This window comes from Poecilia mexicana, unplaced genomic scaffold (assembly GCF_051168715.1).
Source record: "Poecilia mexicana isolate PSO_F unplaced genomic scaffold, ASM5116871v1 scaffold_17, whole genome shotgun sequence".
NCBI lineage: Eukaryota > Metazoa > Chordata > Actinopteri > Cyprinodontiformes > Poeciliidae > Poecilia > Poecilia mexicana.
In genome coordinates this window covers 3,844,760-3,905,707 of record NW_028263386.1, presented here as the reverse complement: position 1 = coordinate 3,905,707, position 60,948 = coordinate 3,844,760, and the positions used below count along the sequence as shown (strand labels likewise).

Genomic DNA, 60,948 nt, shown 5'->3' with positions numbered 1-60,948 from the left:
AAAATGGCCTAACAGGGAAGAGTATCGCAGCTAGAAAGATTGCACCTCAGTCAACCATCTATTGCATCATCAAGAACTTCAAGGAGAGAGGTTCCATTGTTGCCAAAAAGGCTCCAGGGCACCCAAGAAAGACCAGCAAGCACCAGGACGATCTCTTAAAAGTGTTCCAGCTGCAGGATCGGGCTACCAGCAGTGCAGAGCTTGCTCAGTAATGGCAGCAGGCAGGTGTGAGTGCATCTGCACGCACTGTGAGGCGGAGACTCTTGGAGCAAGGCCTGGTCTCAAGGAGGGGAGCAAAGAAGCCACTTCTCTCCAGGAAAAACATCAGGGACAGACTGATATTCTGCAAAAGGTGCACGGAGTGGACTGCTGAGGACTGGGGTAAAGTCATTTTCTCTGATGAATCCCCTTTCCGATTGTTTGGGACATCTGGAAAACAGCTTGTTCGGAGAAGACGAGGTGAGCGCTACCATCAGTCTTGTCTCATGCCAACTGTAAAGCATCCTGAAACCATTCATGTGTGGGGTTGCTTCTCAGCCAAGGGAGTCGGCTCTCTCACAGTCTTGCCTAAAAACACAGCCATGAATAAAGAATGGTACCAGAATGTCCTCCGAGAGCAACTTCTCCCAACCGTCCAAGAGCAGTTTGGTGATGAACAATGCCTTTTCCAGCATGATGGAGCACCTTGCCATAAAGCAAAGGTGATAACTAACTGGCTCAGGGAACAAAACATAGAGATTTTGGGTCCATGGCCTGGAAACTCCCCAGATCTTAATCCCACTGAAAACTTGTGATCAATCATCAACAGACGGGTGGGCAAACAAAAACGTAGGAATTCTGACAAAATGCAAGCATTGATTGTGTAAGAATGGACTGCTATCAGTCAGGATTTGGTCCAGAAGTTGATTGAGAGCATGCCAGGGAGAATTGCAGAGGTCCTGAAGAAGAGGGGTCAACACTGCAAATATTGACTTGCTGCATTGACTAATTCTGTCAATAAAAGCTTTTGTTACTCATAATATGATTGCAAATGTATTTCTGTATGTGATGAAAACATCTGACATACACACATGAAAACCAGAGGGCAGCAGATCATGTGAAAATATAATATTTGTGTGATTCTCAAAATCTTTGGCCATGACTGTAGGTATCTTTGAAATCGAAGTTACTTTACTTCAAACACCACTTAGTGGTTCTATGGTGTAATGGTTATCACTCTGGACTTTGAATCCTGTGATCTGAGTTTAAGTCTCTATAGAACCATTTGTCTCTGCTCCTGACACCTTCAATATATTTTTTGATCCCAGGCTTAGTAGAAAATAGCTCTCAGTAGAAATATTGATGATGATTGAACCCATGACTTTTGCGTTATTGGCACCACACGCTGACCAGCTGAGAAAACCTGCCATTCAGATTGATGAGTTTTCAGCAGTTTGCTAAAAACTTAGATGACCTTAACAAAAGTGCTCATATCCTCATGTTTTTCAAAAACAACTTGTTTAAATGTATACTTTCCAACAATGTTTTATTTGAAAATGTTGATTTTATTTTTGAAACATTTTTAATTTTGAAGTGTTGATTTTATTTTTGAACCCTTGTTTATTTTGAAGTGTTGATTTCATTTTTGAACCATTATATATCTTGAAGTGTTAAACCATTATATATATTTAAGTATTGATTTTATTTTTGAACCCTTATTTATTTAGAAGTGTTGATTGAATGACTTTACATATGAATTGACCAGTGGAGGTATTGAATCAATGACCTCAGCATTACCAGCACTGTGCTCTAACCTGCTGAACTAACCTACCTTACAAAATGTTGAGTTTCCGTGGATTTAAGAACTTACATGATTTTACCACAGTGAAGATTTGATAAAAGTGCTTATATTCTAATGTTTTTCAAAACAACATACATAATATTTTATTTTCCAGAGATTTTGTATTTTGAAGTGTTGATTGTATTTTTGAACCATTTTTAATTTTCAAGTGTTGATTGTATTTCAGAGATATTTTTTAATTTAATGTGTTAATTTTGATTTTGAACCATTTTGTATTTGTAAGTTTTGATTTTATTTGTTAGCCATTTAGCCAAGTCTTTGTAGAACCTTTGGTCTCTGCTAATGACATCTTCAATACAAGTTTTTGATCCCAGGCTTAGTTTATGGACTGTAATGTGAAATTAGGCACAAGTATAAGTTTGACAGTTTGTTCACAAAGTTACTGTGCTCTCTGAGAGGATCTATGGAAAAAGTATTTGACATTGTTCCATGACCGTTGACATTAGTCTATGACAAATTTTGGATCAACTACCAGGAACAGTGGAAAGACCATGAGTTTCTGTAGTGTAGTGGTTATCATGTTTGCTTCACACGCAAAAGGTCTCTGGTTCAAAACCAGACAGAAAAAGATTTTGCATGTTCTATTCATCACAGGTGTTTACTAAAGGTCAACCACCTTCTTTGGTGTCATGGTCTGAACTCTAAATCCAGGTATCTGAGTGCAAGTCTCAGTAGAAACTTTAATGCGTTGCATCTCACATCATCAACTTTGGAACATCAAACTGAAACAAAGCAGAGAAATTCACTTTCTGTAGTGTAGTGGTTACCATGTTTGGTTTACATGCAATAGTTCACGGCTTCAACACCAGACAGAGACAGATTTTTTATGTTATTCTAAATGTGTCTAGTGAGACAACAAGAGCCTTCCTCTTTCATGATTCTTCATTTGCCAATCGACTTCAATGTAGGCATTTTTGAAATCGAAGCTACTTTACTTCAAATGCCACTTGGTGGTTCTATGGTGTAATGGTTATCACTCTGGACTTTGAATCCTGTGATCTGAGTTCAAGTCTCAGTAGAACCTTTGGTCTCTGCTCCTGACATCTTCAATACATTTTTTGATCCCTGGCTTAGTTTATAGACTTAATGTGATATTAGGCAATAGTTTAGTTTTGACAGTTTGTTCACAAAGTTACTGTGCTCTCTGAGAGGATCTGTGGTATACGTATTTGACATTGTTCCATGTCAATCATTGACATTAGTCTATGACAAATTTTGGATCATCTACCAGGAACAGTAGAAAGAGCATGAGTTTCTGTAGTGTCGTGGTTATCACATTTGCTTCACATGCAAAATGTTTCTGGTTTGAAACCAGACAAAAACAGATTTTGTATGTTATTCTTCTAAATGTGTGTAGTGAGGCACACATTGTGTGTCTCACTACACACATTTCTTTTGTGATGCTTCATATGCCATTGTAGGCATCTTTGAAATAGAGGCTAGTTTACTTAAACTGCAACCACTGTTGGGTGGTTCTATGGTGTAATGGTTATCACTCTGGACTTTGAATCCAGCAATCTGAGTTCAAGTCTCAGTAGAACCTTTGGTCTCTGCTCCTGACATCTTCAATACATTTTTTGATCCCAGGCTTAGTTTATAGACTTAATGTGATATTAGGCAATAGTTTAGTTTTGACAGTTTGTTCACCAAGTTACTGTGCTCTCTGAGAGGATCTGTGGTATAAGTATTTGACATTGTTCCATGACCATCGTTGACATTAGTCTATGACAAATTTTGGATCATCTACCAGGAACAGTGGAAAGAGCATGAGTTTCTGTAGTGTAGTGATTGTCATGGTTGCTTCACACGCAAAAGGTCTCTGGTTTGAAACCAGACAGAAACAGATATTGCATGTTCTATTCATCACAGGTGTTTACTAAAGGTCAACCACCTTTTTTGGTGTCATGGTCTGTACTCTGAATCCAGGTATCTGAGTGCAAGTCTCAGTGGAAATATTGATGGGGATTGAACCCATGACTTTTGCGTTATTGGCACCACATGCTGACCAGCTGAGAAAACCTGCCATTGAGATTGATGTGTTTTCAGCAGTTTGCTAAAAACTTAGATGACCTTAACAAAAGTGCTCAAGTTGATTTTTCAAAATCAACTTGTTTAAATGTATACTTTCCAGCAATGTTTTATTTGGAAATGTTGATTTTTTTAACCATTTTAAATTGTTCATTTTATTTTTGAACCCTTGTTTATTCTGAAGTGTTGATTTTATATTTGAACCATTTATTTCATTTTTGAACCCTTATTTATTTTTAAGTATTGATTTTATTTTTGAACCCTTATTTATTTTTAAGTATTGATTTTATATTTAAACCATTTTTATTTAACTGTTGATTTCATTTGTAAGTATTGCTTTTATTTTTGAACCCTTATTTATTTTTAAGTATTGATTTTATTTTTGAACCCTTATTTATTTAGAAGTGTTGATTGTCTGAAAGACTTTACATATGAATTGACCAGTATGGGTATTGAACTGATGACCTCAGCATTACCAGCACCATGCTCTAACCCACTGAGCTAACCCACCTTACAAACTGTTGAGTTTCCATGGATTTAAGAAGAACTTACATGATTTTACCACAATGAAGATTTGATAAAAGTGCTTATATTCTAATGTTTTTCAAAACAATATACATAATATTTTATTTTCCAGAGATTTTGTATTTTGAAGTGTTGATTGTATTTTTGAACCATACCACGGGCCGTAGTTTGGGGACCCCTGATCTATGGTATAAGTATTTGACATTGTTCCATGCCATGATTTAATTTTAAAACTATTTTTATAGTTTGAAGTGTTAATTTTATTTTCCAACCTTTTTTAGTTTGAAGTGTTGATTGTACTTCAGATACATTTTTTATTTTGTAGAGTTGATTTCATTTTCCAGACATTTTTTATTTTGAAGTATTGATTTTATTTTTCAACTTTTTTTTTTTTCATTTTTAAAGTGTCCCCCCCCATTTTCCAGCCTTTTTCATTTTTGATGTGTAGATTGTCTCATTGGGCAGTATAGGGATTGAACCTACAATCTTGGCATTATTAGCATTACGCTCTGACCAGCTAAGCTATCCAGCGATAAGCAATAAATAAATATAATCCAATTATTCCAGTGTGCACACAAATTCAATAAATGGCACTCTTTGCACTATAGACAATTCAAAACAATCATTTTCAGTTAATATGCATATTCAATAAATATAAAGTTCAATATATAATGCATCCATGAAAAATCCAATAAATATGCATCATATAAATCAGTTGACATGAAATGTAAAAATAACCATCATACTTTTCATATACAGCTTTGGGGGTAACCGCTCTATCCTGTGGCAGAATTGTGAATTACAATATAAAATGTCCGTTATGTTTCACAGTGGCTGTTTCAGGTCCTGCTTATTAATTGGAATCAACCATCCAGTTTCAGGGCTGTCCTGGAGGAAACAAGGCAGTTACCATTTTGAAGTTGGGCAGTTTAGCAGCTTTTATGCTGTTTAACACCTGGGAATAATTTGAGTTTTTGACATTGCTTTTTTCGTACTCTGGCATGTTTTTTGTAGTCACCATGCTAAATGATGCCTCCCAACACATGTCAATATCTCAGGAACCATGGATTTCATTCATAAGGATTAGGGTAATGTTTCTGTGCTTTTCAAATTTTAGGTTTTACATGAATTTTTTTTATTTTTTTACATTGCATAGAATATATTACTGTATCTCGACATGCTACTGGTAGCCTAGATGCAGCCATTATTTATTTAACCATACTTTAGTCTTTTATATAATTTTGCCTTATAAACTGCAGTGAACCTATGGTTTAGGTTTGTAAACTCTGTTCTCCACCAATTTTTAATACTGTTTAGGTATAATTTCTGCACTGTTCAAAAGCGTTTACTCCTCTTCAACAGTTTTCCAGTTATAACAATCCTATTTAGGCACTTTGCAGGATCATAATTTGTTCTGGTGCTTCTGCCTATTTCTTACATTTCTGCAAGTCTTCAGCAGTTGACTTCAAACGTTTTGGCATTTCAACAAAAGCATTCAGCATTCACACATGGATTTTCACAGGAAATATACTTTTTCTAGTTCTCTAAATGTCTTCCTTTAATAGTCATGAAGTGAGACCTATAGAGGGCAGCATCACGTCAACTCTCCCACTTAATCATACATGAGTATTAAAACAATTTTTTTTCAACAGGATGAGTGAAAATATAAAAAAAAGTATAATATAGTTGCTTCCATAATCACACTTACTCTGCTAACAGTTTGAGGCAAAAGCTGCTCCAAAAGCAGACCACCAGTGGCCCACTGAATGAAAAATCTGACTAGAAAAGTGACATTTTCAAAAGTTAAACACCTTTCTTTTTTTTTTTTTTTTACAATTCATTTAAGTCCTAATCGGGCATTATTTTAAAACGAGCCTTGTAACGCAGGTCACATTTGAAAGCAAATCACCAATCGTTTTAGTATTTTTTTGCTGCTTGGGTGCAGGAAAGCTTTGTCAATCAGGAACGCCGCATTTTATGTATACCGGAAACATGCTTTTATTTTTGAAAGCAGTTCATAACTGTGCTTACCGTAAACCATGTGAATGAGCGCAGTAACAACCATCAGCCTTTCCTGACTGCGCAGCGCAGACTGGATTGTGTCGCACGATTCCAGGATTCACGCATCACTGTGCGCCTGCAGCGTCACAAGATGAGTCCTTCCTCACGATGCGTGTGACTGTGGATTTGTTATTTGGCCTCCATCACTGTAAGGGTGGAAGTGACACATCCGCACCGTGTGACAGCTTCTCCGTGGACGCTGAAGGTTGACAGGATCTGCTGAGGATGCGCCCCGAGCGCACAGTTGATCTGTGTTGATGACGGGCTCCTCGGGGCCGCTTCAGCTCCTGTTTCAGTGCGGAAAGGATTATTTGTTTTTATACACCTGGAGGAGAAATGGGGAGCACGACCTCCTGCTGCGTGTCTGGCAGCCCCAAGCTGCGGAGAAATGCCCACTCCAGGCTGGAGCCATACCACCAGGAGTCGGATCTGAGCAGGGAGGAGACGGCGTGCAACCTACAGCACATCAGCGACAGGGAAAACATTGACGGTAAATTTATAGCCATACATTTAGATTGCATGATATATGCAGAATAATAATAATCTCTGAATCTTTCCATTTACTATTTATTGTGTTTCTAATTGCTTATTGTGGAATAATTATTATAGGATACAGAAAATAAAATGAAAACAGTTCCCAAATAATTTCAACATTAGACACTAAAGTAACACATTCATTATTTTTCTATCCGTATAAGTTGTTTTAAAGGCAAAACACACACTATTGTCTTCAAAATAATATGAAATAATACATTAATCTTATTGGTTTAATAACCCCAGAGGGAGAAAAATATAATCTCACTCCTCACCCTATAGTAAAGACGGACTTGGCCGCCATGAGTGCAGGTTTGTCACATGGAATATAGAGATGTTGCAGAAACATACGGATCAGATCAGGGCATTCTTTGTGTTGGCCTTTGTTTTCAGTTTGTGCATGAAAGAAGCAGCAACTGTGCAACCCCCTCACCTCCAACTCCAAGCCTCCACTGATACATGCTAATATGCGTTACAATTGAGCCATTCAGGATTGGAAACGCTCTGCTGAATGGATTGCCTTATTTGCAGTCAGTGATTTCATATACATGGCAACTGTATGAGGCCTCCTGCTTCTAACAGAAATCTACTCGTTATTTTCACGACCCAAAAGAAAATAAATGTCTTGGTTCTTGCAATCGATGCTTGGTCAGCTATTCTATTCTTATTCATATTACCCAAACAGTATTTTTCTTTATTTTCAGCTTTAAATGCTTCTGATGAGGGCTGCAGGACGTTTGGAAAATGTCTCCATTATTCTCACTGAACTTTTGCATCCTGGTCACTGGAACTGAAATCTGGTGGAAATGTCAGATAGTGAAAGTTAATCCAGCTCGACAAATATATCTTTGGTAAGCAGTTTGATATTAAATGCTGTCATATGTTGACACAAAATAGGATGCAATCTGTACAAGTTTTCATTCATTTTTTAAATTGCCAGTATTTTGATACACCTCTTTAGGTTTTGTTATCCTTAAAAATGAGTGTTTGGTCAGTTGAATACTTTAAATTGTGCTATGAGTGCATGAACACTGTCCAGGGTGTGACCTGAGCTGATTCCCATCCGAGAAGATGTGGTTGGTCAGGAAGATCAGAATAAATATGCCAGAGAAACATGAAATATCTGGAGCATTTATTGAACAATGGCCTCCATTTAGGTCTTCTTATCCCTTAAAGGATTGACTGAATGACCCACGTCTTCTGCTTTACATTAAGCACCCGTTTCTTTCTCCGGTGGCAGTCGTTGTTCTCTATGTTGTTTACTTGAGTGGAGAAGCTACAGATCACATTACAGCCATTCTGATCAGCAGACGACCAGTGTCTGTACACCCAGAGAATATTGCAGAATATAATGGATCATTTATTTTAAATAGAAAATTTGATCAAATTAATAAAGATAGGCGTGAAAAATACACTACAATATATTTGATTTATTTATTTTCCCATATGCATTTACAGTTTTGTCAGTCATATTTATTTTTGTGTGTTTTTAGAGCTAATTTTACCTGAAAGAAAAGCTGTTAGTGATGAAATAGTTGAAGCTCTCAGCAAGAAACTGACTCCAGTCATACAGATGGAGCTTCAGTGGTTGAAATGAATGCACATGTATGTGGTAGAATGGCCTAGTTAAAGTCTAGACCTAAATACAATTGCCAGTGTGTGGCAAGACTGATTACTCTCCATCCAACCTGTTTGAGGGATTTCAGGTAGAAAAGTGGGAAAAATCTCAGTTTTTAGATGTTCAAAACTTGCATCTAAATGTCCCTAATAGATTGAATTGCAGCAACAGATGATTGCACAAAATATTAACTCAAAGTCCTTAAATCATTAAAATATTTCAAAGTACCATTTTACCTCCACTTCACAATTATGTGCTGCTTTGAATTAGTTTTTTTTTATGTAAAATCAAATAAAATACATTGATTTTTGTAGGTATTACGTCAAAAATGTTGAAACGTTTAAGGTTTGAACTTTTCCAAGGTGTTTTTATCACTAAAACAGAGACAGAACTGCTAACTTCAAAGAAAACAATCAGTCCCTATGTAATGTAGTTCATAAACATCTGTCTATTCAGTAATATCAGCCTGTATTGATCCGTCCTGTATGCTTGCATAGAGCATACATACCTCATACATTCTGCATGCTGTTTGTAGCAGCTGTTAACCTGAGTGCTTTGTCTGTATCAGGTTAAGATTTCCTTTTTGCTTGGAAATCTTCCACCATTGCATTGTAGGATAGAAATCCTACAATGCATGTTTTGGGGTATTAAACATGTATTTGATAAATATTTGCATAAACTGAAGGGGTCAGCCGACTCCTCCGGGAGGGATAAAGATGAGCCGTGCTGAGACGCAGTCTGTCTCAGTGAAGCGGTGACTGAAACCGGAGCGTATCTAATGTGCTCGCTCTGTTATGAATTCACTGGCAGTATGCGACAGAGATTACAGCGCTTCATTAGAATGTGCAGCTCCACATGAAGAGCGGAGTCCCTGGGAGGCAGCTGGGATCCAGTTGGAGCAGATAGACGAGGCCTCCGGGGAGAAACCAGCGCCAAGAATTCACGCCTCAATTTAAAAGTCTTACAAGTCGGCTTTCAAGGCGTCACATGTTCCCTTTTCAGCATTAATAAGAAGTTGGTAGCATTTTAGTGTCACTGCTTTATAATACCCCACAATTAGCTCTGGTGTCATATGAATAATATTCAAGGTTGTTTTGCAACCATTTAAAACATTTTGACAAACTATAAGCTGTTATCCAGTAGAATTAGAAGAATTAAGTACGCCTGATAATTTTATTAGCATGTAAAACCATCTTTAGCAGAAATAAATCTCAGTATTTGCTTTCTGTCTAACTTTATTATTTTTTTCTGCATTGTAGAATAATCTAGGGCTGCACAGATCTCTTACAATCACATTTTAATCATTTTGAGTGAAGGACTGATTCTATGGTGTGGCAATATGGCCTAAAATCAACATTATGATACAGAGAGCAGTTCACCTTGATAACAATAAACGGAGGACGACACTGACCCCAATTAAAAGAGGATATGACAGGACAGCATAATTACTTCACAGCATTGGACTGGCTTTTCACAATTATTTTTATTGCCACTTAAATGGACTTTAAAACTACAGCATCTGCAAATCAATGAAGAAAATGTGTGCTTTTAGTTGGTAAGAGTTATAGAACAAATCAGTACTACTTAACAAGTTTAGAAGTATAAAACAACTTATTTGTATTTTTCTCAGTCCCAGCAACTCAGTGCTGATTTTCCAAAGCATAACGCTTCCTCTACCGTGCTGAATGGTTAGTAGGAAGAGTTTCTCATTTATCAAACATTGTTCTAGAAGTTTTGTGCTTCATTTGGATTCATCTTTCAAACCCAAGTTGTGCAACCACATTTTTTGAGAGAAAATAAGTGTTTTCTTTTAATTTTTCCAAACAAACCTGTCATGTTCAGATTCCTTTCTATTCATAAACTTTTACATTTTGCTCATAAAAATCCTCTAAAAGCAGCTAAAGTATACTTAGACTTTACTTTTACTTTACAGAGCAGAAATGTTCTATCAAAAAAGCAAAGCTCAATCTTGTAACATATTTCTGAATCATAACTGGAAAATATATAAAACTGTGTAGATGAAACAAAAACAAGACAAAGATGTCCTGTGGATGCATGTAGCCCTTTAGAATTAAAGATCAGTTAAAATAAACTTTTTTAAATTTATTTCTAAACATTTAATTCATAACTTGAAGGAAAACTGGGTCTAGTTTGGAAAATAAATAAACTTTTGTTTATCCTACATGATTTTTTTTAGTATAACTAAACCCTGATTGAGGGTAATAGATAATGTTTGCAGTTTCATCCCACATTGTCCCATCCATCACTGCCACTAAAAACCATGTTAATTTTTCTGCTTCATATAGTTTTTCTAAAACTGTAAGAGTTGGAAATTTGGCTGCGTTTTTTGTTTTCAGAAGCCGTTGAGTTCGGCGCGATCCTGCCCTGTTTGGACAAGCTGCCATTCGTAAGGCGGATAATCATCCACATGAGGATTATGGAGTTCAGGGAGTCATGGGAATCCTTCTGGGATACATTTGCAGAATATTTATTCATTTGCTTTCCCTGAAAAACCCAGAGATTTCAACTTTTAGTGACTGAAAACAACAAAACACATTATCTGAGGGAACGTTGATCAAGCCAAACGCAGCATCATGATTTTTTGATTTTTGTGGGCATTTTTTCGTTTAGTGTTGGTCTTTACCTTTAAAATAATGTTTCAGTGAAAAACACCCATGTTAACTGAACAACACAGTTCTTATTGTTGTGTGCGTAGCTGACCCTGTAGCATGCTGTGAATCTTAAGGACATGTGATTGCTGCAGCAGTGTGTCACTGACCGACATTTTAAAGCTCCTCTAAGGCTGAACTGCTGTCAGCTGCTTTGGACAAACATCGAGAACGATGGTATTCACTTTACCACCTTTTACAATACAGGTTTATTACTGACATTACTCTTTTGAAGCACAGTTTATGGGTTTGTATTTGTGAAAGAAACAAGGATACATACACTACTTGGACACAATTATTGGGACACCCTTTTAAATGACTGAATTCAGGTCTTCTAGTTACTCCCACGCTGTGCAACTTTCTCCTGCTACTCTCCTGTTAAGCATTTGCTCCAGTTCCTACTGCAGTTTATGTTCTCTATTTTTTATTCTACTCACCTAACTCTTATACTTCTGGAGTAAAATATTATCTGTTTTTGCCATTCTGGTCGTTTTGAACAACACCAGCTTAATATGAGCTGATTAATTAATCAGGATTGTTGCTCAGGCAGCATGTCCCTAGTATACTGTGTATCAGGCATGCTGGTCACAGTTTGCCAAGACTAGCTTTTAAACCTTTACCTTTATTAGAGTAATGTGTGTCTTTCCTGTAGTGTGTTTTCAGCAGTGTGCAGCAACTTATTACTCTTGATATCTGTAACTATGCTGTAGCTTCTTTATGGCAGATTTAAGTGATCATTTGTCCTCATGTGACTGTGCATCTGAAAGCTTTTCCTTCTTGATTCCAGAAGAAAACAAAATTAATTGCAACTTTAATTGAATAAACCAAGGGTGAAAACAATGCTGTGAAGTTTACAACAATAAAAACCAACATGAATATTTCCCAAACTGCCATGTTTTGTTGCTTATCATCTCTGACAGTAACAGACTTTTGCTGAAACATTGAAGTCTCAGCCTCACTGAACCCGACGGAGCCGAACAGGCTGGAAGATTTAAAGTAAAATCTGATAAACTAACATTACAAACAGACGCCAACTCTGGAGGAGGAAGATGGATGGGGACAGCGAGAACAAGAGACAAAGTGGTCATATGAGCTGCCTTATTTTCCACAAAGCTGACTGTGTTTTTCTGAGGCATCAGCTGATGCCGTCTTATTTAGGTACAGTATGAAGGCAGGAAGCGCTTTGCTCTGCACAGCTCCTCCAGTCAGCCTCTGTGTCGGGAATGCTGCTCAGTTATTAGCTGGAGGTTTTTGATGTGCCAGATATTGGACTAGGTCAGCAACCTTTACAATCCACAGACATTTTTCCCCTCACTTCTGAGTGAAATGTGTGCAAGGCTGCAAAACCTACGTGACAAAAACTCAGAAAACGTCTCAAGTTTTATGCCTGTAATGTGAAATGTATTCCTTTGTCAGAAAACCTCTGTTTTTAAATATATTTTTATATATTAGCATTCTTCTTTGACTTAAAGAGCAATGTTAATTTGATATCAAGAGAATTAATATTTTTTCTTTTTACACTGTCATGATATTATGTCAGTGCAGAACTCAGTATGGCATAAAGCATCAGATCTTATTTTTATGTTTATATGATAGATAGAAAATTCTAGGAAATTAATAGAGAATATGAAATAATTTTTTTAAACTGAGATTTATTTAATATTTTATCAGGACTAATCTAAGAGCTGAGATATAAACTTTATCAGTTGACATGCATTCTTATAATTTTCTTAATTTCTTTTTGCTAAATATTTGAGTCAGAGGCATTAAACACTTTATTTATTAGGATTTTGTTTTTAAATCTTGAACACTTTTTCCCTTCTAAATGGGGAAACATAAAACAGAATGTGATACTGATGCATGTTGTTAAAATAAAGAGGACTTTAATCCTGAAGCATCTGATCTGACGGCTTCTAACAAGCATTAAACAAAATCTTCTTTCAGATCAATATTCATTTTAATTTAAAGTAAATGAGTTTATTCATCATCGCAGACTGAGATTGAACCTTAACATTTAATTTGGTTTTAATATACATATATATATATATATATATATATATATATATATATATATATATATATATATATATATATATATATATATATATATATATATATATATATATATATATATATATATATATATATATATATATATATATATATATATATGATGAGGGAACATAATTTTAAAACTATTAATTCTGCCTGAAAGTATAAGATACAGTGAATGTTTGTATCAGTTCTTGTAGAAACAATTCGCCCATATGTATCTTTTTAAAAAGGTCTATAATGTTTGCTTGGTGTTATATTAGATTACATTAATGGAAGCATTTTCGTGTGCAGGTTGCATGTTATCAGTGCCTTCACAGGCAGCTCTCCTCTCCCCTCCAGGCGTTTGGGGTCATGTGGAGGTCATGTGTATTTAACATTGTCTGATTGAACCATAAGCCAGTCATTGGTGATTATTTTGTCATAAAAACATTTCTAACAGTTAAGCTAATAGTTCAAGCTCTGTTTTTTTTATTTTTTTTTGTTTTCTTCTAAATTTATTTCAAGAAAAAGGAACAAGTTGTGTCATTATGAGAGGATTCTGGTACCGAAGGTCCAAATATGAAACTGTTTTTTTTTACATGTAAAGATCCAACTGTAGTCCATCCTTTGAATTTCTGAGACTTTTTTATGCCTGAATGGTTGCTACTGAATAAATGACCCCAGCTGTATTAGTTACTGTACATTTAGCATTAGTACCATTCAAATTGGTCCAGTTTCTCCTGCGAAATGAAACCTTTAAAGATCAGCATGCATGACTGAGCAGGAAGCACGTTCCCTGACTGCATGGGAGCGAAACATTGTTCACGCTGCCGCGGATTCCAACAATAACGCAGAGATCACATTCACAGCAACGGACTGCAGATCTCACAGACATTCTGTAAATAACTTCATAAAATAATTTAAAAAATCACTATTCAAACTGTAATAAACACGTATCTTTATTTATCATCTGTAAGCTTATCTAAAGATTTCAGAAAAATTTTGATATTTTCAAAGAATAGAACAACAAAAAAGTGTATTTGAATTGTTTCTTATAATGGTCATTATAGACAAAAAAAATAGGTTTGCCTTGCTTTTTTTTTAAATATATAATTTATGAAAAAATGCAGTAATACTGCCATGAATGAAGTAATATTAATGCAGTGCATTGAGGTTGTATTACGGTGAATATAGTCACCGTAAATTAAAATACAGTCATAAAAACGTTACTGAAGTTGCTTTGTGATTCATAAAAACATATTAATAGTTTAGAAACATATTAACTGCATGAAGCACATTTCACTAGAAAGCACAAATTCTGTGAAAAGGTTGAAGGAAGAAGCAAGAACAAAATATTCAACTAATAATCATATTTTTAATAGATGGAGAAAACTGGAAACGTGGAGCTGAAGAGTGAAGGCTACACCTTTAATCTCGTTTTGGTAAATGAGATTTTTTTTCTCTGGGCTCTCAGGTCTTTGTTCTCTCAAGCACCTTGAAGAAAACAAAGGATTTTCCTCCTTTGTTCCTTGACTTAGATAAGAAAATCTTTTAAACCCTGAAGGCTATTTGTCTTTTTCAGGACCAAAGAAAGAAAAAAACCTGAGAAATAAATGGGATTAATCTGTTTTTGTAGAAGCTTATGGTAACTGATAGCAGCATTTGAGAATGTGCTGCAGATTACTCCAGCAGATTACAATGCTCATCAAGAACATTATAATTTCACAGCTTAGAAACATTTTGATTTTATAAGACGGTTTTTGGTGCTGCAGTGTTTCCACTGCAGCACCATGGAACTGGAGCTGATCTCTGTAGAGCAGGGAGGACTTGTTGTTTGTTCATTATTCAGGAGCAGGAAGGCAGAGAGGCAGGCTCTCCTGGTGACGGGTTTCAGTTCGCCACAGTGAAGCGCTGTTCTTCGTCAGAGTTTACTTCAGGTGATGAGTATCGTGTATCAGCAGTGACATGAGATGCTGTAAACTCTGGGAGCTCCCTGATGGATCCTGAAATGTTTTCTGGACTGTCAGGCTGAAGCTGCTACAGAGCCACAAAATAACCTGAGGAAACAAAAATAGCAGTTTGAAAATGATGTTGATTTCATTTATCAAGAGAAACAAGCGATTCAGACCAACCTTGACTAATACAAAACAACCACAAAACCTTTTTCAAATAAGAAATTAACTATGATTAGCAACCTTTTGTTTTGGAAAGTTGAGTTTAATTTCATAATTCATTACTTAAACAGAACCGATATGAAAACTCAAAAAGGAAAATCAATTATATTTATTAACATAGAAAGGATGAAAGAGGTAAACATATCTTAATGTTTGGGATTCCTGCAAACCTCAGATCCATTATCCACAAATAGAGAAAACATAAAACTGATGAATTTTTACAGCAGATACCAGAATTACAACAAAGTGAGCACAACTCCAAAAAGTGTTTGCATGATTGTTCTGCATGGCTTTGTCCCTTAATAAATTTAATCTGTATTTACCCTGATCATCTTTGTCTTATATAATATTTTATCTTTTCACTGTAGTTTGAGCGTCCAGTTACAGAGTGTTTTTGTTGCAGCGCTTGGCTGAGTGGAACAGGCAGCATCACATTTTTGACACATTCATGGGACTGTCAGAAATGTTTCCACAGAGATAGAAAACAGCGTGTGTGTATGAGTGTGTGTGTGGGAGAGTTTTTCACCAGCTCAGCTGGAAAAGGTCAAACTACAGCTCTTTTCCATCATAACGTAACAAACATGATCCCTGTAAATAACAGAAACAGTTAAAGAAGAACAGCAATTAAACCTCCACTTAAACCAAAGCTTCTCAAACTTTAAACATAAGAAATGGTTCAAAAGATGGTGGCAGTGTCACCAAAAGTGGGATAAATGTGCTACTCCACAATGGAGACGCAAATACATTTTAAGTTTTATGATATGCCATATCTGATTTTGAAGAGCTTTAGATATTTATGCATGTTTATGATTCTCCTTAACTTATCTCAGATTGATTATTTCTCTGTGTTTATTTTATTTGATTGCAGAGTTGAACATGGAGTACAACCCATCAGACCATCCTCGGGCCAGCACTATTTTCTTGAGCAAATCTCATAATGACGGTGAGCAGCCTGTTTTCCTTAATGGTATTTTTCTCAGGCTGTGTGAAGATTCAGGAAAATCAATGTGGAAATTGTCTGGTAGGATCTACGACATTCATCAACATCTTCATCTTAATCTTCAAGGGTTGTAAAGAACTGGTTCTGATCATTTAATGGTTATTTGAAAGTTGACTTTCAGTAAATTATTCAGCTCATGTAGTTTTCCAAGCTGTTTTCAGTGTTTTTTTTCCAAAACATGTCTAGAAATAAGTAACAGACTTTCTTCCACTAGAGGGCACTTTTAAACAAAAACATGCTATGAAAACTTTTCTCTTAATTAAATATCTGAATGTACAAAACGTATGCAACCATTATACACAATAAAAAATGTTTGCATGTATGTTTAATTATGACATTTTTAAATTTTTTCTGAAGATATTAATTTATTTATTACAAATTTAAACAATCACATGATTTTTCTCTGATTGTGGAAGTTAATGAACAGTAAAAAAAAGAGAAAATAACCGTTTATTTCTGACAACCTCAATGTGTAAAAATGTTTTTTGTGGACATTCAACAGATGTCTACTTACAGAGAAATTCAAGATATTTTTGAAACAGACATTTTTTAATATTGCAGACATATCATTGTACCAGTGTAAGCTTTTCACAGGGAGATGATCTTGAGTAAAAATATGATTTCAGTGGTATTGTGTTTACACAAAAATTGTTAACATGATGCGGTTGCTTTTATTTAAAACAGAAAGCAGTTGTTATTTCTACTGCTGCTTTAATAAAATAACATATTGATTATAAATCTGTTTGTAACATCATCTCAAGAGTTGTTGTCTGAGGTGCAGAAAGTTTAAGTTTGCTGGTTTTTCTGTTTTTCAGATGTGATTTACAGGAATGGTGAGTGCTGTGGTTTCATCTCCCTCTGGTGGCCAGACCCTCTCGGTGCGCCGCTGGTGTTCATTTGCAGCTTCTAACACTTTGAGCAACATGTTTGTGATTTGCAGTTAACAGAGTTGATTCCTTTTTTGGTTTGGCTTCCTGTTCTAACAGCATGTTGTGCAGGTTGATAGCTTTCAGCTTTTGCATGTCGCTTACTGCAACTTACAGTTACAATCATAAATCATTTTCTGTTTTTCATTTTTGTCCATTTTTCATTTTTACAGTGCGAGAAAAACGAAAGAGCCTCTTCATCAATAATGTGAGTGCAGAGTAAAAACTAAATTAAGTTGTTGATCATCAGTTTTTAATGCAATTCTTCTTGTTAAATATGATGTTGCACATCACTGGATTCCCAGAATCATGTGGGTCAGACAAAACAACGCTCGCTGTAATCCAGTCTCTGTGTATGTGTGTGTGTGTGTGTGTGTGTGGGGGGGTGTGTGTGTGTGTGTGTGTGTGGGTGTGCGCGTGTGTGTGTGCGTGCGTGTGTGTGCGTGTGTGTGTGTGTATGTGTGTGTGTTTTTGTAGCACGGCAGTCTGAGGAGAAAATACAGCTCCTGCTCAACCATCTTCCTGGACGACAACACAGTCAGCCAGCCCAACCTCAAATACACCATCAAATGGTTGGAACATGAAAACTGTGCATTCATAGCAAAAATATTTCTGTTTTCTGACTTTTTTCTTTTCTTTTGCTTTCTTAGCGTCACTTTAGCCATTTACTACCATATAAAAAACAGGTGAGGAGCCCTGACAGGCATCATCTGTCCACTTGATGTAAAATTTTAGATTAAGGATTTTTTTTCTTTTTGTCACTTGAAATTTCTGAATCTGAACTGAATCTGTAGCGTTTTATTTTTTTGGACGTTCTGTTGTTGCTTGACATATCTTAAGTTGAATCTTTAAATTTATGTCCAAAACTTCAAAATAAATATTTGTTTCCAATTGCAGAGACACAAATGGAGGCATGCTGTTGGATATCTTTGATGAAAAGCTTCATCCTCTCTCAGTGAGTTGTCTGATTTTATTCTTTTGCATGTTTTGCATGCTATGTTAGATTGTGATCTTGTTTCCGTAATACTGCACAACGTTGTGATAGAAAAAAGTTCATATCACTTCAACCTTTTCATGTTTTCTAACATTGTAGCCATAAACTAGAGAATTAAGTTGAGATTTTATGTGATAAAAGTGAAAGAAACACAGTCCAAATATATAATTGTTACAAATAATGATTGAAAAAGTGTGACATGTATTTGCATTCACTGTCCTTTACTCCTAAGTAAAATTCAGCGCAAGCAGGTAATCTTATATTGCAAAACAAAATGGGAAAGTCTTCTATATGTAGATATGAAAAGTTAGTAAGACATCCCAAAGATTTGCAAGTATAATTGCAACAAAAGGGGATTTCACAGAATTTTGTTTTAGTTTTACAACAGGAAAAATGTAGTTCTTTAATATTCATGCATGTTTTTGTCAGAAGGTGAGAAATGTGAAAAAGAGTTAGTGATATAAATTATTTTTTAAGGTAAAATGTGAGGAATGTTTTGTTAGTAAGTTTTTATTTATAGGATTATTAAAGAGTTTATTCAATCTGGGGGTAAACTCTTCAATAATTATTTAAGTCCTTATGGATTTTGGTGCCAGCTCTCATATTTTATTAAACTATATCCTGATGTGTAAGAGCTTTAGAGTCACTAATAACTTCCTTTTTTCATTTCTGTCCGTGTTTTGCTCCCGGTCTTCCAGAAATCAGAGGTTCCCCTGGACTACAACCAGCATGACCCGGAGCAGAAGCAGATCTACCGCTTCGTCAGAACCCTGTTCAGCGCTGCTCAGCTCACGGCTGAATGTGCCATCGTCACACTGGTGAGATTTCTGATCATACTGCAAACATACGCAACTCGTTCCTTAATGTGAAACAAAATGTGGAAAATTACTTCCACCGGTCTTTGCATTAAACGTGCATTAACTTTTTTTGCAAAGGTTCTCAGAAGTAGAAGGAGGAATTCAGCACAGAGTGAATGAGTACTTGCAAAGTTATTCAGGCATAAAATTGCATGAGTAAAATCATTTTCTTGTTTGCACTGATTTGGCTCTGTAGGTGTACCTGGAGCGACTGCTGACTTACGCAGAGATTGACATCTGTCCTGGAAACTGGAAGAGGATTGTTCTGGGCGCCATTCTGCTGGCCTCAAAGGTCTGGGATGACCAGGCTGTCTGGAACGTCGACTACTGTCAGATCCTCAAGGACATAACCGTGGAAGACATGTGAGTCAGCTCTGTCTGCGTGCTTTGGTTCGATTTAAAAGGACCAGATTCGAGTGCAAGTTGCACAGAAGATTGTGAGGCTTTAATAGCGAAGAAAGCAGAACTTAGGAACAGTTTAGCATAATCAGAAAATAGTGACGGGTTCAAGCTTTCAGTTTTTGGAAGATGTTGCCGACGCAGACTGGATAAGTTGGATGGATGGATGTAAATAAAATAAAGCTAAGCAAAAAAAAAACAAAAACAAACATATATTGGATTTATTTGGATGCAAGCGCAAGCAGTGCAGTATTTTATGTTACCTTTAAGAATCTCAGTTTTTTCTGTAAACGTGCAAAACTCACCACAGTTCAAAATCACACCATGTAAAATTAAACAATTATTTATTGGAACTTTAAATGTGACAATTTATGTAATAAAGAGACAAACTAAAGCGTGGCCGGAGAACTGTTCAGATCTGTTTTCCTTACCCCATAAATATTCTACATTTAGTAATTCAGGAATAAGATCAAATGTTTTATGTTTCTTATTTTTAACCAGGAATGAACTGGAGCGCCAGTTCCTGGAGCTGCTGCAGTTCAACATCAACGTTCCGTCCAGCGTCTACGCCAAGTACTACTTCGACCTGCGATCGCTGTCAGAGTCCAACAACCTGAGCTTCCCGCTGGAGCCGCTCAGCAGGGAAAAGGCCCAGAAGTTAGAGGTGGGAACGTTTTCATCCAGAAGGAAACAATGTGTTTTCATCAGACTGTTTCCTTTACAGTAGTTTTGTCATGTAGTTGTTTTAAGGCGGCTTTTGGGGAAGTTCTTAAATCTGGTGGGATCAAAGAATAAAAATGTATATTTCTTTAAACAGACATTGTTACAGTATTTAACCTAAATGTGGTATGTGATGATTATAAGGTAGAGATCATTTTACTTGTCACCAAGTAAAATATATTGTTTCCATTGAAGTCTGTTGTAGAAAGAAGAAGCTTTTTTTCTTATTCTGATGTTTATCAGGAAACAGGAAGAGAACAATTAAATTAAACAAAGAAAAGAGGGAGCATTCAGTCCTCTCTGCAATGTGGTAATACATTCCAGCAGCAGCTAATTTTTCCTTAAACCATCCCCATTATTTAATCAATAATTATCCAAGTTACACTTGGTTGCACACACTGATGTGCAAAAATCCTTAAAATCAACCAATATTTTAGGTTTTTTTTGTAGAAGCTGCTCTGACAATGTTTTATTTTAAAAAAATTATTCAGTGTAACTTGTTATTTTTATAATATCAGAAACATTTTGAGTTGTTGATTCTTGGGGTATGGATGACATGGCGTCTTACACAATAAGATTAGGACTCTCCATGTGAATCTGGTGGGACACAAAGGAGAAAATGTGCAAATAAATCTCTTGGCTACTGTTAACTGGTTACATGTTTGCATTTACTGCATATCTTTATCAGTGGTTTCCAAAAGCTTTGAAGTTTCAAAATGGGACAACATTTCATGAAATATCAATGACAACATTTTTTTGGGAAATTTTAGGTATCTTATTAGTTGCAGCAAATTGGACAAAAAAAATTATTTCAGAATTCTGACTTTTTAAAAAAATTTTCACTGGCCTTAATCTTCACTGTAGCAAATCATTAAGACAATAAAAAACAGATTCTTAGTTACATTTCTACAAAATAACCTCAGTGGCTTAATTATGACAAAATGTGTGTCCTGCTGTGCCAAAAACAAAACTCTCTCATCATTACTGGATTTTTTTCCCCTCTTTCCAAAGGCCATTTCCAGACTTTGTGATGACAAATACAAAGACATCCGGCGAGCAGCCAGGAAACGCTCGGCCAGCATGGACAACCTGTGTGGGAGACGATGGGTTCCTGCAATCCTCTCCTAACCACTGATCACCGTCCAGGAGCCTCACGGCACTGACTGGATCCTCAGTGCAGAACTTGATGGATCTATGTGCAACACTGGATTTGGAAGATAAGACACCAGAGAAGTTGGTACCTTAACACGATGCCTTCGCAGTGCCTCGACTTGTCTACTGACTGGGAAGATGCAGGAATTTTTGAGTTTTCCTTCACTTGTGAAAAGACAAACGGCTTTGGACCGAGTCCTGGGTGAGGAGAAGCCTTTCAGGACATGACTCTGTGAAACACCTGCTCATTTTTCCAGGCTTCTCCTGAATATGTCTGAAGATATACGTCTAATATAATCTTTTGTTCAGACAACCGTACAAAGAATATCATTTATTTTGCTCTACAATTCAAACATTAGCCTAGTATAGAGCTTTTTACTTGTTATTTTTTCCTTTTGATAGTCTTCTAAATAATGAAAGTGTTCTTGAAGGTTTACAGTATTTCTGGTACATTTAATACTCAGGTAGAACATTAAATATGTCAATTCCCTGTGATGCTCCATATTTTATATATAAAGTCGGGAACATTTGGAAGTAGCTCAGACTGTACATAGAAGGTGCCAGGAATTATAAAATTAGTAATAATGTTCATTCAGACAAGAGTGACAGTTTCTTCTTTTGGGGTCAATTTCAGTTAAGCAATAGGAGAAAAGTTTTTTTTTTTTTCTAAATAGTGTTTATAACATAAAATCCATATTTTTCCCCCAATTATCAGTATTATTATGATCTGGCTGTCAGTTTTAACATGTTTTTCACAGTGGACTACAGGACACCTCACTCTTATTTGAGAAGATAGAGCAGCTGACAAGTAAAACCATCTTGTTGGGACTCTGTGTCCATAAAGATCTTTCTGTTAAATCTTTTTCAGATAAAAAAAAATCTAATTTGAGTTATTTTGTGAAATTTTCTCAAAGGATCGATTCTGTGCCGACAGGTCAGTTGATACTTTAAATGTTGAAAAGTTTCTTTAAAGACACAATGCAGATTTTTTTTGAAGTGTTAACATGGAGAATCATAGAGACGCCTAATTTTATCATGGTTCCTCTAAGAGAAAATGTCTCCCAGTGAAATAACCCAAATGTTTAGTTGATAATGCAGAAGCATTGTTGTGAATTTTTCAAGCTGTAATATTTCTACATTTTACAAAAATGAAATATGCTGACTGCCTATGCAGAGCAGAACTTACTGTTGCCACAGACAGCAGAGCAACTTAGCTGCATTTTATCCATGCAAGAATTTATGACAATTGAATTCCTGTTGCAGAATTTCTGTTAAAAATATTCATAAAGCTCCACATAACCTGACATAAAAAAAGCAAAACTGAACTTTTTATGTAATAGAAAGTTTCATGTAAGAAATGATCAAATTTGTCATTTGGTGATGTCATAAAGTTGTGGAAGATAAACCTGAACAGCAAACTGCATAGTAGACGGATCAGCAGCATTTTTTCCTAGATTTCTCAAGTTTTTTTTTTTGTTTGTGTTGCTGCAGGCCTCAAATAACCCGTGAAGCATAAAAAACATCTCTATAAATCAACTCTAAAGTCCAGATTAAAGGCAGGAGAATGATCAGAAAATATTAGAAGAGGAACAAGAGTTATTTAGTCAGTATTACATGATATACCTCGTTTCCAGTCTTACATGCGTCTTTGTTCAGTGTCTCTTATTATCTGCTACATTAAAAATAAGTTTTACTGACAGTTAATGGATCCCTGTTTTTACTGCCGGGTGAAAAAGACAAATATGTTTTTGTTTAAAACCTCAACAAATGGTGCAAACAAAGCTGTTTCCTGTTTTACGTGATTAAACAAAACTAATGATTTTTACAAAAATGAAATAAAACTGTAGCAACCAAAGACTTTTCTTTATCAGACATAATTTAGACCCTTTTGAAACATAAATGTATTTTTCCCCAGCATGTTTTCTAAAAACAAACATCTTCATTCTGTTAAATGATCCATACTGTCAGCATCAAGCAACATTTTTGTGTTCAATTAGCACAAATATATTGTCTCTCTGGAATTAGTCTGATTACTAAGCTAGTAATGCATTTATTTATTTTATGAATTATCTTTGTACAGTTTATAAAGAGTGCAGATTCTCAGAAAAGGTTGTTATAAATTATTTATGGTTTTGTTGATTTGTGTTTTGTAATAAAAGAAGATACTCTTGTTTAGTAACTGTGAGTCCATCCATCCATTTTCTATACACCCTTGTCCCTTTGTGGGGTTGGGAGGGTTGCTGGTGCCTCTCCAGCTAACGTTCCAGGTGGGGTCACCCTGGACAGGTCACCAGTCTGTCGCAGGGCAACACAGAGACAGACAGGAGACACACTCAGGGAGAATTTGGAGAGACCAATTAACCTGATAGTCATGTTTTTGGATGGTGGGAGGAAGCCAGAGTACCCAGAGAGAACCCACCATGCACAGGGAGAACATGCAAAAAGACCCCGGGCCGAGAATCGAACCCAGAACCTTGACTGTGAGTTAACAGCCCTAACTGTGAGTCACTGATGCTAATTTCTTAAGAGTTGCAAGAAAAACACCATCTTTACTAAAGCCAAGCAAATTCAAGTTGCAATTCAAATTCTTAGTTATCTGAATGTGTGAAATCACTTCACCAGTAAAGTAATGATTTCCAGAACAAACTGTTAACTTTCAACATTTTGTTGTACTGGTTTCTTTACCTGTAAAATATCTGACAGTTGTAGCTCATCCAAAATTCTGTTTTCTTTATTTTGTAAATTCTGCAATAAAAAAAAAACAGTGAAAGAGTCAAATCAGCTAAAGTTAGCTGGCTGAAAATAATAATAAAAAAGATTTAAAGGCGTTCAAAAATGAAATGTTTGGTTTGTAGTTTGGAGAGCGGTCTGACAGTACAGCAGCCTCTCTGCTCAGCTGTTGTCTGGATAACCGAATGTCTGCTGCAACAGACACCCTGACCTGACCTTTGACCTTTCACATGACCACCTGAAGACCCCGAGACGGACAGATTCAGGTCAGAAAGGCTCAAATTACACGAAGACTTCTTCCCTCTAGGATTTATCCTCAGCTTAGCATGAAAGCAGACCTTTGCCTTTTGACTTATGAATGTCAGAAAGTAATCGACAGAGGATTATTAAAAGATCACATTACCACAAGTTTATTTATGATGAAGGGTTTTCTTAATTTAGGCATTATTCTGACAAAAACAAAGTCTGTGTTATATTTCATTTTGTAAGACACCAGAATTTGCACATAATTTTGTTTCTGTGTGTTTTAATACAAATTTAAGCAGATATTATGATCAGATTCTGACTCAGCCTTCGTACCAAGTACATTTTACTTTCACTTGTTATGTTTTTGGATAATTTCTTGTTAATTGTACTTGATTAACAACATATTGAAGTAATGATACACTTGAATTCAAATTTAGGCTCATCTACCCACTTCAGTTTTTTTTTACTGTTAGTTCAACTTCACTTCTTATCACTTTATTTGCAGGAAAATTGTGGCTTATACTGCCACCTAGTGGCCGGTTAGCCAATAGAGGCTATTAAACTTAGAATTACTATTATTTTGAGGCGATTTAAAACAAAAACACATGTATCAGATAAATAAACAAATTATACATATAGAAATTTTACCTAAAATAAAATTAATAAGAATGATTACATTTAAAATCAAAGTAATAAAACTGCCTATACAAAGGGGTAAAATAAGGTTGTTGAACTCAAATTTAAACAGTTTTATGCTCTTAGCCATCCTACCATGGACTGGTGAATGATGACAAAAATAAGTTATATATTTTTAAAAAATCCTGGTGTGTCAGATATAAAACTCTGAAGCCAAGAGCTCGATTTGTGAGTTATGTTCTGGACGTCGATACATCAATCTTCCTCCCAGCTGGAGGTAATCCAACCTGCATCATCCTGAGGTGCAGCAGCGCTCTCTGATGTCATGAGTCAGGGAAGAAGGAGATTGGAAAAATGGAAAGGAAAAAGAACATCAGCAACCATCAGCACATCAGAGAGGATGTCAAAGGCATCCAGAGTATCGATCCCACAGCATGCTCCTCACCTCCGAGGCTGAGAGGTGGGTTAATCGGCCGGATGGAAGCCTGGGTGGTCCCTGGTGCCTCCAGCTCGCAGGATAAAATCCATTTTGTCTTCCCTTGATGTTCATGATGGAGGAGTAGCAGTGGGACCAGCAGAGTAATTGAGGAGCGTTGTGTTGATGAATACTGAATAGTTTTCAGTTATTGTGTTAACTGAAGCTGAAGAGTTTCCCTTTTGGGACCGTTTGGCTGCATTTGATTATATTTAAACAGATAAAAAGAGAGTATTTAAGTAGGACCTGTGGGGTTTTTTCTCTGCAAATGTTCCTTTCCTGCACCTGAGGGAAAACTAAACTCCAGAATGAACTACTTTTGAAACCGTTATGACAAATATAAGCTGTTGCACACGTCTAATCAGGACATTTGGCACAGCTTGTATATCTGTGAAGCCTTAGGGACAAATAAGGTCTTAACTTTTTATTTGTAGGTACAAGGAGAACTGCATAAAATCTGGATTCTCCTCAGTGAATCATATTCATATTTTCCACCAGGAAAGCATCAGTCAGGTGGTTTTTAGTGCAGGACTCAACCAGCTACATTATAACATCAAACAGCTCCTTTTCATTTGCGATCTACCAAACACTTAAAGATAAGTCTAAAATAAAAAAAAGAAATAAACAGGTTTCTTTTACAATGAAAATCAAAACGTCAGCATTCCTCCCCTGACATATAAAGGTGACTTGTCCACCTCTAGGTGGCGCTAGCTGCTAAACAAAGATGGTCACTTTATCAAACTGGGTTAAATAATTTGGTGCCACATGCAAGATTTTAATCACTGTCATCTTCTGCTGAGATAAAGTGATTAGTGAGTTATATTTACTCTATTGTGTTTACTTTAGTACTTTTTTTTCTTACTTTGCATCAAAGAATCGGAGGGCAAGTAAATAAAAACTGTTTTAACTTTCACACATTACCTACTCTCTCTAGTGACACTTTATTTTAATGCTTTTATTTGTGAAAAAGTGAGATTTGCAAATCAGTGTTTGTTATTCCCTAATATGCTTTTTACTTGTTTTCCATTTTCATAATCATTTTTATCAGGATGTACTCAGATTCTTTGTTTTTATCAGTCTGCATCATTTCTAAATTTTAAGGAATTTTTTGTAAGACTGCTTTTTACCTCTACTTTAGTATTTTATTAAAGTAACACTCGGTTATGATTATGATAAATTTGGCTAGCCAAATTGTTTAAGCTTTATAATGCAAATTAAGCTCACAAGGTTCCTACAATTTATCCAGTACCAATAAAAATCTGGTTGAGTTTACAGCTTGCAGCACTGTTATTGTATAGGATTTATTTTATAATACAAATATACTTATTATTATTATTTTGTTATTGCTCCACTTGTTTTATCAGAACAGGTCTATCTTGGATCTCAATGAGACATAAAGGTAAAATATAATTAAAAAATTAAATATGTAATTGTATGGTCTTGGTTACTGAGGTATGTTTATCTAAATTCATAAAGTATTACTTTATTGGAAAAGATTACATTTCTTTTATTTAAAAAAAAAGCTCGACAACTTGAGATTTTAATAAAATGAAACATTTTTAATGAGCTTGAATTAAACAAATACATTCTATATTAGTACATTTTGCACACGTAACATTAATTTAATAATTCCTAGCAATGCATTTTCCCTTCCCGGGTCTTCTGGTTCATCCCTTCATGCCTTCAGGCACCAACAAGCGAAGATCTTCTATCATGGCAGGACCTGTCACTTAGGTCTGTTTAAGTTAAACTGCGTTGTAAATCAGCCGTGACGTGACAATAGCAGTCTGTGAAAGCTGAAGACTTCCCACCCAGCTTTGTATACTCTGTGGAATGGTAACGTTCCAGTAGCTATGCGACCTTTAATGGCCCACATAAGCCATTCAGACATGTTAACATGATTTATTGTGAACTAATCGCTGTAGGACATCTAATTAGATCATTACACAGAGACTTCATTCATAAACAGCCTAATTGGAGCTAATGAAGAAGGAGCTGGATTCTCTGGGTTGCACCAACAGGAGCTGTCCAGGACGAGCGCCTCCTGAGCTGACAAGTCAGCGCTTTGTTTATGTTGGGAGGAGATGGATCAGGCATGACCTCTCAACCTGTTTCCTCTGTGGATTTCTTTTAGATGGGTGGGGGGCTTGAAGAAACATGCTCACGTCGCTGCCACTGGAGAATGGCACACACATGTGCAACGCTGGAAAAGAAAGCAGCATGCCTCGAGTTTAACAAGCGCAGACAGAGCAATTTGTTCTCATTGGAAGGTCCGACCCGCTGCAGTTAATGATAAATTCAGGAAGATAAACAGAATCACTAAAACAGACTTTTTAGACGATTTTATATACCTGCAGGTGACTTCACGGTCTCCTCTACTGTGTCTTACAAAATATTTTTCTTTATTCCTAAAATATGTAACAGCTTTTTAAAAATTGCAATCACAGGTTTTAATGTATTTTGTTGGGATTAAGTGGAATTGCAGTGGACAAATGTAAGTTTATTTAATAAACAAAAGCTCTGAAAAGTGTGGAATGCATCTGCATTCAGGCTGCCTGAGTTCATTCTTCTTTTTTAGGAAAACATTTTGCTGTAATTAGAGCTGCATTAAAATAGGAGCACATGTGAACATATTTTGCAAGTTTGAACTCAGGCATGATCTGAATTTTGAATAATTCTTACACATATATATGGTTTGATCTAATGCAATGACATCTTTGTTGTGGAAGGTGAACTTTTACCCCAGCCTCAAGTCTTTTTCAACATCTAACAGGTTGTGTATTTAGATCCATCCATCTTCCACCTTTCCTGTCTCTGCCAAAGTAAAACATTCCCACAGCATAATGCTGCCAAGACCATATTTTACAGAGGAGGAGGTGATGAGCAGTTTTAGAGTTTATGATTTATGAAGAGCATAACTACTCGTGTTCTGTGACAAATCTCTGAAGTCTTCACCAAAAAGTTAGTCTTTATATAGAGACAGGGATTGATGGCACTTCAGGTTCTTAGTTTAAAAAAGGAGAAAATCATTGATCATTTTCTTTCAACATTAAATCTGTAGATACCCAATAAAACCAGTTGAAGCCTTTAGCAAGGCACTGCAGACGCTTCATTGGTTTTAATGGGAACACTTGATTTGACTAAAATTAAAGACTTGGATTGAATGTAATCTAATAAAAATAAATGTTTGTTTTCAACATCTTAACATCTGTTTTAAACTGAAATTATAGGAACAGAACCAAATTAAACGTTAGAGCATGCAATTTTTTTCCACCTTCAGTTTAACAAACAAACGAAAATACATTTCAGTTTCTTACAATTGCACCACAAGGTGGCAGCATAAGTTGATGAAAAGTTTCAACCTCATTAGGTTTATTTATGTTGCTCCATTAAGGCTTCCCACTGTCTTTTCTTTTGAGTTAATCTGAAAACTTTATTTTCTTCACTGTGAGACGATAAAAACCCCAATCTGATGCACACTTGTAACCGCTGGACACAAAACATCTCCAGACCTCAAAGCACCACTGACTGACCGTGTTTTCCTGCAGAAGACTAACGGACCACACACTGATCGGGCCGTAATTACCTTTCCATACAGCACAGAGGGAGTCAGCCGGCCGGTTACAAGCCTGTCCCTCCAGTCTGACATCTTAATTAGAAGCCTGAGGCTCAAAGGGCTACAATGTAAATAATATATCCTATTTGGAGTCATTTAATCGTCTACCTAATGCATCCTTAAATAAGCAAAGTATATAAGTTTCTTTATTTTTGGAAGCTTTCATTTCACCAAAAGCAATTAAATCTGGACAGCAAGAAATATGTTCCACTAGTATTTGTACACCTGTGTGAAACATGGAAAAAAAGCAGGAGATCATTTTACTTCAAAATGTACTTTTTGAATGGAAACAGATGAGGAATTAATAGTAAATATGTATTTAAAAAGAAAACCATCTGCAGTTATTTTAATCAAATATTTACACCATTTCAACAAATGGTGTTTTGCAATAAAGCACAAGTAAAAAAGATCCATTAAAATCCTTTTTATTTTCAAAATAAAGTTTTCTATCAAAGTGGGAATTATACATATTTACAGTCTTGTGAAATTACATATACAAATATACAGAGTATGTACAACAATAATTATATAAATACACTCTATACAAGCTGATGCAACCCGTATGAGGCAGTTTTAAGGCATTGAATGGATGGAGAGCGACAGCTCGGCTTTGGGCTGCTTCAAGCAGAGCGCTCTCATTCTGGATGTTTAAGACACAGCGGTTCTTCACAGTAGGAAGAAGAAGAGCCCCAGGTATAGCACACAGCCAGGGCCGGCCTGAGGAATAACCAATAGTGGACATGTCGACAAATGTGGCAGCTTAAAGAAAACCTTTACAGCTAGAAAGTTTTGGTAGCTGTCATAGTTTCAAGTTAAGTTAAAGATTTCTGCTGACTGTCAGAGAGAAAGTGAGTTAGTGAGAGAAATAATGTCTCGTTTTGTCATTGTGGCCACTGATTAAATCAGAAAGAGCAGCTAGCGTTTTCATCTACATGTTTTACTGAGCAGCTTGGTAAATGCACATTTAACCTTTTCACTGGCACAATGGAGAATTAATACAGAACTGGTAGAACATTATTAAAGTCTGTTGTTTCCAAGACTGCTGATGAACTAGTCTGACTGACTCTGACAAAAAGAAAACCTAAAAACACTCAAGCTGATCGATGAGTTTTAGCAATCAAGTGTCTGTATAGATTCTTATTTTACTTTATCCAAATCTGATGCTGCAACATAAGTTAGGTTTTTATCTGATAAGATTTTGATTCAGTCTTTGCAGCCTGGTACAATATATAATAAATAAGATGAATTTAATTAACTGCTGGCTCATTAGTTAACTGTAAAACGGCTGTATTTGATGCAGGATGCAAAGAAAAATGAATAAAGAAAAGTTATTCAGCAGAGCTGAAGGATGTCATGCAAACATGGATGAATCCTGCATATTAATGTCATCAGTTGCATTCAGTGGTAGAGTGACTGTGTGAGTCTAAGCAGACTTTTTAATTATGACTATTAACATACAATCAGCCAACTGAAGACGTGACAACTTACCCAACCCAAATTGAAATGTTAAATTTCAGAAACATTTAAAGGTCACAATTTACAAACAGTGGGAGCATTTTAAAAAAATGAAGTTTATACTTTACCCCCCTGCTTAGTCTGCTTATGCCTCTGGCCGGCTCTGGATGTATGCATTCATTTAATCCCAGATAAGACTCTGCATTCTTCAGGGCAGGTACATTGTTCTGCTGCTGCTGACAGGCTCATTATTTAAAGAGAAGCCATTAGGCGCTCATTAATGTGCTAATTACAACACGCTGATGGACAATCCCAACACAATTAGTCAGACCCCCCGCCCCCAAAGTTAAACCCGTACGTCATTTGGATAAGGCAAAGGAGCACGTGTTCAAACTCATCTCAGAACTTTTTTAATAACACAAGGGCCAATCCGTCATCTTGGAGTCTCAGTTTTTAATAATTTATCTAATAAAAATATTCCAAAGAGCGGGTTTTTACAGTTTTAGGCGTCCGTGCACCCTCAGCATCCGCGCTCAGACCCGGGACAGAGGCATTTGTTTGGGGCAGGACACTGAGCTGGCCGTCCCGGATCTCCAGGTCAGTCCGGTACTCACGTCGCTGTACATGGATCCCGCTGACGCTTTGCTCCCCCAGCAGCAGCGCGTGCAAAAAGTCCGCCAGGACTCCAGGGTTTTCCCTGACCAGATCCAGGCCCCCGAGGTGATCCCCACCAGGAGACACATGAAGTACTTCAGCATGAACACGGCATAGTCCGGCCTCTGCCTGCTGCGGTCCGTTACGCACGTACAGTTATGCGTAATCTCCCACGTCTGCCTGTTGTGCTGCTCGTAAAAGTAGCATGCCACTATGACGGTGGCCGGGACGGTGTAAAGAACCGTGAAAACGCCAATCCGGATCATAAGGCGCTCCAGTTTGTCAGTCTTGGTGCCGCCTTGCTTTATAACGCTCCGGATGCGGAAAAGGGAGACGAACCCGGCCAGAAGGAACATGGTGCCGATGAAGAGGTAGATGACCAGCGGGGCAAGCACAAACCCCCGCAGGTTATCCAGGTTCTGGTTCCCCACGTAGCAGATCCCAGCCACGGAGTCCCCGTCCACCGAGCTGAGCGCCAGAACCGTTATGGACTTCAGGCTGGGGATGAGCCAGGCGGCCAAGTGGAAGTACTGAGAATAGCTGGCGATCGCCTCGTTCCCCCACTTCATACCTGCCGCCAGGAACCAGGTGAGGGACAGAATCACCCACCAGATGGAGCTGGCCATGCCGAAGAAGTAGATGAGCAGGAAGACGATGGTGCAGAGCGCAGGACCCGTGGTCTCATAGTGGATGTGCTCTGCGCCGCTCTCCCTGCTGCAAGCCACTTCCTCATGTCCGGCGATCAGCCTGACGATATATCCCACCGACACGAACATGTAGCAGGCAGAGAGGAAGATGATGGGCCGCTCCGGGTACTTGAACCTCTCCATGTCTATGAGGAAAGTTGCCACTGTTGCAAAAGTTGAGATGAAGCAGAGGACGGACCACAATCCGATCCAGAACGCCGTGAAAGTCCGCTCCTCCTGGGTGAAGTAGGGGTTGTGGCACGGCATGGCGCAGTTGGTGATCTGTCCGGTCTTGACGCGGTTGTGCAGCGGGTGGCCCTCCGCGGTCACGGGCACCATGGGCGCGCGGCAGAAGCAGCCCGTCTCGCAGGGAGACGCGGCAGGTTTGTGTTTTCCGGGGAAGCCTCGGCCGTAGCCGCTCTTCTTCTTGTTGTACGGCTTCAGCGGCCGGTTGGTCGGCTTGGCCAGCACGGGAGATGCGGTGGTGGTCTGGCTCCGGTTGTAGTCCATGCACAGGGTGTCCTGGTTGCCCTGTTCGGGCAGCAGGTCGCACCTCATCCGGTCCGGCCACGGGAAGCCGTACTGGCTCATGAGCGGCGCGCAACCAGCCTTGGCCCGCTCACACACGCTCCTGCACGGCGGCAGCGGCTTCTTATAGTCCTCCAGACAGATCGGCGTGTACATGCTGCAGAGGAAGAAGCGCAGGTCCGGGGAGCACTTTATCTCCACCAGCGGCCAGAACTGGTGCACCTCCAGCCCGGCTTCGTCCTGGGTGTCGTGGTTGAACTGGTTGGGCATGTAGGTGTAGTTGTACCCGATTCCTTTGCACAGAGGGACGGATATCTCCTGGCACTGGAGCTCCTTGGCCGCCTTGCAGCGCGTTGAGTGCAGGATGAGGACAAACAGGACGCACCAACACGGGACGCGCACCTCCATCGTTGCCTTTTGTGCGCAATCAGTCCAGGACAAAACTGACAGAAAACTTGCGCTCTGCAAGGGAGTCCGGTTAATCCAGAAAGTCTGTCAAACTCATACTAAATCTCAGGAAGTCAGCGTGACTTTTCAGTTCACATAAACCCAAAAGGAAAACGTTACTGTCGCGTAATCCGGAGCTCCTGCCTGCCTCCTCGCTCTCCTTTGTGTCAGTGCTCGCCGTGTCTGTGCATGCATGCTCTGTGGCTGACAGGCGGGCTGCATTTTATATGAGGAGAAAGAGGACACTCCCCCCGTAGGGACAGGAAGGGAGTTCAAGTCAATCAGGAGTTCCTTCTGTAGGTGTTTGCTCAAAATGTTCACCCTGGAGGAAAGGGTTACGATCACTTTGTCCTTGTTTATGTTACGCAAAACGCTTTACAAGAAGTCTGTCTCTCTCTCTCTCTCTCTCTCTCTCTCTCTCTCTCTCTCTCTCTCTCTCTCTCTCTGTGTGTGTGTGTGTGTGGTGATTGTTTGGGAAGAGCGTCGTGGGTTACAATAGATACATTATGAAGGAATGCAGTTAGGCATCCTAATTGTTCGTGGTGAACTTACAGGTCAACTGATGGAGCTTTTTAGGTCAACAGATCGCAGCAATGAGGACATGAGAGCAGCACTCATTAAACAAAACGAGGCAAGCGCTGCTGACATGTGAAGGCGGTTCACATCTTTTTTATAAATTATAAACAAAATGTGTGTATTTATTGTCCAAGGTGTTCAGACTCTTGCAGAATAAAAGAAAAAAAAAATCTGTATAGATATTTACAAGAAAAAAATAACTTGTACTTTTTTATTTAATCTGTTGTATATAATTAGATTTAAAATTTCCTTACTGAGAGCAAAGCAGAATCTAAAGCCAAATTCCTTGTTTGTGTTTGTGCAAATTTAGAAACAAACTTGATTCTGATCATTTACTTATTTAGTTGTCCTTAATATATTCTAGCTACTGAAGTTGGGACCAAAACATAACATGACTGTTTATTAACAAATATTAATGGAAAATCTTCAATAGTTGAAAATAACTGTCACTATTCCTGAAAAAATCTTTTCTAAAATGTACAAAGCCAATCAGTGAACTCCCCATCGAAAGAATATAACAATATAACAATATATACGTTTTAGGAGATTCCTGTAATCAAAGTACAATAATTTAATCATTGAGTTTATTCACATTCCAACCACAAACTTCAATAGATTTGAATACATTTAATGTGAATCAGTTGTGAAGTGGAGGGAAAAGGATACATGTTCTTTAGATTTTCTGTTTAAATTTGACAAAATTCGCCCTCTCTGCTGTGACACTGCTAAATAAAATCCAGTGCAGCCAACTGCTTTCAATAGAGTTTACATGTGTCTAATTTAATCCCAGTATGAATCCAGCTGTTCTGTGAAACCTTCTGAGATTTGTTAGAGAACATTAGTGAACAAACAGCATCATGAAACCCAAGGAGCACAGCAGACAGGGTGGTTTAAAGCAGGGTTATAAAACAATATCCTAAGGTCTAAACATCTCACGAAACCGCAAAACTAAAACCATGAACACCAATAAACCTGACAGATCAGGCAGTAAAAGCCTTCATCAGAGAAGCAGCCTAGAGGAGAAGTGGTGAGTCTAAACCTGCTGGTGTAAAATACGAAGACGTTGTGGGAACATGCAGATATTCACTGAGTCTCCCAGAGGAGGGTGTGACTTTGTTCACTGTGTAAAAGCAGGTGGACTAACCGACCGCTTTGCCTTTCGCCAACCAGCAAACATTTGCAAGCTAATTTTTTATGCAGCCACCAACCCCCCCTAAGTTTTAATTTGCCAATAAGTTTGACAGAAGCCAATTTATTCATCGTCTGTCAGTAAGTGGTTTTGAAAACCGCAAGGGAACAATGATGCTGTCCATCACTCGCCCTCCAGGGGAGGCAGAGACTTCCTGCCTCCTTTGGATGCCTGACAATGTGAAAATGTACATGTAGCCTTGGAGTTGGATGTATGTGTGAAAGAATGAAACAATGTGTCTACATGCTCATGTGTATGGCTGCTTGTCAGAAGCTGGAATAAACAGAGAATGTGTGTGTGTGAGGATGTGTGTGTGTGTGTGTGTGAAGCGAGGTTACTACGGGCTTGTTAGCCCACAGCAGGGGGTCGACTTGCTCTAAAGAGAGGGGGGCTGTTTGTCTTAACGCTGCTGCCAACGTTTTACTCAGTGCATGCTGTGTCGGCGATTACCACGTCACACCAGCAGCCTAACAAACAGGGCTCTGTGTGTGTGTGTGTGTGTGTGTGTAAACAGTTTCAGAGCTCAGCCCAAAGGAAATAAGCTAACATAGGCAGATACAGCATTGTGATTGCACTAATTAAAGTCATTCACACTTATTATTGGATTTAGCAGCTTCAAATGGAGCTGAGACAGTTTGGTAGACAGACACAATGTTTCCAATCCACAGGTTTTATCAGAACTAATTAGCCCCCAAACTCCAGCGTTTGTAGAAGGGTGCGTGTTTTAGCTCGGTTTGACGTCTCATGCGAGTGACGTTGGAGATGAAAAAAGACTAATTCAAGATTCAAGATAACCTCTTGACACTCTTCCTATGATGGATATTTGTGAAAAAGTTTTGGTCAGAAATGAAAAACCTTCAATCTTTATGAAAGACGGATGGGAAAATATCTTGTGAATTTGTGCAGATTTTTGGAGTTTACCGACCAATGCCAAGATGTGGATGTACCGTGATAGACTGTTAATTTTTCCAGACCACCCACTATAGAAATATCAACTAAAAACAACAGGAAATTATGCAGTTTATACCAAAAAAGCAGCTTAAATCGGACAGAGGACTCCAGTAAATTGAATCTGGAAAAGTATTAAAATTTGATTCAAAAATTTGGAAGTACTCTGCAAGACGGCAAAACGGATCTTTGGCTTCCTCAAGCCTGGCCTTAGACATGTGACGATTAAATCTGTCAGTCGAAGACAGACATTCTACATGGTTTCATTCATGTCTGATGACAGTGGGGATTCAGGCCATGCTGGTTCACAGTCAGCACAGAAGTGTCTCATCCTGTTGCCTCTTTAGCTGCAAAAATGTTCTTCTGTTGGTGTCCGAGGGACAGGAATGTCTCAAACCTTGAAGATTTTTGTTGTAAAAAGAAATACATTAAACAACCTTTTTCCTGTCCCATTAGTTGTTTAGTCAGATTACTTCTAAATAATCATCACAAATCTACAGTAAAGTCTTAGAACTGCATCCAAATTCTACTGTAGCTACACTTGTGTAAACAAATGGGGTTTAATATGCTTTCATTTTATAGAAAAAGTGGCAGTTTAGTATCTCAGACAGTTTTTACAACAAAAAAACTGAAAAACTAAAAGAATAGTGCAATTTCATTGCTTCCGACTGGTAATGAAACTATAAATTCAAGCAGAGCTCTCCAGTCTTTTAGTTTGCAGCTGTTGTGTAAGAAGCTGAGCCAACTCTCTTCCAGATCCTGATCAGCATTCCTCATCACCCTCTCAAGCTTTCATTAAGCTGGGTCTGCAGAAGCTAAGCTCATGTAAACATTACAATCTGGATCCATGTGGATTCTCTTCTTGCATGATGAGAGGATCATGAGAAAAAAAGTTCTGCCAGTGGGATGGTAAGATGTTGCTGTTGAACCAACCTTCCAGACCTCTCAGGTTCTGGTTCCGCTCTGCATCCAGAACCAGAACCACACATGGAGAAGCTAATGGCAATCAGCTTTTATGCACCACAAATCTGGAAGAAACTTCCAGGAAAATGCAGCTGAAACTCTGAGCTCCTTTAAATCAAGGCTGAAAACCAGTTTAGAGTTTCTATTGATTGATAAAATATCTGCAACATTAATCAACATTTTGATTTTGGCATTTGACAAAAGTAATATTTATTGCTTGTTTCATCGTTGATGACTGCATGATGATTTTTTTGCAAATTGAACTGCCTGTTGCTGAAATGTGCTTTACAAATAAACTTGACTTAAACAAAACAAACAAAAAAAAACAAAACATAGATTTTTAAGGGCATAAAGCGAACTAAAAGGCTGACATGGATGCCTTTGCTTGATGAAGGAGGGCAGTTTAAGAAAAACCAGCAATGACAATGTCTGGTTTGAGTTTTTGGAATGGCAACTCAGTGCTTCAGAACATAAACGGTTTTCAAACCAGTTCATCTGGAGATGTTTAACCATGAAGAACATCAGTACATGCAGAAATGTTTTGTGTCTGATGTGTCTTTAACTCCAGCTGAGCGGTAGGATTCAGGTGAAAGTCATAAGAACCACCTCCCATCAGGGCCGGCTCAGAATGAGCATCAGTTACACCAATCGCTGTCTGTCGGACTGGAACCCGTATTGATTAACAAGCCTGATAGACTCGGTGGCCCCAGCCACCAACTGTCGACTACGCCTCCTGCCTTCTGTGTGCAGTGGAGACGGTGAGTTTAGGGTTACGCGCTGGCCCCCTGCATACCAAATTTAAAAGGGTGGAAATGGAATTACTGCATCTGCTTAGAAGTCGATTTCTGCATTCTGCAGGCTGGCCGACCCGCTCTGCCACACAGGCTCTGCTCTCGCGCTTTCCCACCCGATCTTTCTCCAGATTCTCCCAGGGCTCTCAGTGTTCCTGATGCCAAAGGGGGAAAAGTGGGTGTGTGGGGGTGTTTCTTACAGAGTCACTGAGGCATGCTGTGAAACTCTGAAATGTTTTTCTTTGTATCCTTCTCATGGAAAGTTTGGCCGTTTCACAAACTCACAGCCATTGTTTCTCTGCTAATATTTCTAATGATTAATATTCATTAATGCTGACTCTTGCTACTATTGTGGGTCAAGGCTTTGTGAGTCCCAAGGCAGACTAAAGTAGTCTGTGGAGAAAGCAGTGATAGTTGTAGAAGAACAGGTCTGTAGAAAGTCTTTGATGAGATTTTAGGTTAAAAACTACCTGAAAAGCTGAAAATCAGCCGGAATCAACTAAAAGATTCTGATGCATTTACAGGACACAAATACATTTTGTCACCTTTGCAAAATATTGGCCAAAGTCGTTTCTTGGCAAAAGTTTTTTTTGCGTGTTTTTGGCAAGCGATGACTTAGACCATTATTTTAGCCAAGTGACGATGTTATACTTTGAAAAACGTTTCAAAGTGGAGGCATATGTTTTTACTGTAGGGTGAGAAACCTCATCTGGTAACTTTAATGACCTCCCCAAACCTCTTCTGAAGACTTTGAGGCCTAAATAAGTTTAACACTCCAACGCCTGAATAAGACGCTGAACAGACGGCACCTTGACTGAATTATATATTTAATGTAACTGTTCACATCCCTTGCTGCCATGATTTTCCAGCTTATCACTTGAACAGGCTTATTTATACATGATTTAATTTCATTTCCTATTTAAGGGAAACATTACTATTGGGAAATTGTGTTTTTTTTTGACATTATCAGAATTTAGACAAAGGTTGTGGAAGCACAAACACTGTTTTATGTTCTTTCATTTGTGAAAATGTTTAAAAACATGTAGCCTACCTTTTTCCTTTTTCTTAGGAATAATGCTTAGAAGTAATGTGTTCATCCATCACACAGTTTGTTGGTGCAAAGCGACGGATTGTGGAACAGTTTGTGTTCAAACTTTTCAAGGTTCTTTACATGAGTCAGTTGTTATGGATTTCTTTGACCTTTCTGAACCAGCCAATGAAAGAGAATTTGTTGATGACACTCCTGTCTTGTACAGTTTGTTGTCTTTTTAACTTCTTAGTAAATCACAGAGGAGTGGAAGTCTCTAATTATCCAGCCATGACCGGCGGAAATTTGAGTTCCTGCTCCCTTCTGCTGCTCCTGGCCAGTGATGGATGGAGGATTTCTTCCTTCCTACCACAGGTTGGATTCCTCGGCATGCCTCTCTCCGGCATGTTTACTTAAAAGGCAGGCTACAAATCAGCCTGAGGTGGGTTGTTAGGCTTTAAGCAGTCACCCTTAACACACACACGCACACACGCACACGCACACACACACACACACGCTCTGATCGTGTGCGTGCACTGACAGTGTGTGTATTGTGTCGGCTCACCTTCCCTCCGTTCATTAACCAGAGCAAACACTGACACAAATCCCTCCCATCCAATCAGTCTACCGCCGGGCTGGGCCGTGACAGCTCGGTCTGTGTTAACCAACCCCTCAAACCAAACACACACGCTGATAGGAAGTTAATAGATAAATACCAGGAGGTGTAAAACTAAAAATTGGCTTAAAAACACAGAGGATCCCAAACACAAACAGTAAGCTTAGCAAGGTTTTGCTTTGTCCTCTTGCTTAATTTTAATGTGTGACTGTTTGAAATCCAGTAAAAATGCTGAGAAACATTCAGTTCATATCTGACACTTTGTATTTTAACATGAAAAATTATAAAGTCATGACTTATTAATCAAAACTTCCCAGTAAGTCTGATTGGCCTTAAACAGTAAAACAGACAATGAAAAATCTTTAGTTGCAGTCATATAAAAAAAAAAATCTGGACACAAAAAGATTCAGGTTTTTATTAAGAAAGTTTTTACAAATAATGTCTAGTCTAATATTTTATCCACAGAAAATGTCATTGAATCAAATTGCCTTGTTTTATTTATTAATTAAAAGTTATTTAGAGCTAACCTGCTGCTGTTGTTGGTTTAAGTTTCATGATCTGGTTTCATGATAACGACAAAAGTCAAATTAAAATCAATTGGTTTTTGATAGATGGAGATGGGTCATGATAAAAATATAAAGCTCTAACTCAAATTAAATTAATATTTTTTATCTGAAAATGTGATTTTACATCCTACTTCCATTAACTGTGGTTGTAAACTCCATTTGACTTGTTGACTTTGAAGAGTTAAGACAAATGTTGACCAAAATGTCTGAGTGGCTTCCTGCTGGTAGATCTCACCAACTGGCTTCACTTATTCTCAGTGCATCATAGTGAACAATGATTAGATTATATGAAATGCTTAAAAACAAAGTGTTGCAAATTGGGAACAAAACATTCTTAAGGTAGGCATGAGTTGACGCATAATCAAACCGAAATGCACACGGCTTCTTTTCACACCTGAAAGTCCAGGTTTGAAAACACAAACTGTAAAATAATTTAATCTGTTACAAGAAGAAAGCAGACAAAACAGAGACGTTTTGTGAGTTTTACTCAATGTGACCCAAGATTAGGCATAAATGTAACAAATTTGTTCTCATGCAAAAATTTGTGTCTACTTTGCCAGTTTTATATTTACTCCTGTTAGCAGTCATCTAAGCAAAATAGCAACAATCAGCATTCTTTTCCCACTTTAATTTTGTTGCATGTAATAAAACCTGCATGAGGTCATTTTTGCAAATCTTAGTTATTTGTGTGAAACCACAACCTTCGTCCCCTTCTTGCTATGTTGCAATTAAAGGTAATGAAGCAATAAACTCTGAGTCAGATGTGGAGGTTACATTGTAACGTTTACTCCCTGGGATGTTTTTCACATGTTTCACTCTATCTCTTGCACTTCTGACTCACAGTTTCAGGAGGTTTGGTTTCATTTTATGACCTTGGACTGCAATAAGCAGCTTTCATGATGGAGATGTCATTGATGTAAACTCAGGAATCGACAGTGATTATCTGTGAATTTCACTATGTTTTAATGCAAAGCTATTGAACTTATGGCTGCTTTGATGAAATAACCAAAATGACTCCAGAAACAATTCCTGTTCTATTCCTGACTGTAAAAAACTGACAGAATGAACTATTGACAGCGTCCTGCAGGAACACCCAGTAAAAGTTTGAGACAACCCTCCTACATCATTTTCCTGCCCAGAGCAGTTAGGGGAAGCAGGTGAGGTCATCATGACAAGTAAAATACTAAAACTGATAAGAGAAAATCAGTTTGTCCACTTGACTGTTTTATAAATCTGTCTTTTATATGATTTCAACATTTTTATGCTGGATTTGTGCTATAAAACTCATTTAAAGATTTTAAAAACTATATTTTTAGATTATGATCAACATTAAAATATAAGTTTCTCTTTCGGGGTCCCAGATTTATACGTTTGACTCCAGATGAGTCATGAACTGTATTGCACATTTAAGTGGCATCAAGGAAATTTCACCTTGACTCCTCCAAACATTCATCTTCGCATTGCGGCCAAACAGTTAAATCTTCCTCTCATCTACCTGGAAACATTTCTCCCAGAGGTGTTTGGTCCAATCATGAAAATGAAAATTGAACACTTGCACGCATGTCACGGCCTTTTAAACTCAAAAACCAAAATTATGTGGGAAAAGGCAGTGAGTGGCAACAGGTGACTTCTGAATGCAATTCTGACCTAATTTTTTGAAAAACATGTTATTTTTAGCAACAATCTGGACAAAATAATAACTGATCATTTCTACAGTTTAGAAGTAAACGAAAGCTACGTCCCATTGTCACAAATAATTGGCAAATAAAAATGACCAAAGTAATCACATTTACAAATTATTTACAGATTTAGCTTCCAAAGTAGCTTAGAGTAAAAACTGAATTGACAGAACTTATGATTTACAAGAATCCAACATAAATAGCTATAAAAACACATATACTCGAGTCTGTTAGCTAACATAAAAGTTCACACATTTAAATAAGATGGAGTGTATCTTTTTTCATTTTAAATAACTGGCTTGTTTTGCTTCTTTCTTTTGGCAGAAGTTTTATGCTTTACAGCTGCAGGAAATATTCGCTCTGAGTATGAAAACAAACATCTGGGATTTTCTTGACTAGAGTGACTTATATACACGTTATTATGGCAATTTTGGAAACCAGAGCCTCAGTAAAAGGTGAGACAGTAAATAAATAATTTAAAAGTATTTATGGAGAAATTTTGACCACTTGATTCTTCCTTCTACCACCTTGTAATCCCTTCATATGGTGGTTTATATGTAGTATGCATGTTAGCTGGTCTGTTACTAAACTGCGACTTGTTCCTCTGGCGTCATTAAGGCTCCTGGGCGACAGCGGCCTGTTCTTAATTAGCGACCACTGGAAACAGGCCCTGGCGTGTTTATAATTACGGCTTTCTTCAGTGACGATGACGTCTTCTTAGAGGTAAACACGGTCACTCGCCTGGCTCTGGCCCTGCACAGAGCTGAGGATTCATAAAGAGGCTTGACGACAGCTTCGCAGCTCTGAGGCGCTGGCCGTGTTTTACGAGCAGCTCGCAGCTCAGAGGGAGCCTGTCAGCGAGGCAGAAACAGTGACGGGGTGAGAAATGCTGAACTGAAAGCCATTAGTGTTCCATTAGCAGTGGAAACGAGAGGTGACAGCCGCTATTTTACACAAATCAACTCTGTAACTGATTGTGCAGTGTGTAATTATCCAAATAAAAGCTGTTTTTTGAGTAGTTAAAAGGCTTTAAATTAATAATGTGTCTCTCTTAACACTTATAGCGCGGCCATTTCTGCGACCCCCAACCTGCCCCCTGTTTTAGCTTTAATAGCTGAAACTATAACCTCATTATTCTGATTAATAATGATGTACAAATCTGAATGAACCAAGAGACTTTGTTCATTCAGCTCAAAAATGGCAAAACATATCAGTTTTTGGAAACCATGTTAAACATCCAAACCTCAGGTGTCTAAAGGTTACAGTTCTTAGCAACATATTTTACATTTTGCACCCAGAAATGATCCTCCTCTCTGTGCTGCTGATCTAGCTGAACTTTGATGAAACTTTTCCAGCTCTGCCTCTCATTTGTAAGCAGCCATCTCTCTCATGAATCATGTTTCACCTGAAGTTCTGGATGTGACCCAATCAGAAGCAGCATGAATGCAGCAGGGGATGAATTAGCAGCAACAGCATCATGTCGTATGGATTCAATCGATCGCGGTGATCAGAGATTACACGTACGTTTTGCATCATGTCAGTTTGACAAAGTGATATGTGCCTGCAGACTAATGAATGCTGCAACTATAAGCAGTAATTCTACACATTTTCCAGTCTATTAATGCTGATTGTGTTTGGTCTGATTCAGATAAGTTACTTCATTCTGCCCTAATAAGCATAAACCACTTAGAGAGATTTTTTTTAAAGTTTTTTGAGGAGTTCAGGAACTTTTTTGCATTCATATGTCTGTTTTATACAATAGTGTAGGGCCACTGCAGGCAGAAAAAACAGGAAGGATACATTTCCACCAAAAACAGTCAGAAATTTCCTAGAAAAAAATGACATTTGAGTTTCAAAAGTCAAAAATTTGCAAGAAAAAGGAATTATCAAGTTTCCATGACGACCTTGGATGCTACAAATGGTTGTTTGGGAGTGATAAGAAAAAATGGTAACACTTTATTTGAATAAGACTGTCATGACACTTTCATAAACATAACACCTGTCATAAACATGAATAAGCCTTCATAAATATTTATGACTGTTATCATAAAGCGTCATTCGGTAAATTACTGTTTAAACTTTACCTTTAATAACATAAAGTTACCTAATTTTTAAAGGGCAATCAGTAATACATTTATAATAAATTTATCAGTAATGATTTATTGGTTAATGTCAAGTTGTCATAACAAAGACATTTTGAATGTCAACTTTGTATTAAAAGTGTCGTAATTTACCGAATGACGCTTTATGACAACAGTCATAAATTCATGAAGGCTTATTCATGTTCATGACAGGTGTTTATGACATGTTTATGACATGTTTATGACAGTGTCATGACAGTCTTATTCACCCCCTTCAAATAAGGTGTTACCGAAAAAGTTTTTTATTATCTGGTGGAGGATTTGTTTAGCTGCTGGCCTGTTTCTCTTCTGAAGACCCTGGAAACCTGGACAGACTTCATGTCATCATTAAAGCCTTAAAATTGTTAATAAACTTTTGATGGACTCAGAAAACTAGAAATGAATAACCATTGGGTTTTTAGCAGGATTAAACAGTTTTTACTGTGATCATAATGATGCACTACAAGATTTACCAAGTTTCTAATTTTCTCAAAGTGACAACTGCTACGAGAAATTTATCTGAGCAATTCCTTTCTACATTTTCACTTGGTGATTGAGTATTTTACATTTTGGAGAACCAGTTTCCTTGAAACATTAAAGCCAACAGCGTAAATGTTAGAAACAGAGATGAGTCGTACAGCATCACCGTATTGCCTGGGTCATGCCCTCTACTTCTCGGGCAGGTTTCCCCTCATCCTTGTAGAGTCCCGCTTATCCTTTCTTCTTCTTCCTTTTCTTTATGCTGCTTCACAAGCTGTCAGATTGGAATACCTGAAGCAGTGAAGCTGGAAAAGCCATTTGAGATGGCTATCCGATTAGGTGCAGTTTCCTCTTAAAATAACGTGCATGCAGTTTCTTATTCTGACTGCTTGCCTTTTTCACCTGGAGGGTAAATTAGAATTGTTTTACTCATTTAGTAAAAATGTGACAAACATCCACTTTTCCTCAGACGCGTTAATAAACACTCCGGAAAACGTCCCACGCATGCAGGCACACATCTGCACATCTGTCTAAACTGTCAGCCAAGCAGATACTCAGAGTTTCTCTTACATTTACACTGTACACAAGTGTTCCTGCATAATATTTACCCATTTGAGCCCGTTAAGCATAATTTTCCACCGCATTAAGTCATGGTGTGTGGGCATAAACAATATATCTGTGTATTTGAATGCATTAAAGACAAAATAAAATCTACAATTAGCTCCTCCAAAATAGGAGTTTTGTGACTCTGTTTTCTGAAAAAAAAAAGTGTGTTGGCTGCTGCCAGTGTGTTTTTTCCATGCATGTATTTATGCCTGGAGGCTTGACAGATTCCACAGGAAGGTGAAGAGTCAACTTTGACCCAGAGAGGACCTGGCACACCAGAACCTGGTCTGTCAGCCCAACTGTTCACACTGTAAGTCATTTCCACCTCAGAGACGCAGATATGTTGCTTTATTCCTCCATAACTTTGGATATATTTTACATTTCTCCTAACAAAATGAATGTGATTTCACCCATGCTGGTGTTTGCTCAATCATCCACTCTGTTCTTTCTCATTTTTAAAAAACATTCCTGTTGTTATTGCACTTCTGTTTTTCTGCACTGATATACTTTATTGCATATTGTCTGTATCTTGTTTTAAATGTTCAATACACAAGCATATTACGCACATTTTTGAAAAAGTAATCCAGCTCAGTTGCACATCACTTGGGTTGTGAGTCTGGTATGATATCTGCTCAGTATGTTCTGATATTCTCTGACGCAGAGAATCTTGTTTTTTTTATCTATTGCTTTTAACCCTTTAGGAACTTTTTGTGTTAACATTTTTATCTGTTGCTGCTGTTACACCTGATTTTGTCTTTGTGATTTTCCTCTTATGTGGTTCTCTAGACTCTTGTGGGCCACAGAAGAATGATGACTTCAGTCCCCTGTTAACATACTAATTACTCAAAACTACTCCATACACTCTATCCTAAATAATCATGGAAAGTTTCCAATGGTTTACATTCTGGAGGCTTTGTTTTGTCCTCACAAGATGAGTAATACATGCATACTCAAACACACGTGTGCACCCACATAAGGTCAGAGTAAACTGACCCGTTCCAGCCCGACAGAAAGAGTTATTGGGGTAAATGCGGCTCTGTGTGGGAGGGAGCAGGGAGGGAGGAGTAAATCAGGTGGTGCAAAGAGCAAAAGGTGGGCGGGAAAAGGTCAGCATGCAAACAACGAAGAACAAAGTTTATGTGATGAAGTGGAAACCTGCTCACACTGTGTGGCACAGCAGCGTAAAAAACTCAAAATCTGTGCAGGTAAGCAATTTGACAAACTCACTAATTTAGATCATAATTTAGCATAATGTGTGTTTTTGGTAACTCCCTGCAAACATTAATCTGTCACACAGCGGGTGTTTAAACTGGTGCCACAGGCTGACAGTAAAGGGCTGTTACACAGGTGAGAATGAACAATGTTTTTGTTGCAACTTCGTTATCTCTCAAATAGCACTATATCTTCTGAATGGCATTCCAGAGGCCCCTGGACGTCCACCCCTTGACAAACTCCAACGATGTCACTCAGCAGTGATAAAGCACGCACCGCTGCGTAATTAACCTCGTCTCACCTCAAATAAGTCCAACAACAGGTGCATTTAGCACGGTGGCGGACATAGACTGCAGCTGCAAGAGACCTCATTTGGGAGATAGCGCTGTCAAAGGCTAACCAACTCAAGGAGGAATGTTGGTGGACATTCAGACGCCTATTAAAATGTCAATTTGTGTGGCCGTCTAATGACATTTAGTCTGCAAATGAGGGCTGTAGCATTAACCGGCTTGCAGCAAAAATTTACCACAAGCCTTAAACAAAGTAATTTATTTTGACTTTCAAGATAACGCAATTTATGCAACAGAAATTAATTAAAATATCACATTTGAAAGGAGGACAAATGAGATTTTAAGCCACTTCTGCTGTTTTGCACAAAAACAGGGACTGAGGAATTTTCTGCTCGGTGCAAGACGCACATTTGGCCCCCTGAACTCGACTGCGAAGGTCACAGACGTTGACACAGGGAGACACTCCTCTCTTTTCTGTCAGAGAACCTTGAGCACTCATAGCACAGACGCTCCAGATTTAGAGACACAGCCCTAAATACATAAAGCCTTTTATGCCATACGGCGCACAAACGTCTCATCCTGCCCAGACAACAACCCACTAATCTCTGCAACCTGAAGGTAACTGTTTAGTTACTGTGGTAACGTCCTGTGTTGTGGTGCCTCATGGACGGAGCAACATAAAGTCCACAGGATTTAAATTAGTGTTTATGTTGCAGGAAATGGATAAATACTGTTTTACTGTATAGTTAAAGAGATGTGGTTGCATAGTTTTGCTGGCTCCAGATTGGTGACGGATACAGTAGAAAACATATAGAAGACAAACTGCTTTGTGTATTTTCTTTTAGTCTGCTGCAAAATAAAAGATGCATCTTTTTTTCCACTGACCCAGATCATTGTGGTTTACAGTACAAAACTTTAAAATTTGGCTTTTCTGAAGTTTTACGCTTCCCGAACAGCAGTAAACTGCAAAAAACCCAAAACAAAAACATCTTAAAGATGAATTTGTTTGCTTGAGTTGCTTCTTATTTCCTTCTGATCCCTTTACTTTAAAAGACTGGAGCATTAGAAACCTCCACGTAATCATTTGTCAGTAATTATGTTTAAGTAAACATGTTTTTGTTCTTTAATGTCACACCATCATATTCAGCCTCATTCAGGCATCAACATTCACAATCACATTGTTTATTTAATGGTTTTAGGGAGCATGAACCAATACGTGATTTACCCCTTTAGAATAACATGAACATTTCTAAAAGGATAAAGTTATTTATATTCTTAGCTTCTTTGCTGTGATGTAATACTTACATGTCATCATCTTTTTCTTTTTAAAGAATCAACATTAATTACCTCCATTATATTAAGAGTTGCTACACTGTTAGTTGCACCTTCAGGATTGAGGGGCCAGATGTTTTTTTCATTTCCCTGAAGGACCAAGTTCAACAAAATGTTTCTGTTCATAACCTGTATTAAGGTCCTAAAATCCAATAAAAAACAACCAAATTGAATTTTGTAAAGTCAGTGCTTTCTTCACTAAAAATGGCTGTTTCTCCAAAGACGTTGTTGCACCAGTATAATAGAAAATGCCAAATGATGTAGTATCTGAAATCGAGCTGATGGGGCAGAAATAGTCAGCAATAACTTCAAATTAAATGTTCATTTTGTTCCAGATTTTTAGAGAACTTTTAACATAAGTATTGAAAGAACCTAGATAAAGTAAATTAATTTATAATACTTGCAATCAATGTGCCTAGCTATAGTAGTTACATCTTTGTAATTTAACATTTTGTGGATTTGTAGGTAACAAAGCGCTTACAGCAGGTAGAAGTATATTGGAATGAAAATATTTCAGCAAAAATGACCAAATTAGGAAACTGCAAGATAAACACGTTGTGAGAAACAGAAACAATGTGCCAATTGGAAATAACAAAGGAACCACAGCACAGAAAACAGAAATAAAGTCTAAAAACACTGGGGATCTAACATGGCAGTCAGGTTGGTAAGTTTCCTCAGGGGTCACTTGGTCAGCAGCTGGACAATCTTCTTCAGCAGTTTATGGAACATGGGGAGGAGACTGGAGAAAATATTGCTGCTTCCTTTGGTCTCCCAGCAACCAGCACAGCTGAAGATGGGTGCAGTTTGGAGCTGTGCCTTCTTCTCAGCTCTACAGTGCATACTGTCTCCAGTGTGTAATGCAAGTGCAAACCAATGATTTTATTAGATGTAACAAAAAGATCAGCCAAGTGGGAGTTAGCTTTAAAACCCAGTAAAACAAGCTGTTCAGAACGAGCAAGACAGGACAGAATTAAAGGAATCCATCAGGAAATGTTGGAAATTCTAAATGACCAATAAGCCAAAGGTTTGTATGAAAAGTGAAATAAAAAAATAAAATAAACACAACCTCTAGAATTGGATCTAAAGTCTAACATTGCAGGTATGCTAACTGTTAGCTCTCTCAAGTGTTTTGGAATCAAAAGCACAACTGCATGCTGCTGTCGTTAGCATCTTCACACTAATCCTCTGGGCTACCTGCCGCAGCTCTGCAGAGGAGCTGGGGGTGTTGGGTTTCACCGGCGGGTCTTTTGACCGGGCTCACAGGGGATGAGGGGAGATTCTGAACGCTGCACAGGCACTTATGAAGGACGCACATTGTTGTTAGCCCTGGGGAGAAAACTGAGCAGGTTGGCAACAGAGGCGGAATTTCCTACTGCGATGTTATCTCACACAAGACATTTAGCTTCAGCCAAATGATAGAGGGGGAAGCAAGAGAAAAGAGGGAGAAAGTGAAGGGACAACAATAACAGAGGGATGCAGAAGAAAGGTGAAGAGTCTGGGGTGATGGGGTGAAAGAATGAGTAAATTACAGCTGAGGAAAGTTTTCTAACTTTGCTACTTAGGTTTAAGATTCTTCTTCCATACGTTTGCTGCCCTGCAGGATGCCAGGAAATGACCAGACTTATTTGGACCTGAAAATAACCGGCGCAGTGGGACAAGTTGAGTCAGATCTGCAAGATCAGAAATGAGCAGCGAGAGAATGGATACTACAAATCTGACTGTACAACATGAAATCCTCTAAATCCCACAGTTCCTCAAAGGCTGACAGGAGAGAGATTGTAAGTCATGAGGTGGAAAATTATCATCAACAATATAGTTTAAAGGACCAAATGAAAAATATTTGCAATGAAGGGTAATACGCGGTTAGGTGTTAAACGTTTGTTGCTGTGACACTCTTTCTGCCTGCCAGGTGTGGCTGAGCGTGCAGAGCAGGTTGGTTGTTAATTGCAGGTTGGTGCTTTGAATAACCTGCTGCTTCTATTCAAATGACACCAAATCCCAGGTTTCTCCTAATGGCTTCAATGGCATACTGCACAATGGTGGTGCCAGTGTGTGTGTGTGTGAGACAGAAAGCGAGAGAGCGTCTGTGTTTGAGATAGGAGTGAAAACTATAGAAACTAGCTGCTTTTCCATTGACCATGTAATTGTGCAATTTGACAATTTTGAAAATCAAAAACACACCAATTCCAAACAAACACCTGCTTTTGGTAGAAGGTTTTGGCGATGGGTGATGTGGGTTTTCAGCCGAAAATACAAACACTGTTTTTTCCTATCACATGATCAACAACCGGATGTTAACAATGACAACAAAGAAGACGACGACAGGAAGTAGTTTTATCATGACGGTGCGATGTTTTGTTTTTTATTGACTTATTGTGTGAACAAACTTATTCACATGTGATTTTAATCGTGTTTCTTCCTTAATGGAAACACTGCGATTGTGAAATTGTTTTTTCGACATTAGTGGAATATTGACAAAGTTTTGAGCACATTTGTGATGAAGACGCAGCTATAGACACACAAATACAGTTAAAACCTGATATTTACACATCATACGTAAATATTCTCTCACTCTCTGAAGCTGAATCAGATCAGAAATCTATTGCTTTAAGTCAATTAGAATTACCAAAATTACCAGAAAACTTAGAACATTCTTTAAAGATGTTTTTGTAACTCTGTATTGTGATGTTTTCAAATATTTCCCGTCCGAGGTCAATGATTATCCGTCAGGAAAGCAGCATTAGTGCTGCAGCCAGGAAGGGAAAAAAAAGCTACACTACGACGAAATGAAGGGTGTCGAGGAGAAGGAAGAGACGACCTTTGATCCTGCAATTACAGGAAATGGTGCAATATTCCTAAGACCTTTGTTCGAAAGACTCCATCAGTTGATCCTCGTAGGTGAACAAACAACTTCAATGCAGAACAAAACATTTAAACTATGTTCAGCCATACTTTCTTTTTATTAAAGTAAAAAATGTTAATAGTTTAGCAAAATTCACTGACTTTTTATGTCACTGGGCTGAAGTGAACAGCACAGTATTAAAATACTACAATAATAAAACAAAATAGGGGGAAATATAAAAGAAATGAGAATAAAAAAAATATCTTTTCAGCATATTCAAAGGACTGCAGACAAACTGCAGTAAAAATTCCTGAGGTTTCAGGTTTTATCTCTTATCTCCCTGATTGGGCAGAATGACAGTATCATTATAATGAATAGTTTTTTTATGGCAGGGAACACTTGTTAGATTGGTAACTGTTTAACACGTTTTGAGAAAGCAAGAAGCTAATAACTGACCAGAAGACAAGAGGTTTATGGAGTTTAAATGCTGGGCAATGATTACAAAACAGATTATCTCAAGCAACACTTTACTTTAACTGTACCTTTAAATACGGAGACAAATTAGAAATTAAGTCGTCAACCTTTAAGATAAGCTGAGAATCATTTGCAAATTCCTCTGTTAACCATTCAGTTTTTCCACTGTGAACTTTTTTTTATTTTCCTTTTGGATTGCTTTGATTGGTTGAAGTTTTAGGACACATGAGAGACATGTGACAAGACCACCTGCCGAGCCTCTTGCTTTTTTAAATAGCCAATAAAGCCTGATTTCCATGCAGGACGGTGTTTACTGCTGTCACATGACAGCAATGCCCTCATGAAACTTAACAGGCAGGATTTACACCTCTTCTGATTTTACTTTTACATTCAGATTGTGATTCACAAGCAAATGAATAAAGGATAAAGTTTCAAATTTTGTTACATTGCAGCTAAAATTGTAATAATTTCACAGGGAATTTAATTCAGCTGACCTACAGAACCTTACTGTGGAAGGGAAATTATTTTTTATGCATCCACAAATGACAAAAATATGGCATATATTGTATTCTGTCCCCCCCTTATTGCAACTGCAGCTGCAACTCAACAGACAGAAATTTTTGCCTCTTCTTCTTAATCGTCTCCTCCACACCATGATGCTGCCACCACCGTGTTTTGCAGAGGAAACAATATGCAGTGCTAGTCTTTCTCTACAAAACCTTCTGCACGCAGGACAACAGAGGCTCAATTCTGTTCACATCTCAACTTAATTCACTTTCTCTGCATGGCTGGTGGGAAAGTATGAACAGTAAGTTTTATGTAATTGTTTGAAAGTGTGAATTTCTTCCTGTCACTTTTCTACAAAGGCAAGACTTGTGAAATGCATTTCAGTTTTTCAGTGGCACTTAATCACATGATCTATTCCTATTTGTTTCTTGTTTTATCTGTGGGTTTGTTATGAATCACATTCTTATTCTCACCTTGAAAGGTTGGAACTTTATTATTAGAAATCATAAATTAGACACAAGTGGACTTTCTGAAGGGCAACTAGATGAACTGGATTTCATTTAAGGGTTTTAGAGTAAAGGGGACTGGATCAAATGCATAAAAAGCAGAGAAAACAGGGAAAACCCAATAAAACAATGCACACAATAAAACAATGCAAAGGTTTTGCAGAAGTTAAAATAACACAAATACATCTCATATTCCCATTTGAAAGGAAGAAAATCTCTAATTCTAGGTCATAGCATATGAATTTGATGTCTTTTCAGTCAAAACGGATTTGATTTAAAGGAAAATCATTTACATGTAAGAATACGTAGAAATTTGAATCAAAACATATCAAGGTGAATGAATGATCGCAGATGATTGCTTAATCCACTTGACCTGAAATCCTTTCCTCCAATCACATTTACCCAATGACTGTGTCCTCCTGCGCAATCAGACACTTATTTATCACAAAGTCTTTGTTAATGTTTTCCTGACATCGCAGCAGCAGAGGAATCAAAGGCTGAACAAGATAATGTCGTAGCTTACACTGACGGGATCAAAGAGTGAAAACTGTGAAACACTGTCAGGGTGTGAAAGCAGTCATAAAGTACTTGTGTGATTATCTGACGTGACTTTCTTACTCGATATGTTATTTTATCACACCTATGTCTTTTGCAGAGTTGAAACAGGTCTCAACAGGAAAGCAAACATTTGACACATGCCTGCCCACGCTGTTTGAGTGACAAATCTTATGGATGAGTGGAAAGAGTCAATGAGTTATTGCAGGATTAACCGCATTAACTCTTTTATCAGTAACAGACTTCATGAAGCCAAACGTACCTGGAGTTGTTCTACCTTCTTATCCAGGGAGGGTTGACAGGGAGTTGAAGGCTGTTCTCCAGGCCCATCACAAGGCAAGACAGAAAAATACAAGCTGTGCATGCACACACTCATGCCTTAGGACAATTCAGCTTTACCCTGAAAGAACCCATACATGCACAGGAAGAGCATGCAAACTCCTTGCAGGAAGGCTCCTGGTTTGGATTTGAAGCTTTTTCCTGCAGGCAGAAACAGAAATAAATTTCAGCAAATACTAAACATGCAAAAAAAAACATGTACCACAAAGGTGAGGTGAAGAAAATGACTGAGCTGTACTGTATGCATTCAACTGATGCATAAAAAGTACCTGACTGGAGGTTTACATACATTAGAGCAGGGTGTCCAACTACAGACACCTGAATCAAATAAATGAGAGAGAAATGCATCTAAAAGTTGCAGCTGTTCAGCTTGGGGACCCATGCCTTAGAGTGTCTCCATGACTATGTGAATAAAAACAAATACATGACTGTAAAAGTAAAACTGGAAACCTAAATCAATGTTTTATTGTTTTTTCTCCCTTGGGAAATAAGACATTTCTGGGGAATTCTTCCTGAAAGAATCTGTTTTCTGTTGCAGAGAAACAGAGATAGCTTAGAAAGGCACAAACCAGTATTAGCCAATAAAAGCAGCATTTAAAGACCTCTAATTGTTGGCTGGGAACAATGTCAAAATGCTACTCAGTTTAGGTCGTTGGGTCGTTTCCAGTCAGTGTTTGCACAACACCTCCTATGACTGACGCATGTTCGAACTTTCTTCTTCTCATACTCCCTTCTCCGTTGGGATTTTTTACAGTGGAAGTTCAAGGACGTTTCTGAAACAAACAAAATGTTTCATTTGTACTCAGTGGCAGACAGTAACCGACATGAACTTGTGACCAGCAACAGGCTCTGGAGAGAGGAATCCTGAAACCACTAGCAGAAAACCACCGAATAAAGCATTCAAGTTGACAACACAATAACACAGACCATGCTATGAAGCAATGGCGATGTTGAGACTATAAAACATATATGGTCAACAAGACGATAGTTAAAGTCAGTACAAATTATATGACTACTGTGGGTCAAATCAAATGTTTACTATGAAGATGTATTACCTCTATACTGTTGACATTTCTGCAGAAATAACTACTATCTGGAGCAGACCGAGTGAAAGTTGGAGAGATTTTTATTTTACATTCTCAGATAAAAACCCAAATCCTGGAAACATGTTTCCTTAAAAAAACCTAATAGATGGTTAATTTAAGATGTAGGAATCTCAGAAACGTCCATTTTTGGTTAGCAAAAATATTCCTTTAAAAAAAATCAGCAAAATAGTGACATTTAACGGATGCCAGAAGGGGACAAAAGCATGTTTTATAAATCTGTAATGTGTCCCAAAAATGAGAAATTCTGTTGTCACAAAAAATTCCTGTTGTAAAAATTGTTTTTACAATAGTCATGGTTTAATAATCAATACATACTGGTCTGCAAAGTCAGAAAACAGCAACTAGAAATGCACTCTGAATTGCCTCCTTACTGAAATGTATTATATAAATAAACTTGCCTTGACTTGATTTGGTAAGAGATTAAATATCAAAGAAGTTTTATTACATTATCCATGACCAGCTGTATTACTGGAAGTTTTTAATAATGTTTAACTGGCTTTAAAACGTGGATTTAAAAAGTTTGTTAAAACTCTTTGTTGATTAATGTTAAAACTTGGCAAAACGCTCTACGTTCATGTGACGTGTTCAAACAAATATCTCTATTGATTTAATTTATCACCCAAACCAGATGTTTCTCCATGACAGTTGCAGTTTTATTTTCATATTTCAGCTTTCGTGAGAAAAATGTAGTGCCTAGAGCCGGCCCTGAAGGAGCGTTGAAGTTAGATGGTCAAAGTCTGGAATCACATGCAGTCGTTAAAAAATGAATAAAGAAAAAATTTTCATTTTGCACGTCAGTTTTAAAACTCATTGAAACTTGCAGAACCCATCAATGAAATGAATAAACTCTTCTGATATTTTCTGATGAAGAACAACTAGGTGTTGATCTCTAACAATGTGTCATTTTTGGGTCTTTCATGATCATAATAATCCAAAACAAACCTTAGACAAAAGTGTTCACCAAACATACAATCGACCTTCTCCATGGCTGCCTCAGTCCCTGTTAAAAACCTGCTTTCTGAAGAAGACGTAGCATAAAACAGTAACAAGAAATCTGGAGAAATTGTGCAAATAACTCTTTCTGCATGCTCCAACCTTGAAAAAAACTATAGAAGATTAAATGCTGTCAAATTACCAAAAAAAAAAAAGAGTTAGTAGACAGTATTAACAGCAAGACTGCATCTCAAGAGATTCTGTGATTATCCCTCATAGGGTTATTGTACAGTTTCAACATATCTTTACAGTGGGCTGCCATTAACTGTGCAGGATGCTTTATGTTACCTTCAATAAGTGAGTCGTTGTTTATCACATCCCTAAGTGATGCGGTGTGGTTTCTCCCATCAGGCTGCATGGTTAGTGATCAAGTTATTTCATCTTAAAGCCCTGCTGATGTGAATGGACACTTGTTGCCATGTGTCTGAGTGAAGAGGCCCGGTCCTGGTCGACTTAGCCGTGTGACACGCGATAGGGTCCAAATCCAAAGTGGAATGGCTGCAGGCTTCAACCTGCGCTTAAGAGGGTCACTGCTGAACAAAGAGGGTTCAGTCACTGGCTGAGAGGCTGCACACACCGAAAGAAACGTGGGGCCAACGCAGACGGGTGGGACAAGGAGCAAGCGAGAATGTCGGAGCTTTTATTCAGGAACAATTTCCAGGGAGAGAAATGAGTGTCTCTCTTGTCTTAAGTGCAAAGCTGCAAGCTTTTAACTCTTTCACTTACATTCAGGTTAGTCAAACTGAAGGCTCTGGTAAAGGAAATGAAGATTTTGTGAAATGATCAATCAGTTCCTCTGAAGTCTAAACAAATAAAAGCAGCAAATCAGCAATAATTTCACTTTTGGATCAGCGGATCTTGCACGTCTGTTCTTAAAAGACGATGTTGTACATTGGTTTCACTGTGCAAACGTAGCTCCACAAACTGTGAGCAAAGGTTGTAAAAGGTTGCAAGGTGAGTTGCTGAATCATCACAAGCCTAAGAAGCACACTAACATAGATCTGAATACTGATGATATCCTGGATTTGAAGCTTTAAAGTTCTTCTGTGTATATTTGGAAACAAACATCGAGCCTGACTTCCTCCTGCAGCCAGTCTAAACAAAAATGTTGAGTCAACTGTTTTACAAGGAGCTGCGGGGTAGAAGGAAACCATGTTTAAAGTGAAACAATACAGGAAATACCGGTTATAATGTCAGTAAGACAGCTGTTCCTGGTAGGGTAGTTAACCAGTAGCTAGCAGAAGTTAAAAAAAAGAAAAAACTCTGCAGTCCTTGTGCTGAAGGGGATTAAAACAGGCAACTGTTAAGAGGCCCTGTGGGCCCACAGTGACGTTTCAGTTGTTCTTCCTCTAAAAGCATTTTCTTTAAACGTTTTCATTCAGCGGCTTCGCCTTTACAGTCTTCCAATCTGCCTGTGTTGGAAACTATGATTTCTAATTGAAGACCCTTTCAAAGATTTGGATGTTTTGATTCTTTTGCTTCTGCTCTCATATCGTTTGTCTTTTTGCGTCACTTGAAGCATCTTTTGGTCATTGTGAGCTTTGCTGTGCAGTAAAAGCCTTATCTTCATGCATTTCTTCTATACGGACAGAAACAAAAAGATGTTTATAAGAGTCGAGATTGCAAATAACGTACAACGTCATGACAGGTAACTGACATATGATGTCATCTACCATCAGTTAAAATTCTGCGTGCCAGTGGGATTACAGTTCCTGTTCATCATGCAGACAGATTTAAGTGCAGCTTTCCTTTTCTTAATAAATCATCTTCAGAACGGAGGAGGTTCTGCATGAGTATCGAACCTTTCGCTGCCCAACCCATTCCAAGTGAGATCATCATTTCAATTCTGGAGATGAATCAAATGTTATGCATTTCCAAAAAAAGCATGTAAACAATTCTCTCTGTTCTCAGCACCAGGCAGGGGGGCTCAATTCCCCATTTGATGCACATGCATGAGAACAATAGAAAATCTGATGTATAAATAATATATTTTTATCTTGTGATGGTGGATCTTTCTTTTTTTTTTGCCGCCCTGGCAAAAGCACATATGACCCAAGTGAAAAACTACCAGTAACACTGCTACTGTCTAAACTGGGAGACAATAAAATGACCACTTTTATAACTTTCCATTTTTTTCCTTGCTACTCTCCATTTCCAGGCCATTTAAAATATTTGTCCTGGTCATTTTGTGATTTCTCTTCCTGTTCTGTAGAAAGTGCTCCTGGTTCAATGGTTTTTCTTCCTGTCCTTTCAGCCATAGACCTACTGGAGGTCTCATCCTGTTAAAGGAGAGTGTTTTTCCCCTCACTGTCGCCACATGCTTGTTCAGGACAGGTTTCTGCAAAGTAAAAAAATAAAACGTATTTGAGAAAACATAAAAAAGTTAATTTTACTGCAATTTATGACCCTCTGTGTTAGGGCTAGAAAACATGCAGGACTTAAAAGTTAAACTTGAAAATCTCTATGCTGATTATGCGTTCTCTGTACTAAGCTTTGTGAAAACTTCTGTCAACTCTTTTTACGATATGAATAATGTCGTACATTATTCTGAGATCTGATAGTTCTGTTTCCCAGAAATGAAAAGTATGATTCAAACTATTTGGTTAAAGGTGATAACTGTCCTGTGAGGGTTTTTTTAATTTGGACTCTCAGAATGTTATTTAGCACATTCAGTAGATATTAAGACAAACAACTTAGAGAACTTCAAGAAGACTAAAGGATCATTCATACTTTTCAGAGTGAACTAACACCTGCTGCCTCTCATGCAGGGTCTGTATTATTCTGCAAACGACATTCCTCCAGGTTTTCAGCATTTCTACTCAGAACTGATTGACATGAAGTATTTCACTTTACTGATATCGGTTTTCTCACATATTCTGTCTGTGAATGTCACACAATGATTACAATAAACTCTCAATCCTGCAGCAACAGCTGGGAGTTCCCAGACCTCGCAACAATATCTGAACGAAGCGCTCCACGCAGGCCGGAGCTGTCTGCAGATTGTGGCTTTCTCACCTTTTATCAGAGCCCCTCCTCAAGCCAAACTTGTTATGTTGCATGCCACATTTTTGGCAGGAAGGCTGCTCTTGTGGGGGAATATTTCACCTCTTGAGCCAAACCTGTAAAACACAAAGACTGTCTCCGCTTCCCTCCCTCCGCAGCCTGGCACACATCATTCAATGTCAGCCCATTTCCCACGCCAAATACACTAAGAAAGCTTAAAAAAACAGCGAGTGAAGAAAAGAAGAAAGTCCTGTCAAGTTTTCCACTTGGTTTTGTTCTCTCTTTCTGCTTCTGTTTTTTCACCTCGGTATCTATTTGTCTCTCTGTTCTTTTCTCCTTCTCCCTCCCTCCTACACCTCCTCCTCTGCAAGTCTAACATGTCATTCTTCATCCTTTGTACCTACAGGCCCTTTTCCTTATTGAACTCTCCACCCTTTCCACTCCTTTGGCTCTCCTTTTCCCTCTCAGGGGCCTAATTATCAGCCGGCATTAAATAAAAACATTTATATTTCTCAGAGAAAAAAAGGCCACTCTCTATGCCTTTTCCTGGACAATGAGAGGCTTGTGATTCTCCCGTCCCTCCTGCTCCCACTTTCTGTCTCCCTCTCTTTGCTGAGTGGCCATTCACTGGGGGTCTCTGTCTGCCTTTGTGATTGGCTCGCTCTAGGACTCCTAGGGGGCAGTAATTGTGTCTCATTAAGTCTTACAGTAGTCGTGCGGGGGGAGCGCTGTGGAGTGGGGAGTTTGCAGCACAAGGCCTTGCAATTAGAAATCCCAGAGAGCTTGAATGGGTGCCCTAATCAGACCACAATAGCTGAGGCTCCCTGCCTATTAGGGCCAAAAAGGAAGTGTTGCCATTGTCCAAACACACACACACACCCACACACACACACCCCCACACACGAGAAACAGGAATGCATGCTGCACGGTGGGGATGGATGTAGCTGTGTAGTGGCATCATCCCGCAGGCCAATTTGGAAAGATTGAGGGACTTATGAGAGCTTTTCACTGCCTCAGTCATGGCACCGACACACACACACACACACACACACACACACACACACACACACACACACACACACACACACACACACACACACACACACACACGCACACGCACCCACACACACACAGGTGCAGGCACGCTTTTCCATCGACTAAAAGGGACCTCATTATGGATGTTCAGGAGTTTGCTTTCTGTTTGCTCATTTGTCACCCTGTGATCCACTCGCTGCACGCCGGAGATTTTCGGAGTTTTTTTTGTGTGAGAAAAACAGTTTTCTGTGAGAAACACATTTCAGTGTCTCTCTGTCGCAGCACCATGGGGTAATATAATCAGTCTGCCGTGTCTGTGTTGGATACATAAATAACCCATGCAGCTCATCTCCGTGGAAGCTCTGTAAGTTTCAGTGTCTGTGAAATTTGAAAAAAAAAAAAAAAAATCCAGATAATAATATTCCACCACCATCTGTCTGTGAAAGGGAAATGCAGTGGAAAGTGTAAACTTTGCAAAGCCTTCGCTTCCCTTTTTATCTCATAATAGGAGCAGAAAGTGGGTCTCTTTTCCTCCGTTTATCTGTGCAGCATTCCCAGGAGAAACAGTGGCTACCCCTCCTTATCTTTGTTACTGCCGAGTGCTGCAGTGGATTATGAAGTGGATTATGCAAATGTCTCACAATATATTCATATTAACAAAGGTTGAGGTTCATGTGTCCGTGCCCAGAATTTATGAACACATAAGAAAAGGATGGGAATCTTTATCTTTTAATGGAAACAAACTCTGTTTAAATTACTGTGCAATATTTGTTTAATCAGTCAAATTAAGTGATATTTAATTTAACACATTGTTTCAATGTTTTCTAGTTCTTTGAAAACAATTTAATTATTTAACTGCTTGTTGTTATAGTGATTGGGCCGCTGGGATTGGGTTTTCACAATTAATTTGGATTCTTCTTCTCCATACTTCAGTCTAACTTGTCCTGACCCAGTTGCTCATAAATTACCAACCTTTGTTCAAGCTACTCATTTAATCTAAAATCTTGGAAACATTTGTCTGTAAGCAGATGTTGAACGCAATAAAAGAAAATGATATATGTGATTTTTTCCACCTAAAGGTCATCAGTGATATTCTCCACCATTTTGAAAATGTCTAAAATGTCCATTTAGGAAACGCTTTGTAGAATTGTTGAGCTTTTTGCAGAAGCAAATGGCAGTTTTATTGTGATGAACTGTTTTAGTTCTTGTTTATGTTACCCTCAATATTCATTATTTTTTGTTTTTTCCCTCATCTTAGAAAATAACAGTGCAATAAGAACTTGATGCAACAATCACATGACGGCTGCAAGGCAAAAGCACAAAATCTAACCAAGTATTTTTGTCTTGTTTCTAGTGCAAATATGTCAGAACATTTGAAATAAAACAAAACTAAATTACAAGAAACTTTTCAGCAAGATATAAGAGCTTGTTTTAAGACAAGTTCTTAACTTTGCTGTAAAAGTGCTTGATCATTGTCAGATTAGTTCACTTATAGAAAAACATTTTTCCTGAGTTATAAGTGAAATAATCTGCCAGTGGAAGTGAAACTTTTTCAGCAAAGTTAAGGAATTACTGGAAATACTTTTGTGTTTTTGCAGTGCAGCTGATGTCACTAGGCGGCTTCTCTGGACTGAGCTGTCATTACTGAGTCAGACAGAACCAGAACCTGAACCAGAACCAAAACCAGACCTCAAAGACAAGCCCGTCTCCCTATTTATATTTTTCAGTGAATGTAATTGTTTTTATTGACGATGTTTTTTGGTGCTTTACTGCCGTCTGGAGCCCAGAACGTCCAGGAGGATAATGTTTTGTTTTGGTTGCGGTTCGGTTCCCGGGTTAAAAAAGAGCCAGACCTGGATTACATCAGAGTACCAGCAGCCTCTAAGCCTCAGAGTGACCTCCTCTTCCTCCTCCTCTTCCTTCACTTCTTCCTCCTCCTCTTCCTCCTCCTCTGACAGAACAGCTACTAGAGCCAAAGATGACAATCCCTCCAGCTGAGAGCAAACTAACGGCACCAGGAACATTAACACACAGCCATCTGACCCGACTCTCTTGTCCTGTTCTGCTGACGAACCTAAAGCTCCAGTTTGCATTTTACTCTTTTTTTCTCTTCTCTTTCCAAGATGAGATATTTATAACTCCAAACTATCACAAATGTCAGTGACAGAACTTTTGATAAAGTTAGACCT

The 60,948-nt window shown here is 38.1% G+C and overlaps 1 protein-coding gene, 2 non-coding genes and 1 pseudogene across 3 annotated transcripts; 3 read left to right on the top strand and 1 right to left on the bottom strand.

Annotated features, from left to right (window-relative positions):
• The first annotated feature begins 2,792 nt into the window (after window positions 1-2,792).
• trnaq-uug (transfer RNA glutamine (anticodon UUG)) lies at window positions 2,793-2,864 on the top strand. Its single transcript has one exon. It is a non-coding gene; the product is annotated as a tRNA-Gln (tRNA).
• A 447-nt stretch (window positions 2,865-3,311) lies between these two features.
• On the top strand, window positions 3,312-3,383 carry trnaq-uug (transfer RNA glutamine (anticodon UUG)). Its single transcript has one exon. It is a non-coding gene; the product is annotated as a tRNA-Gln (tRNA).
• A 377-nt stretch (window positions 3,384-3,760) lies between these two features.
• Window positions 3,761-23,710, top strand: LOC106903562 (cyclin-Y-like). Its single transcript, XM_014967462.2, has 11 exons — window positions 3,761-6,944; window positions 16,352-16,426; window positions 17,299-17,316; window positions 17,583-17,617; window positions 17,887-17,981; window positions 18,060-18,095; window positions 18,307-18,364; window positions 19,102-19,221; window positions 19,457-19,623; window positions 20,161-20,323; window positions 21,391-23,710. The coding sequence occupies exons 1-11, from the start codon at window positions 6,791-6,793 to the stop codon at window positions 21,505-21,507; spliced, it is 1,038 nt and encodes a 345-aa protein (XP_014822948.1). The 5' UTR covers window positions 3,761-6,790; the 3' UTR covers window positions 21,508-23,710.
• A 5,933-nt stretch (window positions 23,711-29,643) lies between these two features.
• Window positions 29,644-33,208, bottom strand: LOC106903565 (frizzled-8 pseudogene; annotated as a pseudogene).
• Between the last annotated feature and the right edge of the window lie 27,740 nt (window positions 33,209-60,948).

Coding starts and splice junctions, on each gene's coding strand:
- LOC106903562 (XM_014967462.2), top strand. CDS start 6,791: ATGGGGAGCACGACCTCCTGCTGCGTGTCTGGCAGCCCCAAGCTGCGG. Junction 18,096..18,306: donor TACTACCATATAAAAAACAG/GTGAGGAGCCCT, acceptor TTCCAATTGCAG/AGACACAAATGGAGGCATGC. Junction 19,222..19,456: donor AATGTGCCATCGTCACACTG/GTGAGATTTCTG, acceptor TTGGCTCTGTAG/GTGTACCTGGAGCGACTGCT.